Source organism: Littorina saxatilis, linkage group LG17, assembly GCF_037325665.1.
Source record: "Littorina saxatilis isolate snail1 linkage group LG17, US_GU_Lsax_2.0, whole genome shotgun sequence".
In the NCBI taxonomy this organism is placed as follows: Eukaryota; Metazoa; Mollusca; class Gastropoda; order Littorinimorpha; family Littorinidae; genus Littorina; species Littorina saxatilis.
In genome coordinates, this window is record NC_090261.1 from 34,450,128 (window position 1) to 34,509,497 (window position 59,370).

Consider the following 59,370-nt stretch of genomic DNA (forward strand, 5'->3'; position numbering starts at 1 on the left):
TTTACTCTTATCATAAAAAAATTACAAGTGATTATCATGCAATTTCCAATGAGATACAATAGAAATTGCTTCATAGAAGTACCAGAAGTTTCAAAATATACCATACACTTACATAATGGGGGGATTACTATGAGGACGCCAGATCAACAATTTCCTCATTCACAGAAAACCTTTCCAGCAAGTGATCAGAAATTGCTATCTGCAAAATTGTATGATTTAAAGAATCTCCATGAATACTTAAACAGGACTATGGACATACTTTGAAAAATCTTGGTAATACATGCAGATATTCATCAAATGACACAGAACGTCTCGCGTGTAACCATGGACACCGCAAACAAACACAGACACCAATATCAGTTAACCATGGGTTTATTTCAGTCAAAACGAAACAACTTTTTATTGAAATGTGTGTCTGCCATGTCTGTCAAGAGTTGGGACAGGCAGCCCCTCAACTACTGTACTTCCTCAAACTTCACAAAAAATATCTCCTCCACAGCAGGCCACACAAACGATGATCCTTGTTTCCTAAGTAAACGGACAGCCACCCCATTCCCATCCAGTGTGTCAATCTGTGGACAGACAAATGAACCTTTCTTAAAATAGAAAAATTAAAAATAGTAACTGAAAAGGTTTACATCATGAATTAAAAATAGTGACACCAATAAACTTGGAAATGTCTACCTCAGAAAAGCAGACAACTGAAGCTCTCCATTCATACCAACTAGGGGTAATTTGGTACTTGAAATACATGTATAAATGTAATTGATTCCATATGTAACCTGCACTTACCATGCCATGGAAAGACTTTGCTATGAATGTCTGCACAAATCAGTATGGATACAGAAAATTAAAAAAAATGACTGCATGCAAGCAAAGTCATTCCAGTATAATAAGATTAAGATTAATGAAAAACATGTTAAAACAATTATTTACAGTAGAAACGTACCGGTCTCTCTGATCTGCTCCTGGATCAGCATTGACTGGACTGGCAGAAAGGATAGGAGCATTAGCAGCATCCTGGCATCTGAAAAAAAAGTATGCAACAGTTGGAGTCAGATATTTTAATTGCTACCACAGCTTTACATCGCACATTGAGGTACATAACAGTGCATGTTACAACCGTCAAGATCCCAAGATACACACATTGGAAATCAGAGTGGTTCTGTCCTGAACACATCCTCGTAACACAAAGAAACAAGAAGTCGCGTAAGGCGAAATTACTACATTTAGTCAAGCTGGGGAACTCACAGAATGAAACTGAACGCACTGCATTTTTTAACAATGACCGCAGTGAAACTGACGAGCCTGTTTAGGGCGGTAGTGGTTTCGCTGTGCTGCATAGCACACTTTTCTGTGCCTCTCTTCGTTTGAACTTTCTGAGCGTGTTTTTAATCCAAACATATCATATCTATATGTTTTTGGAATCAGGAACCGACAAGGAATAAGATGGAATTGTTTTTAAATCGATTTCCGAAATTTAATTTTAATCATAATGTTTATATTTTTAATTTTCAGAGCTTGTTTTTAATCCGAATATAACATATTTATATGTTTTTGGATCAGAAAATGATCAAGAATAAAATGAACGTAGTTTTGGATCGTTTTATAAAAAATAAAATTTTAATTACAATTCAGATTTTTAATGACCAAAGTCATTAATCAATTTTTAAGCCTCCAAGCTGAAATGCAACACAAAGTCCGGCCTTCGTCGAAGATTGCTTTGCCAAAATTTCAATCAATTTGATTGAAAAATGAGGGTGTGACAGTGCCGCTTCAACTTTTACAAAAAGCCGGATATGACATCATCAAAGACATTTATCCAATAAAAGAAAAAAAAACATCAGGGGATATCATGCCCAGGAACTCTCATGTAAAATTTCATAAAGATCGGTCCAGTGGTTTACTCTGAATCGCTCTACACACACACACGCACAGACACACACACACATATACACCACGACCCTCGTCTCGATTCAACTCAACTCAACTCAACTCAACTCAAATTTTATTGGCTTCAATTTTCAAAGAAGAATTTGTCTTGCGCTTGGGAGAAAGTAAGAGTATAACATATAAAAACAGCATTCATATCACATTTCATGTATCACACACAGTAATCACTAGTATAAGCCTACAATTATCACATTTGTACCTGTATCATACATGCAAATAAATAGTATCACATTTCCACGTATCACACACAATATATACATTACATAACATACAGCAAGCTTCCATCTCCCGCGCCCCCCCCCCCCCCCCTCCCACACATACATATCCTCGCACGTGCGTCGACTCCATACAAATGACATCATCATTAAACTTCGATTCCCCCTCTATGTTAAAAAATTTAGTCAAAACTTGACTAAATGTAAAAATGACTACACGCTGTGTAAAATCTGCTCCAGTGCAAATGAAAATGCCAGTATCTGTCATAATTTCTGCCCCGCACGCATCGCTGACACCGCATGCGGAAAGCAGCAATGGCGTCTGCTATACGAACGAGACAGCTCTGGCTATGATGAGAGATTCAAACGTTATTTCTTGAGATTCTCAACAAAACAAATGAACCTGAACCACATGATCTAATCTTCATTAAAAAAAATAGAAAATAAACTAACAAGAGGCGCAAAACAATCATAAAAAACGAAAACTTCTTTTCACGTTGGACTGTACCTAGATCTACTCTACCCATGAATTTGCCACTTGGTTGCGTTTTTCTGACAGAAAGGCATTTTTTTTCGAATTCATGACAAAATCATATTACTGGTTTAAGTTCTACACGCAAAATAGTAAAAATAGAGCCGTCGTAAAGCTCAAACTTACCTCAAAGGTTGTGATCACATGTACCGTCTCGCACGTCTGTCGTCAACTTTGGCGCGGACACCGCAACAACAACGTTTTCCTGCGTCTAACCGCGTGCTCGATTGTACGAAAACACGTTTGCACCGTGTAACCCCCACAGGGACTCCCTTATATTCATGCGCGAATGGGTTGAAAGATCGCAAGTTTGCCAGAAAATAGTTCTGCAATGTGCTCACACGTATCGCAAATTTTCGGACACCACTTGCAGATCTATCAGAACATCTCATTAAACTTGCTTTACAGACTCAACTTGAATCTCATTCAATCGCGATTAACGACATCGAATATTTTACTATGTCAGAGTAGAATTATCCATCCCCTGAAACAGTATGCACAAGTTATGTTTGGGCATGGCGTTGAAGCTAAAAATAGGACACCAGGCGTGACGTGCGAGACGATTGTTTCTACATGGTCAAATGCAACCAAGTTATTATCAAAAGATCGTTTGGGCGCATCGGGCGGGTGAAATCAAATTCATACACAGGAATTTGCAACAATTGTAGAAAAATGTGTTATCAAATGGGTAAATTTGAGGCATGTGTATGTGCAGAGATAGCATGTCACACTTTCGAATGGAAAAAAGTGGCGATTTCAGAGCTTCTGCAGTGCAAAGCAAATCACAGAATTTACAAACGCTTTAGTTCTTGTTCACACTGTTGCTCCAAATAACACTGAAGACAACAAAACACATAAAAATAAAGGAAAGTAATTATGTTGTTGTTTATTTAAATGTTTTTGTACGCTGTCCCGACTGACCAGTTTCCAGGAGAGTGACCCAACTGCAGACGTTTGTTTTTCACACATGCACACACACAAAAGACATGTTATTACTCGTTTATTTTACAGCAATAGGTGTAGAACAAAACTGCAAGAAATATCAGGCAATTAATTATACCAATATCAAGGTAAAGTCACTGCTGTTTTAAGCACTTTTGCCTTTCACATGTTTCTCAACAGTTTACCTGCAAGTGAATATGAGTTTGGGAAGTAAATGTAATAACTATTCTCTCACATGTTCAACTCTTGACAAGCAAACCCACACTTTCTTTCTTTACTTTCTTTATTTGGTGTTTAACGTCGTTTTCAACCACGAAGGTTATATCGCGACGGGGAAAGGGGGGGAGATGGGATAGAGCCACTTATTAATTGTTTCTTGTTCACAAAAGCACTAATCAAAAAATTGCTCCAGGGGCTTGCAACATAGTACAATATATTACCTTACTGGGAGAATGCAAGTTTCCAGTACAAAGGACTTAACATTTCTTACATACTGCTTGACTAAAATCTTTACAAACATTGACTATATTCTATACAAGAAACACTTAAGGGTAAAAGGAGAAACTGAATCCGTTAGTCGCCTCTTACGACATGCTGGGGAGCATCGGGTAAATTCTTCCCCCTAACCCGCGGGGGGTAGCAAATCCACACGCAGCTGCACGGTTTTCCTTTGAGAAACATGGGTCCGCACGGCCCCACAATGTTTGTAGTCTAAATTTGACCTTTTTTAATTTCTTCTCGCTGAAATGTTAGGACATAAAGAGCTTTTTAGGTGCCTGAGGCATTCTTAAAAGCTCATTAAAAAATTCCAACTAGTTTCAGAGATATTTGCAATTAAACACCCTTCTGGGTCCAAACGGACCCACCACCGGCGAAGGTTAAATAACATTCAAAACGCTTGTTCATCATGAGTTCCATCTCACTGTAACAGTACCTTTACCTTGAGAACCTGAAAAAGCAACAACTTGATATTCCGTATAAGCCCCTCATCATATCACCACACACACAAACACACATTTCAAAAAAAGCATTTCATTCTAGGCTTGCTGATGCATTTATGAACTGTGCACACACAACAGAATAGGTCAGGTTCAAACACCTGGCAAGATCCAACAGAGACCCCCCCCTAAACAATTCTTTGAGCGCGCATGCCACATGCTTCATCTGAGAAAACTGCTACCGGAATAATTTACTGTCCCTTGCATTTCTCTATGGCACATGGTTTTTAACACCAGCAGCAAATTTGTTCAGTCTGCAACATTTCTCAAGAAAAGCATCAGGCTTTATTTTTGTTTTTCGACTCAAGTCGTTCACCCAACATCAACACACAGTCACCAGCAAATGTCAACTTGTCATCATAATCAAACAGATGGCTTCTGTCAGGATTGCGATTTGTGAAGATGAACAATTTCACACGGCGATTCACTAGAGCCTTCCGTCGGTAGGTTCTGACTTTCAATAATGGCATCCATCCTCTGTGACAAATGGCCGATCGAGTCCTCGCTGGGAGGCTTGAGCTGTTCCTCATTCACTCCGAAGATGGTGCACTCTGGGAGACCCTCTTCAAGAAGAAGAACCATCAGCCCCATGTTCTGCACTAATGACAGGCCACTCAAATTGAGGCCCGTGAGCTTCCTGCACAATTTAGTTGTGTGTAAGTCTTAACAATAAACAAAGAATTAACAACAACAAAAGAGGATAACAAATAAGAAGGGACTGAATGTGAAAAACTCAAGGAAGTGTGCTCATCTATATCTTTTCTGATTTTTACAAACATTTCTTTAAATTGGTGAACTTCTAAAGTTACAACCATTTCTCGCTTTGAAAAACACCCAACTGTTCCAGCTAGTTAGTCTAGTAACAAATAATTACAATGACTTATTTCTTCAGCACTGAACAACATGGCTTTGTTTACTCCATGTCACTATTTGGATGCAGCCTTGATATTTGCAATAACTTTATCTGCATGACATTCCTGTCTAGAAAAAAATTGCAATAGATCTACAACTTAGTGTGGCGCAGTAGAGCGGTCAGATGATTGAAGCCAGCACATCCGCAGAGCGTTACCTTCAACAGTTCTACATGTAGATGGAAACTGTACACTTACTTGAGGCCATACAGACAAGCCAGTCCATTTTCTGTCACTTCCCAGCAGTCACTTATGTCCAGAAACTCCAGGGTATCTTGAAACTGATACAGCCTTGCTAATGACCAGTTGTCAAAGTTCCGACACTTGCTGAACTTCAGGTAGCGCAGGTGTTCCAAATCAACTGCAAAATACAATGAAACCCTCCTTTTTAAGACCCACCCATTTTAAGACTTCTCCCTTTTTAAGACATTGAATTTTTTTAGATCTGTTCATAACGTCTGTAAATTTACCCCCATTTTAAGATTCCCTCATTTTTAAGACCCAATTTTCTCAGATTTGTGTACTTCCCAGCAGTCACTTATGTCCAGAAAAGGGAGGTTCTACTGTCCAATGTGGAACGACTACCTTTCTTCAATATTATCAGTGTGCAACAGCTTGGGGGGGAAAAAACTTGTCAAACACATGTTAACTTCTGGTTTTTCATTGATTAAAAATAAAATTGTTGCAACACCCATACTTCACAACAAAACCACCCAAATAAACAAAGCCTGAATAAACACTACAAAACGGCAAACAAATCTGCCCTTACAATTTGTTCCGGAAGCAGCAAATTACATGGCTCCAACATACCTAAATTCCAAAAAGTTGCTCTCTTATCGTCAAAGAGAACCTGGGATCCACACATTCTGGAAGCATGTTTAAGCACCTGAGTTACTCAGATTTAAAATCTAGACTTACTCATGTTTTCAAAGGCAACATAGGACCACTGCATTCCAGAAGCGTCGACGGCCTCAAGGTGCATGCCAGGTACGTACTGGCTGGGTAGGTACATGTTTCCCTCCTTGTCTTTCTTGAACCAGGTGTTGCGACCATGAAACTTCACCTTGGCGCCTCTTTTGACCAGAAAGTGGGCCGCTGCTAAATCAGGACCCAGAACTCTGTATCGTTCTGAGACAAACCTTAGGGAATGGAAAGTTGATGCAGACTTAAACACAGTGTAAAGAACAATCTGTTTTTAATTCTTAGTTATTAAATCATACCAAATTGTTATAGTTTTCTTAGATTTATTGAATTAAATAAAGGATTAGAAGAGGTGATGGAAAGTGGCAGTTGGGTTTGAGAAAAACGCAGTACCGTTGTTTTTTTTTAGTGTTACAAATATATATATCATATATATATGTTAATGTCCTTGTTTCATGTTTTTTCTTTTAGCGGCAAGCATTTCAATTTTCATTTATGTTCTGTACCTATATGAAGCTCTTTTTCTCCATGTGATCTGAGAACGTCTGAAGCTTAAATACTAGCTTATTCTGTGTTTTCAATAACACTTAACAGAAACCTGTTCCGCAATAAGTGTTTTTTCCCTCTTTTTACATTTAGTCAAGTTTTGACTAAATGTTTTAACATAGAGGGGGAATCGAGACGAGGGTCGTTGTGTATGTGCGTCTGTCTGTGTGTGTGTGTGTGTAGAGCGATTCAGACTAAACTACTGGACCGATCTTTATGAAATTTGACATGAGAGTTCCTGGGTATGAAATCCCCGAACGTTTTTTTCATTTTTTTGATAAATGTCTTTGATGACGTCATATCCGGCTTTTCGTGAAAGTTGAGGCGGCACTGTCACGCCCTCATTTTTCAACCAAATTGGTTGAAATTTTGGTCAAGTAATCTTCGACGAAGCCCGGGGTTCGGTATTGCATTTCAGCTTGGTGGCTTAAAAATTAATTAATGACTTTGGTCATTAAAAATCTGAAAATTGTAAAAAAAATAAAAATTTTCAAAACGATCCAAATTTACGTTTATCTTATTCTCCATCATTTGCTGATTCCAAAAACATATAAATATGTTATATTCGGATTAAAAACAAGCTCTGAAAATTAAATATATAAAAATTATTATCAAAATTAAATTGTCCAAATCAATTTAAAAACACTTTCATCTTATTCCTTGTCGGTTCCTGATTCCAAAAACATATAGATATGATATGTTTGGATTAAAAACACGCTCAGAAAGTTAAAACAAAGAGAGGTACAGAAAAGCGTGCTATCCTTCTTAGCGCAACTGCTACCCCGCTCTTCTTGTCAATTTCACTGCCTTTGCCATGAGCGGTGGACTGACGATGCTACGAGTCTACGGTCTTGCTGAAAAATGGCATTGCGTTCAGTTTCATTCTGTGAGTTCGACAGCTACTTGACTAAATATTGTATTTTCGCCTTACGCGACTTGTTACATTTAGTCAAGTTTTGACTAAATGTTTTAACATAGAGGGGGAATCGAGACGAGGGTCGTTGTGTGTGTGTGTGTCTGTGTGTGTGTGTAGAGGGATTCAGAGTAAACTACTGGACCAATCTTTATGAAATTTGACATGAGAGTTCCTGGGTATGATATCCCCAGACGTATTTTTCATTTTTTGGATAAATGTCTTTGATGACGTCATATCCGGCTTTTTGTAAAAGTTGAGGCGGCACTGTCACACCCTCATTTTTCAATCAAATTGATTGAAATTTTGGCCAAGCAATCTTCGACGAAGGCCGGACTTTGGTATTGCATTTCAGCTTGGAGGCTTAAAAATTAATTAATGACTTTGGCAATTAAAAATCTGAAAAAACTAATTAAAATTATTTTTGTACAAAACGATCCAAAATAGTTTCATCTTATTCTTCATCATTTTCTGATTCCAAAAAACATAAAAATATGTTATTATATTTGGATTAAAGACAAGCTCTGAAAAAAAAAAAAAATTATGATTAAAATAAAATGTCCGAAATGGATTTAAAAACAATTTAAACTTATTCCTTGTCGGTTCCTGATTCCAAAAACATATAGATATATATGTTTGGATTAAAAACACGCTCAGAAAGTTAAAACGAAGAGAGGTACAGAAAAGCGTGCTATTCCGCTCAGCGCGACCATTACCGCACTATTCTGGCTTGTCGATTTCACTGCCTTTGCCACGAAACTACGAGTATGCGGTCTTGGTGAAAAAATGCAGTGCGTTCAGTTTTATTCTGTGAGTTCGACAGCTTGACTAAATGTAGTAATTTCGCTTTACGCGACTTGTTTTCTTTTGTCATCCTCACCATCCAGTGATATTATGAAATATTTTAGTCTCTTAGTAAACGGATTCGTACAATCATGCATCTATTTCATTAACTTCTACTTCATCTTTTTGGTTGCCTTACTTGTGATCTTCTTTCACAGCCCTCCATCTTGATTTGTCCATGTACTCCATGATGCCCCGCTTACTGAGATCATAGTTTTGCGTCAGCATGGTGATTATTTCCCTTGGAATTCCTTCTCTTGATGAATATTGCCATTCTGTCCGTCTCTGCATAACCATGGGTATGAAGTTTGTATGACGCTGAAAAAAATTGAAAGTTGATACATGTACATGTATTATAATTTATATATACGGTTTGTAAGGATTGTATTGTAAGGCCAAAAAGAAAAATATGTCTGTTTCCGGTAACATCGCCGAAAAAAAATAGGGTCGGTCGGTCGTTTTTTATTTTAATTTTTTTTTTAAAACTTTTTTCTTACGTTTTGTTAACGTCTTTTTACGTTTTTATTTTTATTTTTTTTAAACGCTTCCTTAGTTTACGTACAATTATTTAGCACATGTTTTTGACCTAGATATATTGAAACTAAATAAAGTATACTTGACTTCATATTTTTTGGTTTTTTGTTTTTGTGTGTGCGAAAAGCGAAAAAACCTTTAAGGTCGGCGCTTAAAAATAGGGTCGGTCGGGTTACCGGAAACAGACATATTTTTCTTTTTGGCCTAATAAGTGTTGGTCCTACTCTAAGTAATTGATTATTTGTCTCTGGCTTCTCTTGCAGTAAAATGAATAAGTTCACAAATGCAGATTTCCTGAAAATGCTTATGATGAACAGATTTGCAGTTCACAAGCATAAATCATAAATTCTCATTCCCTAACAGTGACACTGACAAACAAAACATGAAACAAAACAAAAAAAACATCAAGTGAATTATACAGTTTAGCAAGATCTTTTCTTTGCACAATAGCAAGTTCATCCTAATGATAACCCTGAAAAGGTGTCTGCACTTGCCAGGCAACACTTCGGTTTTGCATACCTTAAAAATGAATAATACATGGTATTAAAAATATGTTTAGACAAGAGCATATCAGTAACTGAGTAAGCTCTAGGCAGGGCTGGACCTAGTGTATGACAGGGAGGGGCTTCTGAATAAGGCAGCGGTACAGTTGCTGTACTGTAGTATTTGATTTTGAAAGGGGTATTTTGGGTCTCTCCTTGAGAAAAAAAGGTACATTTGCCAGGTAAAGGGGCGGGGCTCCCGGAATCCAGGACCCCCTCCCTCCCCTCCCTCCCCCCCCCTTAGTTCCAGTCCTGCGTGTAGCACTTGTTAGCACACGACATTTGCTTTGAGGATAGATGATACTGCCTTGCAAAGTTTCTCACTGCCACTGGGCCGGGTGTCCGGTCACAGGCAGAAGGTATCGTCCACTGGACTACTACTATCACAGAAATAGTTTCTGTGATAGTAGTCCAGTGGACGATACCTTCCGCCTGTGGTCCGGTTCAGAGTTCTTTACGTACTACACCGGGACTGGAATAACATTTACCTGCATCGACTGCATAATGCAGCCTCCCAGTCTGGCGCACCTGATCCCATTCATCGTGCAACTAATTTTGTCGCGGCACACGACAATACAACAGTGGGATCTTTAAGCAAACACTGTGCCCTCCAAGTGTTTCACATGTGGAACTCTTCAGCTTGGAGTCGAGGAATGTGCACTATTATATCTTTGTCTCTTCTAACTCAGAAGAGCTCTCCAAGGAATGATGGCGCTGTCTGCATTTTCGGTATGAGATTGATGGGTTGTGCGTGAAATAGTATCCAAGTACAGTATCAGTTGTGTGCAGAACAAGGATCAACAGTGTTCGTGTGTTTGCTTTGTTTTATGAGAGCTATTGAAGAAGGCACGGGCACTAAGAATTTCAATGCGCAATTAAATACAAGGTCAGGGAATGCGTAAACAAGATGGAAAGTAGACGCACAGACAGCTGAGCTTGGTACGCACGTTACTACTATGACCAGGAGTGTTTTGCTTTTTCCTTGCTTTTTCTACACACACACACAGTGTCACACATGCCCACACACACACATAAACAAATGTGCACGCTCTTACTCACTTAGTCTTAGAGGGCCCCAAAGGGTTTAAAATCGTGATCGTGATTGGCGGCGTTTTTGGCTCACGTAAGTGTAGCCTATGCGATCGTAACTTTGTCTGTCTGTGCGTTTGTGCGTGTGTGTGTGCGTGTGTGTGTGTGTTTGTGCGTGTGTATGTCTGTGGTAGAAACTTTAACATTTCCGAGTCTATGTGTGAGTGGTTATCCAAGACTATGGATAAAGCTCGCATAAGATTACGTCACGGTCAAAAGTGTTTGACGTCAATTAATGCATCATGACGGCATGCCTCCCTGTAGTCTTTCTCTCTCGCGTGGTGTGTGTGGTCTCGGTCATTGTTATTTTGAGCGGGCCGAGACTATTTGGCAGTCGTGTCCCTGTAAGTAGGCTACATGCAGACAGACAGATCTAGATCTAGTGTCTCTCTTTCTTGCACAGTGTCACCTAAGCTTACTGTGTGTGTGGGTGTGTATGTGTGACGGAGTGATTGAGTTTGTGTTACTGTTTGTCGATTTCTTACGTGAGCCTTGAAGGCTTCGCCTCTTGTTTGACCTTTCTGTGACCGTGATTGCCGAAATTTCCATTTCTGTGATCGTGATGGGACTTTGCCCGTGATCCGTGATGACAAAAAAATCAAGTCTCGTGATCGTGATCGTCATTTGTTTTCGTGATCGTGATGGGCATTATTGCAAAGCATTTTATTTTCAACGTACATTTTTCACAGCTGTATCACTCAATGATCCTCTATTCGTCAAGGAGCCAATCCCGATTGAAGGGAAGCAACAACACATTCAGAAATAAGATTTTGACAGCGATTGCTTCCCTTTAAGAGAACCAATCACACAAAAAAGAGATCGAATCAGAAGGCGAATTACAAAAGTCTGCCAAACTTCATCCAATGGAAGGGCTTCGTGCTAAAGTTTTGAGTGCATTCAGTCAAATTCGAATTCGAAGATCAAAAATGGCGTGCAGCGGTACTGTCATCGAACTTCTGTTATATTTTGTGGATTCAAGCTAGACCAAAGCAGGCCGCGAGAATGCCTTCCTTGGTGGAAAGGTCAGGCTACGGGTCCGTCTTTCCGAAGACAAAATGTCAAGGTATGTTGATCTATCAGGGCGGACTAGGTAAGTACTAGGGGGAGGGGTTACAGATGCGGGTCCAGGGGGCTAAGCCCCTTGGTGGGGGTTGCCCCCTTGAAGCTGAACGGTTTTTGATGTTTCTGGAGGGAAAGGAAGCCTCTCCTTGAACGAAAAAGGTAAATTCGACAGCAAGCTGTATAGGCAATGAAGAAGAATTGAGATTGTGAGGACTCATACTTTTCATCACAAAAATCGTTGAAGAAAAATGTCTTTCAAAAGGGGGTGAGAGGTGCGATTTCTCCTCGGATTTCATGATGATCCAGATGCAACCCCCCACACGTGACACGTGCTTTCTGTACCTGCAACTTTTACCGTGACCGTGATTTGCCACTGGTGTTCGTGATCGTGAAAACAAAAATCAAGGTAACTGTGATCGTGAAAGCTAAAATTTCCCTTCCCGTGATCGTGATGATACCCCCCCTTTGGGGCCCTCCACTAACACACTCACTCACAGATACTCACTTTATTGTGTTTTCTACTTATCTTTCATTTCACTTTCAGCGCCATGCCTCCATCTTCAGAGCCCACAGCTGTAGTTTTGTCAAAAATGTCAATGTCTGCTCAAGACAGCCACCAGTCAGACATTTCTGGGCCTGGCTGAATTCTGTTTTTAACCAGTAAGTAAAGTTCTTTACGGTTAGGCCAAAAAAAAAAGTTGTATGTTTCTGGTCACCCGACCCTACCTAGTTTTTTCCCGCCGACCCTAGACTTTTTTTAATTGCATTTAAAACAAAAAAAACAAAAAAAAAGCAAAAAACGAAAGTAACAGACGGCAGACAACACAAGGGGGATAACCCCGCATCCCTTTTGTCTCATTTGTTGAGTCACTTGAGAAAAAGTGACTCTATGTAATCGGTCAGTGTTAGTCTGTCCGTCCGGCCGGCCGTCCGTAGACACCACCTTAACGTTGGACTTTTCTCGGAAACTATCAAAGCGATCGGGCTCATATTTTGTTTAGTCGTGACCTCCAATGACCTCTACACTTTAACGATGGTTTCGTTGACCTTTGACCTTTTTCAAGGTCACAGGTCAGCGTCAAAGGAAAAATTAGACATTTTATATCTTTGACAAAGTTCATCGGATGTGATTGAAACTTTGTAGGATTATTCTTTACATCAAAGTATTTACATCTGTAGCCTTTTACGAACGTTATCAGAAAAACAAGGGAGATAACTAGCCTTTTCTGTTCGGCAACACACAACTTAACGTTGGGCTTTTCTCGGAAACTATAAAAGTGACCGGGCTCAAATTTTATGTGAACGTAACTCATTGTGTTGTGAATAGCAATTTCTTCCTGTCCATCTGATGCCTCATATAATATTCAGAACTGCGAAAGTGACTCGATCGAGCGTTTGCTCTTCTTGTTTTGTAATGTGTTGTCTTTCTCTTTGTATAGTAAGTCCAGTCTCTTTGCGTCACTGTATAGTTATTTTCTAGTTCTACCCTGACCAACAACAAAAAACCCAAAAAAAACAAAAACCCTACCTACCTACCCTATTTTGTGTAGCCATGTTACCAGAAACATACAACTTTTTTTTTTTTTGCCTTAGAAGAAAAATATCCTTGTAGGATAATATGTCCGCATTTATTGTTGAATCCTTATGCACAATCTAAAATGAACATTTGTCATTAATTTAGTGGGGAGGGGGGGGGTCACACAAATTTGCTTAGACAGTGTATAGTACTTTCTGAATGCACTATTGTACTTATGTGGGTTTTTTTATCTTTACTCATGTGCTTGTGGATTTTTGTTGGCCTGAACTCAAGCGAGTTGTGTTCCCTAGATTTCGGAGAAAAGTAGCTTTTCTTGTCAAGCCTGCAGAATTGAGTTTTGTTATTTTTAATCTTTTTGAACATTCTTTCCATATTTTTTTTTGTTTTGAAGGGTCAAACAAAGTTCTAGGGTCTGGAGGAAAAAAATGGGGTCTGTCCGCGAACTGGAATTTTTTTTTTTCCCTGTCTTATCTCAAGCTAGAAAATACATGCACATGTATTCCTGGTGTTTTACACATGGATGTAATACTGTCTGCAGAGGAGTCGGATGTGATAGAGCTGGGAAAAAAATAGTCCTGGACGTTGCGTCTGTAATGTCAGTTAACAAAGTGCCAAATTACTGCACTTTCTTGCGCCACAAAACAAATGCCTGAATTAAGTTAAGTTTGAACAATATATGAGGTCATGAGGCACAGCCATAACATAGACCTGTTTTGGCTTCTTATCTTCCAGTGAGAAAATGTACCTGCTAATTCGTACACTTTGGTTGCAGAGTTGATCCAGACCGAATCAAACAATGTGGTCTTCCAGTGAGAAAATGTACCTGCTAATCAGGGATGCAAACAAAAAAAACAAAAAAAGAGGAAAAGTGGCGGGAGTCTGGGGGCCGCGGAAGGCCCCCATTGGGGTCCAGGGGCAACGCCCTGGCGACGGTTCAGGGGGCGCTGCCCCCTGAAGCTGAAGCATTATGAACAAATTAATGACTAAAAACATGCATAAACGGCAATATTACCCTAAAAAAAACCACTTATATTCACAGTGTCTAAAATAATGTACAATACTTACTGTTTTACTAAATTTACTTTAGAAAAATTACTGCTTTTAGACTATAGAGTTTAGTATCACTAATATTTTTACCAAATGAACAGTCATTAGACTAGAGTGTTCTGTCTTCTGATCATTGAAAATATGGACAATCATATACTTGTATAAAGCAGCCACATGACATTACTTGGAGAGAGAGGGACAGGGAGACAGAGATATGTTGACTCACTCTGTCTGCAAGCTGTATCAATCCATGGCACTGACAAGATGCCATTGGCAAGTCACAAAGTCTGTAATGGCAACTGTAAAAATCCCTTTGCTTTGGATGTATTTGAAACTTTAAAACTTTGTCTCTGACAGACAATTAAAAAAATGGTTGTGTCTTAGCAGTCATAGTCTCAAATCCCTGACACACAATGCAGATCTTATATCCTTACTGTCACTGAAGCCACTAAACACCTTCTCTAAACTCTTGGCACAAATGAGCTTGAAGGCATCTGGACTTATTGTCTGTGAAAAATCTAAACATTGTCACTCAACACCTTGCACATAAAGAAGGCTTGTCACTCAACACCTGGCACAAAATGAAGACAAGATCCTTAATGATCTTATTGTCTTTGAAGAAGCCAAAAATTCTCACTCAATCTCTGGCATAAAATAAAAACATCTGGATTGTGTCATAGAAAAACTTTAAAAATAGTCTCTTAACCTTGTCACACAATGAAAACATTCTTACTGTCTATGCTGTGAGTATTGATTAAGCATTGCAAGTGATAATGTGTGTGTCCACAATTAGTTATTAGTCGAATGTGTTCTTCAATGGCCACAAAGCCGCGGCTGCCATACACCACTGGTTTCGAACACGCCACACAAAATGCGTTTCCGGCTTTTTCAATTTTGCGGATGACATCGCCTACTCTTTGCTCGTTGACGTTTCTGTCCAACCACTCCTATTTCCACTCGTTCTTTGCGTTTTCCTTGATTTTCTTTTCAAACCCGCGTTCAACGAACTTCATGCACGAAGCCATTTTTCGGGAAGGCACAAGTTAACGCGCCCGCGCTCACGTGTTTGGAAATGACAAACGGTTTACAGCTTCGCCCGTTTAAGAATACGGCTTTCGGATTCGCCCGCTTGAGAATAAACACCGAGAGGCATGCTCGGTTTACATTTTTCCTCTTCTTTTTTTTCGGCGATTGTGCATGAAAAACGGCGATTTCAAAAAGTAAAAACGGCGATTTTTTCGCCGTTTGGCGGCTATTTTGCATCCCTGCTAATTCGTACACTTTGGTTGCAGAGTTGATCAAGACCATATCAAACAATGTGGTCTTCCAGTGAGAAAATGTACCTGCTAATTCGTACACTTTGGTTGCAGAGTTGATCCAGATCGAATCAAACAATGTGGTCCTGACCGTGCGTGCGCCGAATGGTTGCTGCGCTGTGGGGCTTCCGTCAAGTGGAAGGATAAAGACTTTTGGGAAAAGGATTACAACCTCCTTCCTGGCTCCAACTACGAGCGCTACAAGATCGAGGGGATTGACGCTACCAGCTCTGCCGTAATGGCTGTTGGATTTCCTCATTTACGTAAGATATTTACTTTTTGTCAACTGCTGCTAGGGGTTGTGACCTAATTTGGTTGCAGTATGCTCTGTTGAGAGACTGTTAATTGTCCTTTCTTTAATAGCTGCTCTATATATTAAAGTAGAACAGTCTGTTGTAAACTTTGATCCACTGATTTCAGGTTCACTTTGTTCAAGTCAAATTTAAATAGTGCACTCTCTCATAAGCTTATATATACCCAGCTATGCCTGGGACAAAGTTGTTTACAAATCCGTACTTTGCCCCTTCTGTTTCAGAAGACATTTTTCTGGAGCACTGTCAAATAAAAATAATGTTGTAATGCCCTAAGAAGCTGGCTATGCCACCTATGGATGTCCCTAGCCCCTGCTATAGGGAACTTTCAAAATGTCTAAGGAATAAAACATGAATCTGAAAATTGAAGTAAAACACACTTATTTTTGTTTTTGTTTTTTCTCTATTCAAACAGGTGGCCTGAAGCATGTGAGACGTATAATCCTCCACGACTGCCGTTATCTTTACGATGATGCAATAGGCTATCTGAGTCTTGTGAAGAACACGCTGGAGTTTCTGCAGCTGAGCAACTGTGGAGATATCACTGATGCTGGTCTCGTTCCTTTGACAGAGCTCACGTGAGTGTGGTGTGTGTGTGTGTGTGTGTGTGTGTGTGTACAACGGTTACCAGAAAACTACTGGACATATGGTTATGAAACGTTGCATATGTGTGTGTATGTGTGTTTACAATTTGACATTTTCTGGATAAGCTTAGATTGCTTTTTACTGGTAATAACTTAAGAACACCTTCTAAATATTTTGCTGGTCATGGCGATGGAGATGGAGCACAAAAATGAGCGCTTCAACATTCTTGTAAAGGCTGTTTCTTACTGGTAAAAAGTAAACCTTGCTTCTGAATAATACTGCTTGTCATGGGGGCTGAATAAAGTTGGATAACAAAAATATTCACACGTGTTCAACATCCTTTTTTTCTATCTCGGCAGCCTGCCTCTCCCTCCTTGTATAACTTTCAAAGCAACAGGTGTTATGGATCATACAAAAGAAAACAAAATCCAACAAATCTTAATCTTTTTTTTCCAGGAACCTGAAGAAACTGATCTTGTTCAGCCTACCAGAAGTCAGGGATCAACAAAAGGCTGAGGCCATGCTGAAATCTGCTCTACCAAAGTGTGATGTCCAGTTCACTGAATCCAGACCCGTGGAGGAAGGGGAGAAAATCGAGTCAAAAGATTCCAAACATTAATTTTTGGTTGACCAGACTGTTGCACTATTTCACCTGAAAAACAAGCATTTTTTAAACATAAAAAAAAGAAGAAGAAAGTAAACAGAAGGAAATGGTAGACAGATATTGGTCATTTTGGTTTGGAAAGTGAAAATAAAATGATAGTGGTGTCTGCAGTCTTTTTTCTGGTGCGAGGCATGCAATTGTGTGAGGCATGCACACAATTGCCTTGAGTTTTTCTTCTTCTTCTTCTGCGTTCGTGGGCTGAAACTCCCACGTACACTCGTGTTTTTTGCACGAGTGGAATTTTACGTGTATGACCGTTTTTTACCCCGCCATTTAGGCAGCCATACGCCGATTTCGGAGGAAGCATGCTGGGTATTTTTGTGTTTCTATAACCCACCGAACTCTGACATGGATTACAGGATCTTTTTCGTGCGCACTTGGTCTTGTGCTTGCGTGTACACACGGGGGTGTTCGGACACCGAGGAGAGTCTGCACACAAAGTTGACTCTGAGAAATAAATCTCTCGCCGAACATGGGTACGAACTCACGCTGACAGCGGCCAACTGGATACAAATCCAGCGCGCTACCGACTGAGCTACATCCCCGCCCGCCTTGAGTTTTGAAGTCATACCCTCTGTGATACTTGACAGGTAGACACCTGCATGTCGAATTCTACGAGAGATGAAAGAAGTTGTGCCAAGAAGACCTAAAGAAACCAATGAGGTTTTAAAAGTGAGGGTACGTGCGAGTGAAATTATAAGCATTGCTAATGCGTGCAAAATAATTATGATATCTGCCAAAAATTCACTCGCCAGATATGAAGTATACTTATAATATATTATGCCCATAGGATGATATAGCTCTCCTGTATTTTGTTACTGGTGCTTTTTATTGTCTTTATGTTGATGGGGAATGACAAGCTTTACAGAATTAGCATGTGATTGAATAGGGGTTGTAATAGGTTGTTTTTTTCCCTTATTTTCTGTTTGTTTCAAAGTGTACCAGAAGTGATTTTTCCATGCATAAGTCAAGTGCTGATATATCACGCATTGGGATTTTATTTTTGTGTAAATAAAGACTATGAACTAAGTGCTTTTATTAATGGTTTCAACGTTTTATGCTGCCTGTACGTGTGGGAAGAACATGCCATTCCAGGCATGTGATTTAAGAACTGCATGTGAACAATTTTCAGACTAAAGATTTTTTTTTTTGTCTGTTGATGTTACTGGTCTTTCAGTTTCCTCGCTTGTGCAATTATTCTCTTCTTCAATGTTGTGTTTTGTTTGTGTGCGTGTGTGTTTACATCTGTTGGTGTTCTTGGTCTGTGTTTCTTTGCTTTTTCAACTCTCTCTCTCTTTCTCTCTTTCTCTCTCTCTGTCTTTCTCTCATAAAGAATTGTCATAAAGAATTGTCATTGTCATTGTCATTGTCTCTCTCTCTCTCTCTCTCTCCTATACCTCGTAAAATTTGATTTGATTTGATTACATTCTCTCTCTCTCTCTCTCACACACACACACACACACACACATATATATACCAGCCTTCATTGTGTGGAGTGGTGCAGAGGAAAAAGAGTTGCTTGAATTCTGTATATATATATATTACTAGAATGAATACCCGCTTCGCCGGGTAGCCGGCTTCGCCGGGAAGAAGTACTTAGAGCAGTACGCCGGCTTTGCCGGGTCCGAACAATGGACCCGCCAAGCTTAGGTCCCTCCCAGATTCGTGGAATGGGAACAGCACGAAAATGATTCAGTGGCCATAATGCCATTCCTGACCATATCGAGTCCCATCCTTGTCGATGAATGTAACCGTGTTAATCACCTTTGGAGGCGAACTCCACTCAAACAGGATTGAGCAATTTAAAGCTTATCTGTAAGCCCTTTTGAACTGTTATGGCTTCTCAAAGGAAGGCCAGTACATACAAATTGTAAGGCTTCTTTTTAAGCCTACTGTCTATATGATACTTACCGAGACAGTACTATTCTTGCACATTATCTATTATAGGCCGAAAAAATTGGACAAAACGCTGAGTGGGTACAATTATCTCCCATAACCATGCGCCACCGTGGATCCCAAGCACTGTCCGAGTGCTTCCCCCTTACAGGATGTAGGTGGAGCGTCCTCTTTCTTTATGAGCTGCAGACCCTCAAAAAGCCCATAACATATCAAGAGGGGAGGCGGGAGGGAAACTCTAATAGTACTGTCTCGGTAAGTATCATATAGACAGTAGGCTTAAAAAGAAGCCTTACAGTCAATATAACACTTACCTCGACAGTACTATTCTTGCACAGAATACCAGAGTGGTGTGAGGGTGATATGTAGAGTATTAAACTCCTTAATCAAAATCACTTAAATCCAAGGATTAAGATACCCAGGCAATTTTCGAACAGTACTACCGTAAAAGAAAATATACCCAAGAAACATACCTTAGACTGACGTGACCATGCTGGCAACCACTGCTGTGTGGTGAACTCAATGTCAAAGTCCAGGCCACTCAAAGCTTGAATACCACTGAGTCTACGGCAAGTGGCTAAAGCGATGAGGAACAATTAGTCTTAAAAATCAGCAACTTGATACTGATGCCTGCCAGGGGTTCAAACTCATTGCTACGCAGGAGTTTGAGGACCAGAAAGACATCCCCCTTGGGAAATGAAACCCGAGGTTTAGACACCGCTGCATTGCTAATACCCGAAAGGACATTAGCGATGAGGGAGGACCTGATCAAGTGTTCAGATCTGCGACCAGTAGCGGCCGCAATCATGGAAGCGATGGCAGATCTGTATCCAAGAAGAGTCTTAGAAGAAAGACTCTTCTTTTGATACACTTCCACCAGGAAGTTGGCCAAGTCCTGTGTTGAGGGATAAAGCGGCTTTATCCCCTTGGACAAGGCGAAGGTGGCCCAAGCTCTCCAGCGTAAGTCGTAGAGCTGATTAGTTGATCGCCTCTTAGCGTTCAAGGAAAACTCTACTGAACTCTTGTGCAATCCTAGTGCAAGCAGTTTGGAGCGCACAAGAGCCATGCGGTCAAGCACAGACTCCCTGGACGTGGATGAGGGAGGCATGATCGAGGCTGGAGCAGACCTCCCCCGTCCAGATCCAGAGGTAGAGGGTCTACGTGGGTGAGACCGCGAAGATCTGGAAACCACGGAGCTGTTGGCCAGTAAGGCGCGACCAAAATCAGTCTTGGTCGTTCCTGCAGATATTTTGCCAGCACCCTCGGAATCAGAGATGTCGGGGGATAGGCGTAAGCATCGAGGAGCCTCCACAAGAGAGTGAATGCGTCCAAGTGGAACGCATTCATGTCTCGAAAGGGGCTGACGTACCTGGGAAGCCGAGCGCTGAATCGAGTTGCGAACCGATCGATCAGAGGACGGTCCCACCTTGCCCACAGACGCTGTAGAACGTTGTGAGCGATGGTCCATTCTGTGGAGAGAACCTGATCGCCCCGACTGAGAATGTCGGCCAGGGCGTTCATTTTCCCCGGAACGAACTGGACTGACATCCGGACCTGATTGGTCTGGCACCAGAGCAGAATCTCCTCCGCCAACAGGGAGAGGGACCGAGAATTGGTGCCCCCCTGGTGGCGAAGGTAAGCTAAGCATGTGGTGTTGTTGTCCCCGTTGAAAATCAGAGGGGCCAAGGACAGGCCGAATGGGAGGGCCCGAAACTCGAACACTGTGCCCTCCCAAACGAACCGGAGCAGATGTCGGTACCCCGGGGCCACCAGGATGTGGAAGTAAGCATCCTGGAGGTCCCAGACATGGCCCAAACGTTTGGCCGGATGACCAACCGGACCGACGAAGGGGTTTCCATCTTGAACTTGCACCTGTGAAGGTACAAGTTCAAGGTGGAGAGGTCCAACACCGGCCTGAACCGGCCGTCCTTTTTGGGGACGGTGAACAGGCGGGAGCAGAACCCCCGAGAAGGCTGAGAAAGGGGGTAGACCGCCTTCTTCTCGACCAACGAGTTCACCTCGTCCTGAAGAGCCTGCCATCTGGCAGGGTCTCGAGGAGGGGGGAACGTCCAGGGTAGAGCGGACAATGGAGGTTGTGACGACAGCGGTAGAGAAAACCCCGACCACACCACCCTCAAGAAAAACTGGTTGGAGACCAGTCTGCCCCACATGCCGCGGGCCCGAAAAAGGGAACCGACGGACGAAAGAGGGGCAACTTGAGGGGGCGTCAACGTAGGGCCGGGACTCACTGAAAATTCTGCTGGCGGGCAGGCGCAGGCTTGCGACCACCCCCCCTGGTGGTGGTGCTTCCCCTTACCTGTCTGAGCACCCTTCGTCTTGCTTGGGAACGCAACAGGCGCCTAAGAGGAGGAAGAAGGAGGCAGTGAAACTGGCTTCTTCTTCTTCTTCTGAGGCTGGGAGCTGGAGGTGACTGTAGCACTTCTCTTACTCCCCGCCGCCGTCGCCGAAGCAGCGAGGCCAACCATCAGAGAATCAGTGTTCCTCTGGCGTGTGGACTCCACCACAGAACGAACAGTGTCCGGATGAAAGAGGGAAGAAGGCTGAGGAAACGTGTTCCTCAGACTCTTCCTCATATCCGGAGGCACTATAGAAGTAGGCAGAAAATGATCACGGAACAGGGCCAATAAAGTGGACCCGTGTTCCAATGGCCAATTCTGCCGCAGACGTCACGCACGATCGCACGGCATGCAAAGCCCGATCCACTCGAACCGTGTCAAGGACCCGAGTGGAATCGGACTCTGCCCGATCGGGAGGGTTCAACAGTGTGGACAGCGTGCTCATCCATGTCAAGGCCTGTGATTGGGCCTCGACTGTGGAAGAAACGGTGGCCTCAAGATTGTGGAACGAAGCAGAGCTCAGTTCCACCTTCTTGACCGAAGGCACCTCCCCAACGAACACATCACCGTCAGCCCCACCCTAAACACTCGAAGTCTGGAAAGGGAGAGTTCGAGAGTCAAAGGGAAAAGGGAGGGACGAAACAGATTGGACACGAGGAAACAGTGGAGGTGCGCCTCCCAAAGGAAAGCATGGCACTGAACCCGCGTCCTCCCGAGGAACATAGGTCGCGTTTGCACGTGAATCTGTACTCCTCAGGCGATGTGCTGCCGCTTCCACCGTGGCACTAAGACTAGGGTGGAACGCGAATTGCCGGCGGACGGATCGTTCATAAAACGAGCCGCCGGCAGACGCGGCGTGAGCCTCCCACGCCCGGGCCGAAGCGGACTCAAAGGACGAGAGGGCGTCTCAGGGAAGGACGTCCTGAAACTGTTCAAACGTCCTTCTAGCTGTGCGAGGACGAGCCTCCTGCCTCTCGTCCTCAGACCCCGGGTCCAGGTCCTGTGTGTCAACACTAGACGACAGACGCTTAAGAGAGGCATCCGTGACGTCAAGACGCCGCGTGATGTCTGTCATGTACTGTTGGAAAGTACGAAGCATAGCTTCGGAAGTTCCATCAGAAACCGGCAAGGGTAGAGGATCAGTGTTAACCTCAGGGCGACCCTGATCCTCCTCCCTATCGTCCTCCGACTCACTCTCCTCTTCACTTCCCGACAACTCCTCAAAAGCAGGAGTGTAGGGAGCTTGAGGGGGAAGAGCCGAAAGCGATGAAGCAGGCTGTGAAGAAACGCCCACAGAAGCAAGAGGCCGCGAAGACCCCTGCCCCAAAGACGAAACGTCTCCAGCAGCCGAAGGGGGAGAAAAACAACAACCCTGCGACTGTTGGGTCAGCCCAGCCAACGAACCCCCGCCATTTATAGACTGAACAGGAACCCATCGGGTCTGATCAGAAAAGAAATGGTCCGGTCCGGTCGGGGGTGCCGATCCGGTCCGGTAGGGTGGTCCGGTGTTCCGGTCCGGTGCCGGACCATCCGGAGGTCCCGTTCGGCACCGAACCATCGTACCCACAGAAGTGTTCGGGTGGTTAGGTCCGGACGTGGACATACCGTACCATACGGACCCGTGGTCCGGTATGGTCCGGTTCGGTGCCAGACCATCCAGACCAACAGAGGTGGTCGGGTGGTCCGGCACCGGGTAGGTCCGGTACCATCCGGAGGTCCTGTTCGACATCGAACCATCCGTACGCACAGAAGTGTTCGGGTGGCTCGGTCCGGGCGTGGACGTACCGTACCATCCGGACCCGTAGGTCCGGTTCGGTGCCAGACCATCCGGACCAACAGAGGTGGTCGGGTGGTCCGGACCGGTCCGGTAGGGTGGGCCGGTGTTCCGGTCCGGTGTTCCGGTCCGGTCCCGTACCATCCGGAGGTCCCGTTCGGCACCGAACCATCCGTACCCACAGAAGTGTTCGGGTGGTTCGGTCCGGACGTGGACACACCGCACCATCCGGACCCGTAAGTCCGGTGGTCCGGTGCCAGACCATCCGGACCAACAGAGGTGGTCGGGTGGTCCGGTCCGGACCGGACCACCGGTCCAGTACCGGACCATCCGGACCCGTAGGTCCGGTCCGGTCCCGTACCATCCGGAGGTCCCGTTCGGCACCGAACCACCCGTACCCACAGAAATGTTCGGGTGGCTCGGTCCGGACGTGGACATACCGTACCATCCGGACCCGTAGGTCCGGTTCGGTGCCAGACCATCCGGACCAACAGAGGTGGTCGGGTGGTCCGGACCGATCCGATAGGGTGGTCCGGTGTTCCGGTCCTGTGGTCCGGTCCCGTACCATCCGGAGGTCCCGTACGGCACCGAACCACCCGTACCCACAGAAGTGTTCGGGTGGTTCGGTCCGGACGTGGACCTACCGTACCATCCGGACCCGTAGGTCCGGTGGTCCGGTATGGTCCGGTTCGGTGACAGACCATCCGGACCAACAGAGGTGGTCGGGTGGTCCGGTTCGGACCGGACCACTGGTCCGGTACCGGACCATCCGAACCCGTAGGTTCGGTCCGGTCCCGTAGCATCCGGAGGTCCCGTTCGGTACCGAACCATCCGTACCCACAGAAGTGTTCGGGTGGCTCGGTCGGACGTGGACATACCGTACCATCCGGACCCGTAGGTCCGGCATGGTCCGGTTCGGTGCCAGACCACCCGGACCAACAGAGGTGGTCGAGTGGTCCGGCCCCGACCGGACCACTGGTCCGGTACCGTACCATCCGGACCCGTAGGTCCGGTGGTCCGGTGTGTTCCGGTTCGGTGCCAGACCACCCAGACCAACAGAGGTGGTCGGGTGGTCCGGTCCCGACCGAACCACTGGTCCCGTACCGTACCATCCGGACCCGTAGGTCCGGGGGTCCGGCAAGGGCCAGAGGTACTGTCCCGCACCGGACCCTAAGGTCCGGTACGGTCCCGTACCATGGGTCCCGTCCGGACCAAACCCGGAGGTCAAGTCCAGTCGGGACCCGTGGGTCCGGTTCGATCCCGACCCGTAAGCCTGGAACGTTCCGGACCCTTGGTCCGGACCATCCGTCACCCGAACACCAGACGCTAAGGAATGGCGTGGGGTCAAGACGGTCCGGTCGGAGGTGTCGGTCTGAGCAACAGAAACAATGTTCCCGTCGCCCTGACCATTCGACAGAAGTACCACGTTCTGTCGAACACCTCCACGTCCAGTAACTAGTCGGCCGGAGCGTCTTAACAAGAGGGACAGCCACCAGTCACACGGACGTCAGAGGGAACCGTAGTAGCAGTGGTCGTAGGCACGAAGCCTGAAACCCCTGCCCCCACAGGACCGCCCTGAACGGGGTCAATTCGCATCCCAACCCCAGCGGGGAGGGAATTCAGAGACCCCGTCATCTCCTCCGATCTCCCCCCCCAGGAGGCCGAAACTACTGTCGAAACAGCAGCAGACGACCCAGCGAGGGAGTTCAGAGGAGGACCCGTGTCCCTCCTGGCTTCCACAGCGGTGGAAACCGAGGAGGGCACAGGAGAGGCACCGGAAAAAGGAAGATTTTAATGCCAACTGCACCCGGTGTTCCCAGGCGGTCACCCATCCAAGTACTAACCGGGCCCGACGTTGCTTAACTTCGGTGGTCGGACGAGAACCGGTGTTTACAACGTGGTATGGCCGTTGGCTGTCAAAACCTGAGTCTCTCCAGTAGCCCCTAGATCGGATTCACCAACCCCCAAAGAGGGTTGGGAATCGACCTGCCCCCGGATTCGAGCCAGGGAGGAGAAGGAAACCTTCCCCCCAGGCTTGAAACCGGGAGGAGCTGAAGCCTGAGACTGAGGGCCGGACAACGGCGTCGAAGGGGGGGAAGCCTGTTCCACTGAAGGAGAAGGAGAAAGAAGCTTTTTCTTTCTCCTCGACCTTCCCCGAACCTTCGACTGCGCAGCCCCGCCCGAAGTCCCAGGCTCAAGCCCAGCCTGTTTGAGCAAGCTCGCATTGAGCTTGCTCAAACAGGCTTTCTCCGCCCTCCCTCGCCGCAAACGCAAAGCGTTTGGGGAGGGAGAGTCGGAGCGCCGAAAGATCCCCTTCTCCGTGCGTAAAACATGACGCTGGGCGCCCGGAGAAGGGTTGCCCCCGGCAGACTCTGGTTCCGTAGAACCAGAGCCCAAAACAGGACGAGACATCCTACCTCGCCCTGTACGTACCCTTAAAGACCGAGAATTAACAAAATTCAAAGAAAATGTAGGTGAATACTCAAGTGAATGCGGCGAAACGAGAAGCAGACGACCGGTCACCACGAAGTAGGACGGGAGGCACGCCGAGTCCGCCACACAAAAACGGAGGCACAAGTTGAAGGAAACACAACGTAGCCTCAAGCCAGAAGTGGAATAACACACAATAATCCAACAGGTGATAGTCCACACAGAAAAGAAGCCTCTTAGTCCAAAATAATCCGGGAGCGTAGCAGAAACACAGCCGGTCTGACACGCGCGAAAAAAGAAAGAGGACGCTCCACCTACATCCTGTAAGGGGGAAGCACTCGGACAGTGCTTGGGATCCACGGTGGCGCATGGTTATGGGAGATAATTGTACCCACTCAGCGTTTTGTCCAATTTTTTCGGCCTATAATAGATAATGTGCAAGAATAGTACTGTCGAGGTAAGTGTTATATTGACACACGAAAGCCGCCAGACCACATCACAAACAGAACTGAACAATCCCCAGGTGTTGCTCACATAGAGAGACACACACACACACACACACACACAAACACAGAGATGCCGTATCTATAGAGAGATAGATGACGGTGTATTTTTCGCGTGGCTATAAATTGATTCGACCTTTGCACTTTTACAGTGAGGATAATTTACGGGTCCAATTTACGTTCTGGACACTGTGGTGACCTTCTAAAAATAGTAACAACGCCGGGAATATCCGAAGACGCCATACTATAGTGCACCATACGAAGGAAGGGAGGTAAACGCTGAAAACCTGGAGAAGATGAGAAGATAAGGAAGAGTTACTTATAATGGTGAAATGAACACAAAAACCAAAATCGGTTCAGCGCTGCGCGCTGAGAGCACGTGTTGAAATATCTCATCGATGATATTGTGTCCAGGGTGTAGCTGAATACGGTGTCCAAATTTGAAAAAGATCCACCGAGAACTTTGGCTTTGGTGTGTCGGTATGGGGGCCCGGGTAGCTGAGGTGGAACCAAAATAGCTGAGGTGGAACCAAAATCGGTTCAGCGCTGCGCGCTGAGAGCACGTGTTGAAATATCTCATCGATGAGGTTGTGTCCGGGGTCTCTCTGAATAAGCCCACCAAATTTGAAGCAGATCCATCGAGAACTTTGGCCGTGCATCGCGAAGACACAGATACACACACAGACACACAGACAGACACAAGTCATATATATATAGATACTAGAGGAATACCCGGCTTCGCCGGGGTGAATCGCGAGACAGAGACAGACAGCGTGGCGGTTCACCACAATCACCTTTGAAGGCGAAGTCCTGTCAAACGGGATTTAGAACTTTAGAGCTTATTTCTTAGCCCTATATTATCTGCTGTGGCTTCTCAAATGCCAGAACATACAGACAGGTTAAAATTAATATTAAAAGTCCTACGGTTTTGAGCCATTAAGGACTTGAGTGTTTGTCCGCTTTCAAAAAGAGGAAAGAAAGAAACAAAAAATAAGGAGAGGAGGGCAGGGGGTGGGGTTGAGTTGATAATGCTCTGTGGAATTTGTTAAAATGAAAAGTAGTTAAGATGTTTCTTGGTAAGAATTATAAGTCTGTATTCTATATCTTGAATAACGGGCTTGTAATATTATTTTTTTTTATTTCAAATCGAGTTAAAAAGTGGAACCTTTCAGGATCACCAATAAAACCAAATAGATGAGCAAGTAAGAGGAACACGAACAATAAATCTCAAAACTTTTTACAAATAAAAGGATTAAGATGTAAGCCACGAAGGCCGTGGTAATAAAAACAATATGTACAGTTTGGCGACTAGTGGGCCTTGGGTGAGGATATGTTGTCTAGAAGGTAGTCGCTGGAATCAGGAGGGATGGCGGGAGCCACTCGACCTCAAACTGAAACACGCTGATGTGATAATCTGGGCTTAGTTATACCCACAGCCCCATGTCCGAGTCCCTGACCAGTCGGCACAGCAGCAAGCTGTGTGACCAGCCTAGAGAACTGCTACTGCGCAGATAATCCTGGGGACTCAGACCATGGAGCTGCATATGGTCATATAAGGTTTTAAAGGTAATTCTATTTGTAGCGCATGGAGCGAAAATGTGTTGAAATGAATAGGGTTCTCCACAATGGCAGGACTTGTTAAAGATATGGAAGCGGCAGCCGCCGGCACGGAGGCGTCTGAAGATAGTGAGGAGGTTTGTTGGGAGATCGGGGTGTAGATCGTTCATATCAATGGGTTGATAGGACAAAGATGTTACGTACTGACTTCGAATGAGTTTACGGATTTTACTGTAGAACTCGGTTACTGAGTAGCCGATGTTAGTGTTAGCTGGGCTAGATTCTGCCGCTTCTTTGGCAGCGACATCCGCCAGTTCATTTCCCCGGACCCCTACGTGAGAGGGGACCCAGAGAAATGATACGGATGTGCCGGATGAGATTAACTGGTGACATATAAAGAGGATTTCTCTTTGTAGCTCTGCCCGATTTGATTTGACATACATACAGACAAAAGCCGCTAGACCCCATCACAAACAGAACTCTATAATACATAGGTTTTTGCCTACACACACACACAAACACACACACACACAGAGAAGCCGTATATATATATATGCATATCTATATCTATAAATATATAGAGATAGGTGAGAGTGTATTTTTCGCGTGGCTATAAATTGATTCGACCTTTTCACTTTGACAGTAAGAACAACTTACGGGTGCAAGGGAAGCGTTGTGGACAGCGCAGTGGACAGCGCAGTGACATTCTAAAAATAGTAACTTACAAACGGGAAAGCCACACGAAGGAAGGGAGATAACCGCTAAACACTGGAGAAGATAAGGAAGAGTTACTTATAATGGTGAAATGAACACAAAAACTAAAATCCGTTCAGCGCTGCGCGCTGAGAGCACGTGTTGAAATATCTCATCGATGATATTGTGTCCGGGGTGTAGCTGAATACGGTGTCCAAATTTGAAAAAGATCCACCGAGAACTTTGGCGTTGTGATGTGGTGTAGCGGCTTTGGTGTGTCGGTATGGGGGCCCGGGTAGCTGAGGTGGAACCAAAATCGGTTCTGCGCTGCGCGCTGAGAGCACGTGTTGAAATATCGACCAGGTTGTGTCCTGTCCCGGGTCTACCTGAATATGCCCACCAAATTTGAAGCAGATCCATCGAGAACTTTGGCCGTGCATCGCGAACTCACACACAGACACACACACAGACACAAGTCGTATATATATATAGATATATATATTTATAAAACATCAGAAGTATATATATATATATTAGTCTTTTCTTACCTCAAAACTTTGTTTATAATCAAACACGTGTTATTTGTGAGATGGAGAGTCAGCTTCATGGGAATCGATTTTTGACTTTTTTGGTGTATATATATCTATCTATATCTATATACAGCTCGTGTGTGTGTGTCTGTCTGTCTGTTCGCGATGCACGGCCAAAGTTCTCGATGGATCTGCTTCAAATTTGGTGGGCATATTCAGGTAGACCCCGGACACAATCTGGTCGATGAAAATTTTGAACACGTGCTCTAAGCGCGGCGCGGTGAACCGATTTTGGTTTTTCTGTTCATTCATTCAGATCCATTCCCAGTAACTCTTCCTTATCTTCTCCAGTGTTTTGCGCGTTTATCTCCCTTCCTTTGTGTGGCGTCAATCACGTACGGTATTTGCAAGAATACTGAATGAGAAAGTTTGATCTTCCGATCACAGCTACGGTATTATCGCGGCGAAGCCGGGTATTCCTCTAGTATATATATATATGCGTTTAGTAAGAAACTTGTAAATCATTTTGTTTGATCAGAACGGTTGTTCAGTACCATTAGTAACCATATTCACAGAACCATTACTGAATTCCGCCTTACGTTCTTTTTCAGCTTCATCATTCTATCACCCTGAAGAAGCTCCCCGTGGGGGCGAAAATTTGGATCATCATCAATAAACATATTCCATATTCATCACAAAAACTTTTGAGGAGATTGTTTTTAAATATTTGCCTATATTTATAGAACTTTAGCGTGTTAAATTCATAGCTCAGAATCCAGTGACATTCTTTACTTATTTTTGATACAAGTCCATGTAAAGCAAGCCAAAGAACATTTGTCGTGAAATTAATTGACGGATTGAGCTCTAAGCATAATTAATTAATTTGGTTGTTCAATCGACGAAAATGCACCGAAAATGACGTACGTTGTCAACCATGGGACATCATTTACACGAAAGAGTTGTCTCCCTTGTTCGCTCATACGGATAATTCCTTCTTTGACCCATGTAAACGAAATGCATTCGTACAGTTCATCGGAGTTCATTCTGTAACGTCAAAGGGATCTAAAATGACTTGTTATGATTTAATACAAGTGCAGGTTCCACAAATTTGGAGACTTAAATGCCTCTGAATTATGAGCTATGAATTTAACACGCTAAAGTTCAAGATTACCATATATATTCCTATAGTGTCGATAACATGTAGGTACGTAGCCTAGGTCAAAAGTTCCCGTACAGGAGTTTATCAGGCAGTGAGTCAGTTCCCCCTTTTATCGTCTGCTACCGGATGTTCTACCATATTTATCTACCTTGTGGGCATGCGCACTTGGGTTGTTCCTGTCGAATGGCCTGTCAACTTCTAGAAATATCGCGTGCCTGGCTGAGTTGAAACTGTTTGTTGTCACAGTCTATCTGCTAATTGCAAACCAATATATTGCCAGAAATGGCGAAATGGGGAGAAGGAGACCCACGATGGATCGTGGAAGAGCGGCCAGACGCCACAAATGTTAACAATTGGCATTGGTAAGCTGTGAATTTCCAACCGGCATACTTGTTGATGTTGTGTTTGTGTAGAAACAGAGTTCCAGCGCTTAAGCTTAGTTAATATTCTGTTTTGGAACATTGAATGAGGATTTCAAGTGGAAGTAATTTAGCAAGTTCATCAGCTTGGCCGATGTTAAGCAATATCTATCTATCCATCTATAGTAGTTAGCGGTACCCGTAGTTCCCAATACTACAGTAGAGTTACGACTACTACGAGTAGTACTAGTACTAGTACTAGTCTTCCAAAGAAGAGTTAGTCAGTAAGTCACTGACTTTGTAGTCCCACAGGTGAAAATTGATCAACTGTTCATGCGTAGTGGCAATGAAGACAACAAGCAGTAGGAAAAATCACATAAGGGGAATAGTGTGCTTCATAGAGATTACACAAACGTCATCTTGTGAGGGACCAAAAAATATTGAAACTCGAGGATGATTTTTTTGTGGTATCAACCGAGACCGTAGGTCGAGGTTGATACCACACAAAAAAATCATCCGAGAGTTTCAATATTTTTTGGTCCCTCACAAGATGACGTTTGTGTAATTTGTGTATACAATGATAAATTGATTGTATACAATGATCAATCTCTATACCTTCCTGTCACTGGAAGCAGCAACACTTGAAAGCATAAGTTCCCTTGACAAACGTCATTTATGATTGGCGTCATCTATGAATGACGTCACTGTCTAGACAAGACAAGTGCCGGTATCGGCAAACCTTGTCGCGGCAAAGACGTGCCTTGATACCATTGAGACCATAGGAGATGCACAGCAGTGCCGATACCAGGTTTCTTTAGCTTCACTTTAAAATGATATCAGAACGATAGTTATTCACTTGAAAGTGAACACAGGAGAGTTGTATACTGCTAAATACTAAATGACCGATATCAGTTATCATGCATGATGATGATCACAGGCGGAAGGTATCGTTCACTGGACCAACACTATCATAACAAAACTACAAGGTATGTCACTCAGCTTCGAGTCTTGCTCCACTTACTTCAGAAAAAATGATGCAAAAAATAATTGCCAATGTTGATGACCTTTGTAACTTTACAAATACCAGGATAAATGAATGTTCGAGCTGTCTGTACCTTTAATGTTTAGCTGCCTGTCCGCCGCATGTTTTTAAATCGTATTCTGTGCGACCAAACGTGTCTGTCGCCGGAAAATCAGTTTGATGGTTAGCAGCTGAAGTCCGAGGAGATTGTAGTCAGATGTGCTCATTGGTTAATAACCGGATATTCGATGATTATTTCTATAAATAAAAAAAGTGAAAGTCCTGTGGGTAGCTTCCCTTTGCTGCGCAATATTTACATATTTTTTTTAGACCAACGAGCGCTAGTATGCATATTCGATGCGGCAAGCATGTCTTTCAACACTCGATAAACGGTTCGCAAACGAAGATTCGTCCAAATGATGGTTAAAAACAACCTGCGGCGGACGGCAGCAGAAAATGAAAGGTACATGTAGTTAAAACAATCATTCAACTGTATTTATTTGACCTTAAACAGACTGTAGGATTAAAACAATCATTCAACTGTATTTATTTGACCTTAAACAGACTGTAGGATGAGAAAAACCATCTTGAACAATATTTTTTTCTCGGGAAGTGACTCCAAGAACACAGAAGACTCAAAGCTGAGTAACATACCTTGTATTCTTATTATGATAGTGTTGGTCCAGTGAACGATACCTTCCGCCTGTGGCATGATCTGCTGAGCTTTTATTTGAAACACTTGTGATGGTTGCTGGCTAGGAGTAGGAGGAGAAAAGAAGATGAATGACAGAATATGATGTCAGGGGTGGGACTTTTCCGCGGACACAACTTACGAATTCCATAACTCATAACTCATAACTCATAACATTTTATTGATCCAACAAAGGAAATTAAATTGGTCATCAGCACATATAGGTCATTAATTAATAATTATAAAAGAAGAAGAGAAGAAAATTTATAAAACCCATGATAACAAAAAAATATCTAAAGTAATATATGTACAACTACAATACCCTTTTTACTTGCACACTTGACACACCGACACACCAACACACATGCATACATACCTACATACATACCTACGTACATACATACATACATACATACATACATACATACATACATACATACGTTCCATGTTAAAGTGTAGTTAAGAACATCACAGTAATTATATCATTGTTTGGATTAACAGATAAGTTTTTATGTAAATGATGATAACAACAATCCATAATTAACGCTATTGCACTACCAAAAGAAGAGACCAACCAAACACATAAAACCAATCACAGTAATCATCATCAGTTATCACAGGTATCACAGTAGATTAGCCATCAGGTAGTTAGACTCAATTGGGCAAGTATAGTGTCAACACCATCACAACAGTGCTAAAGCTCATTATCACAGCACTAGTTATGATCAAAGGTCAAACAGTCATCAAATCATATTAAATCTATCACTAAGAGGTACATTTAAAAGGCATCACCGCTGGAGTTATCTATTTTTCCGTGTCCCATTTCATCACAGTATCTATAACTTGTTGACTGAATGATATGGAGAGAAGTGAAGATGGAACAGAACACTGGAGGCTTGAGAGTTAAATTGTGCTGACTTACAGGGGTGTTGCTAGACATTTTCATGTTGGGACATTTGGCCAAAACTGTCAGAAAGCTTTAGGACATCTTGGACAATTTTCGGCTACTATTTTGCCTCATACAAAGTCACCGCAACATTGAAGCACAAGACTCAAGAGGGGAACACAGTGATGGCGCTAATATTTTTTCAAACTGGTACACACATTTTTATGATGAAAACTATTCAGAAAAAAAGGTGGGCTGGTCGTTGGAACCAGTAAGAGTCCAACTCAGAGGACTGGTTTTGTTGTTTTACCAGCAAAAAACCCCGGTAGTTCTAAAAATCAACCGGTAGGTTATACCGGCAGCCAATTATTTTCCGGTATTTTTTCATTTCAACCGGTAAAATACCGGTAATTACCGGTTAATGCCAATACTGGGAACACCAATACATGTATACAATCATTGTCATAGGAACACAGATTACAGGGGCGGAGCAGTTAAGCCAGAAGGGGGGGGGGGGGGGGTATAACCTGGGGTTCAGGTTCCCGTTGGGGGATCTGGGGGGCAAAGCCCCCCTGAAACTGAAGAATTTTAGCTATTTTACAAACAATTTGTGGCTTATCCTTGATTTTAAGCATGATCAACTGGTGTCAGCAACCCCTCATTATTTCTTTTAACGTTAGTATTAAATAATGGCAATTTATCTTCACTGATATCTGCTCCTGACATCATATAGTATGGTTAGAAGGAAGACATGTCCTAACTGTGACAATTAAACAATTAACTCTTCCACTGGCTTTACAGACAGAAAAAAAAAATCACAGACAGAATTTTTTTTTTTTTGTTGGGGGGGGGGGGGGACAGCCGGGGGGGGGGGGGACAGCCGGGGGGGGGGGGGGGCGGGGGTCCGGAACCCCTGTAACACCCCCCCTAATCCGCCCCTGGATTATATGTTGCTTACTGCAACTGAAACAATCAGCTTTGCTGATTTAACTACATCAGACACCAGTTCTCTGAAACTTTTTCAAACCTTTAACTTTGATTTCTTGAAAGTAAAACTCTTCCAATCTTGTGCTAATCTTGACAAGCCTTGGGAAACATGACTGGTAAAACACCAATTAAAAAAAAACGTGTAGGGTGAGCCATTTTGCTTGGAAACCACGATTTGGAGGACGCTTTTCATTCTCTGGCTCAGCAGATTTTGATTCGCGGTGACTATCGTCTGCTATGTCGTCTGCTTCGATCGACTCGACAACACTACTACCACTCACGCTGACACTGTCCACATTCGTGGTGTTCCTGTCATTTTGTCCGGAATCACTTACCTTGGCGAAGGGTAGCAAACCTTGGCCAATTTAGGTTTTTTTTTTCTTTTTTGGTTGCGACATGCTGTTCAAATCCAAATCGAAAGCACTGACTGACTGTCAGACTGATAAACTATCGCGAACCGGCGAACGCAAACGCTGAGAGTGTGGTTTCCCTTGTTCAAGGGAACCAACTCTGGCATCTATATTTTTTGGCAATGGTTTCCGTTCAAAACATTGATGTTTCGTTTTTGGTATTCGCGAAGGGAATAAACGTCAGTCAGTTGACTAAGTACATCGGCAGCAGTTTTAGCAATCAAAGCCTGACCAATACAAAAAAACTGGACAAACTTTGGCCGATTTAGGCGAATACTCTTCGGACATTTGGCGGATAGGGACATGAAAGTTTCGGCCAAAGTACAAAAAAATCGGCGAAGGGCCGACCCAAACGACACCCCTGACTTAAAACTGCTGATAACTAATAGTAATTTTGAGCTTCAATGCATTGAATCATACTATTGCCAGTATTGGATTATGGATACATTGTTCATTACGTAAGTATGCACCATTACAATGTTACCATTGGTGTGTGAAAGTGGTTTTTTTTGGTTTGGTTGATGGGGTAGGTTTTTTTTGGTTTTTTTTTTCGGGGGGGGGGGGGGGGGGGGAGTGAGATGAATGTCTTTTTTACCTGATCCAAACGAGTTGAATTTTAGTCTCAGATTGCACCAGATTGCACAGATTTTAATGTACCATTTAAAAAAAATTCGGGGGAGCATCACAAGAGTCCCCCACCCCTGGATGTTCCGAGGTATCAACCTAGAGGCCCTTTTCATTAAGGCAAGAATTGCTTGCGGCTAGCCTCTCACTATGCAAGACAACGATTTCTGGGCTAGCTAGGCAAGACTTAATCGCGATTCAGATTGATTGATGCTGAAAACTTTGTCTACATTCGTTGGTAAACAGCCATAAACAGCCAATCAGGTTGGCAACTGTGTAAAGTAGATGAAATTGAAATGTCCACACAATCCTATCCAGGGTTTCATTTACTAGTGCGCCATTGGCGCATAACATCTCAAAATGTCCCATTGGAATTGCCTTCAGTGCGTCAAAAGGCGCACTGAGATTACGTACCACGGCGCCACCCATTGCACACTTTTCACGGGAGTACAATGTTCGGAATGAGCTTGACAAAAACGCGCGCCAAGACGAGCAACTTGCGAGTTTGTAAAATGCAATGTGATTTGATTTTAAAATGTAATTCATTAGTATTCAACCAATTCTGCGAACTATCTGTGCTTACGCGATTACCTCTGTGGAAACTGTCAACAGAAGCAATATCGATCGAAACACAGACAAACACACACACACATACATACACTAACCGGATACACTGGCATATTCTCATAATAATTATGGCACTAAATAGGGGTCCTACTAAAATGCGAAAAGACGCGTCTTTTCGTGTCTTTTCGCGAAAAGACATGAAAAGACAGCAAATAGATACGAAAAGACAACAACTAGATACGAAAAGACGCACACAGATCAAGGGCAGACACCGGGGACGTAACAAGTCGTGTTTGACGTCGCTTTTGATGTCACCCGGATGTCCACAACCAGAGTTGTGTCCCTTGATCTGCTGGCTATTACAGTACAGTCCATTTTTAGCTGAGCTGGATCACGATTTTTGGGGTTTATTGGCAAAGTAAAGGACTTTTTGTAATACATCAACTGATCAAGAGAAAAAGTTGAGAGAGAATAAGCAAGAGAAAGAGAGAGAGGGAGACGCTGGTAGTAAGAACAAACTACTAGAATAAGATCAATCAACATAAATGTAACTGTTTCTAGTCGAGACTGGTGAATATGTGAAAAGACATAAAAAGACGACTGAAACCATTTTAAAAAAAGTTTTTTTCTCCTTCAAATAAAAGCAATATCACAAATAATGAAGAATAAATAAATGGCAAAATACGAGCTATTATTGGCGGTCAAATAACCCAAACACTTTTGTCAAAAGTTATTGCATCAAAAGTCTTATCAACTTTTTCTCTTGATGTATTACAAAAAGTCCTTTACTTTGCCAATAAACCCCAAAAATCGTGATCCAGCTCAGCTAAAATGGACTCAAGGGACACAACTCTGGTTGTGGACATCCGGGTGACATCAAAAGCAACGTCAAACACGACTTGTTACGTCCCTGGTGTCTGCCCTTTGATCTATGTGCGTCTTTTCGTATCTATTTGTTGTCTTTTCGCGTCTTTTTGTGTCTTTTCGAGTTTTAGTGACACCGCTAAATAGCACTATTTTGCATCTTCCGACAAAAGCATTTTCGGACCGCCTGCTAGTGCGTTTTGCCTTCGACTATGTAATGTCCCATCCGAATTTGGTTGAGGGGGACAAATGTCCCATTGTCTTTTTCTTCCAGGCTAAACCCTGCCTATCTATCTGTCTCAGTCTCACTCTCAGATGAGACAATACCAGTCATTCCTGGAGGGCGTGTCAAAATAATGGAGTTTAACTTGTATGTCCTTTTTTTTTGTAGCAGCTAATGAACAAAATCATCTTTCTTTTCAGGGTAGAAAAAGATGCTACAAATTGGTCAAAGAACAAATTCAATGAGTTGTTTCTGGGACTGAAAGTGGAAGAGGAAGAAGGTAAGCTGTTTGGTATTGGCTGTAAAAAAATCCAACTTAAACACTCTGTTTGATGTCATGAAAATGACATCTGCGATGTTTTGAACATAATTAAATTACATATTATTACCCAACTCACATATAGCAATTAACTCTAGTTCAGTGCTGGTAACGCTGTACGCGTTCCCCTTGGTAACAAGGGAGACCACCCTAAAAAAGAGTGATCCATCCCATAATATCAGACCGATGTCCGGTCCAACATCCGTATGCGTGCGCATACGCCGCCATTTGTATCATTCTCTCTCAGCGGTTCAACTGGGAAGGACGCTCCTGATGTACGCTCCTGCTGTCTTCAGCATTTTGTCATAGTCTTTGGCTTTGGCATCTCCCCTTGGTCGTCGCCTAGCTGTTCACCTTTACCTACTTGTGTGGTGAGATCTTTCCGTTTTGTTATAACTTTAGCGACGTTTTCGTCGCTCGTTTTGTACTTGTGAAATTTTTCTGAAATTGTTTTTCTTTGAAATTTTTCGTGAGTTCTTTCGCTATGGCGGAGGCTGCGCTTGTTGATAGCGTGAATAGGAAGCCGAGTTCGAGGCAGGTGCCTGACGATTCGCCTCCTAAACGTAGCTCGAGGAGAGAGAAGGGCGCAGGAAAATCCGCGTCTGTTTCTTCTGATTCAACTCCTGTTAAATCTCCCGTGTTAGCAGACGTCAGTTTAACTTCCGGTCAGGCTTGTTTACGTTCTGGCAAGAGTGGCGGTTCGCGCAAAAGAACTTCTTCTTCTGCTTCTGCTTCTGCTTCAACTTCAGATGGCTGCCCTGGGTTAGCGCCAGCTGAAGTTGCGTCTTTATTGTTGACTTTGAGCGCTCAAGTTTCGACACTTGCGTCGGAATTATCTTCCACTAGGGAGGAATTACGTGCGCTTCCGTCGGGTGTTTCTGATGTTCTCTCCTTAGCACAGGTACGGCAGTCTCCTGCAGTTCCGGCTTCGACTTCCGCTTTGCCTTCGGCGACTGTGACTCGGGCGGATGTCCATGCTTCGCAGGATGGGAGTACCAAGTTGGTGTCTCTCCTTTGTGGGACACCAGTTCAAGGTATGTCTACACCGCTTGCCGGTGTGCGAGCTCAGGGGGCTCTCTCTGGCGTTGGTAGTCGTGAGAGTTCCCACGAGCAGCGAAAGGACGAACGCCTCCGTACGTCTCTTTATGAGAATATCGGGGACCGTTTTAGTCCTCTTCCGCCCGGGGGGCAGGAAGTGGTCGGTTCTGCCGACGATAAACTGTCTGATGTTCTGCCTCCTGGCTCCGAGCTTGATCTCGAGTCGGAGTGTAGGGCGGAAGACGGGGATGCCTCAGTGGTAGAGGATTCCCAACTGAATTTGCCCGTGAAGCTGTCAGCCGCAGTGGCGCTGGCGGCGGAAACGGCGTTCAGATACTTTCCGGAAGGGGTGGTGAAGGACAAGGCTCAGCTTCACCCACCGCGTTCTGCTTTTGACGATTTCCGGAGTGCTCAGGAGCAACGGCCTCGCTACCGCTTCCGGGAATCGTCAACTATTGCCTATGAAATGGCTAACGTCTTGTGTGGTAAACGCAAACCGGCGGTGCCGTTGTTGGTTCAGCACGGCGAGGCCCCGGAAGACGTTGTCTCTTGGCTGGCTCAGCCTGGGGCTCGGGCTGCTTCCGGTGTTCCGAAGTTCAAGCTCACCCCTTATCCTGTGAATCTGATTGACTCTTTTGCTCTGCCGTCAGGGGCACTTCCGGTGACGCCGGAACTTGCTGCTTTGAGAGAGGACGGGTACAATAGGGATAGAGTTGTCCCATGTACTGACGGTTCTCTCACAGCTGTGGAGGAAGTTGGAAGGTCTTTGCTGGAGCTCACGTCCGTGTCGGAGTCTCTGCAAAGGTCTTTATCCAGATCGATTGCCACATCTCTTGATCCTTTTGAATTTCGGTTTGATGCGTCGCCGACAGATGTTTCAACACTGCTGGCTACTCTGGGCAAGGTGACTAGAGAACAGGTTACTTTGTCTGCCCGGCTGTATACTCACGCGGTGCTTTCAAGGAGATCAGCCTTCTTGACGGGGTCCAGATTTCGGGACACCGCGACTGTGGAGAGGCTGAAGGTCTCCCCTTTTGCTGAGGGGTCTCTCTTAGGGCAGGCGTCTTTCGATGCACTCCAGAAAGAGACGCAGGACGCGCGGGATGTAGCGATCGCGCGTTTGGCTTCACAGGGCTTCCAGAAGCCTCAGGGCAAGTCTCAGACTCAGGCGTTTTCTTCTGCTAAGCCTCAGACGTCTTCGTCAGGTGGTGGGAAGGCCCAGAAGCAGTCATTCTCCTCCAGGGGTAGGGGGCGTGGAGCTCCTTACCCTAAGAGGGGTCAGTCTTTCGGGGGTTCCAGGGGGTCGGGGCGTAAGCCTCACCCCCAATGAAACTTCCCCGAACAACACATCCCGGTGGCCCCCGCACTAGTTGTAGCGGGCGGCCCGTCCAGGGCCCTTTCTTCCTGGCTGCAACTGGTGGCCAGCAAGTGGGTCACGGGGATAGTGTGTTCGGGGTTCCGGCTTCTCTGGTCAGGGCAGAAGGCTCCCCTGGTCAGGATAATCCCGCCCTGCAGGGCGCCAAAGGATTTGGTGGCACGGAACGCGGTCCAGGAGGAGGTCTCGGCTCTGCTGCTCAAGGGAGCTATAGAGGAGGTCTTGGACGCGCGGTCCCCGGGGTTTTACGGCAGACTTTTTGTAGTGCCGAAAGCCTCGGGGGCGTGGAGGCCGGTGTTAGATCTTTCTCCTTTGAACAAGTTTCTGAGAGTAATCAAGTTTACCATGGAAACTCCAACTTCGGTTCGGGAGGCCTTACGGCCGGGAGATTGGGCAACGTCGATCGATCTTACAGACGCTTACTTTCACGTCCTCATACATGTCGCGGACAGGAAGTGGCTTCGCTTCCCTTGGGGCGGCAAAGCTTACCAGTTCAGGGCTCTGCCGTTCGGCCTGTCTTTAGCTCCGTGGATTTTCACGATTGTGGTCAGGCAGCTTTGCGCTCTTGTGAGACAGGAAGGCATCCGTCTCAGAGCATACCTGGACGATTGGTTAATCCTTCACCAGAACAGGGGGCTTTGCGAGGCTCATACGCACAGGGTGCTGAGCCGGGCGGCACAGCTGGGTTTCTCTGTCAACCTGACAAAATCCGAGTTGGAACCATCCCAGACGTTTACTTACCTGGGCATGGAATTCGACACGCTTCGGTGGTCTGTCCGTCCGTCTCAAAGGCGGATCGACAAGCTTCAGGGTCTGATTCGGTCTCTCTACGGAGAGAATCACGCCAGTGCAAGGGTTCTGACTTCGGTTCTGGGTCAGATGGAATCCATGGCTTCCCTCATTCCGTTGGGCAGGGTTCACAAGAGGCCTTTTCAGGCCTCCCTGCAGTCAAGGTGGGATCAGACATCCCAGGACTGGAGTGCTCCGATCGCACTGGGAACTTGGTTTCAGCAGACCACAGGTGTTTGGCTTCTTCCGGATTTGTTCCGGGGTGTTCCCATTGTTCGTCCACCGCCGGAGAGAGAGTTGTTTACGGACGCATCTCTGACGGGGTGGGGTGCTCATCTGGACGAGCACATGGTTTCGGGAGTTTGGGATTGCTCTCAGGCCTCCCTACATATCAATGTACTGGAGTTGGAGGCCGTTTCCCTGGCGCTTCTAGCGTTCAAGCCTTTCCTGGAGGGCAGTCATGTACGTCTTCACACCGACAACATGTCTGTGGCGTCGTATGTGAACAAGCAAGGGGGGACTCGGTCTCACAGTCTTTCCGACATTGCATGTCGCATTCTCAAGTGGTGTCACGCCCAGCACATTCTGTTGTCAGCAGTGTACTTGAAGGGCAGTCTGAACGTCCTTGCAGACACTTTGAGCAGAGGGGACAGGATTGTTCATTCAGAGTGGACTCTCACACACCAGTCTTTGCAGCGGCTTTGGTCGCAGATCGACAAGCCCAAGATAGATCTCTTTGCGACGAGGTTTTCGGCGAGACTGCCTCTCTTTGTGTCCCCCTTCCCGGATCCTCTGGCCTGGAAGGTGAATGCTCTGGAAGTGGATTGGTCAGATCTTCCGGCGTATGCCTTCCCTCCGTTCTGCCTCTTAGGCAAAGTCCTCAGGAAAGTGGACTTGGAGAAACCAGCGCTGGTTCTGGTCGCTCCTCTGTGGCCAAGCCAGCACTGGTTTCCCGACCTACTGCGTCTAGCAGTTCGGCCCCCAATCCCTCTCGCCCTGAAAAGAGGAGATCTCGTGCAGCCTCGGTCAGGCGTTCAGCACGAGAACCCACAGATCCTGGCCCTTCACGCGTGGATTCTGTCCGAAGCGCTTTGCGTAGGGCAGGGGCCTCTTCCCCTACTCTGAGATTCGTTGGACATGCGCATAGAAAATCGACTTCTTCGGTTTACTCATCGCACTGGGCCTCTTGGTCTAGGTGGTGCGCGCTTAACGGGGTTAAACCTCTTTCTCCTAGGTCTATTCATGTAGCCAACCATCTGTCTTGGTTGGCTGATCAGGGGGCTTCTCCCTCTTCTATTAGGGTCCGGAGGTCGGCGATCTCTTCGACCCTCGCGCAATTAGGCCACAAAATTTCGCTCGGAGGGGTTATCGCTAGTGTTATTAAGGGGGCTGCCCTTTTAGCAGCTCGTTCAAAATCGCTTCTCCCTGCATGGGATTTGTTCCTGGTCTTACGTTTCTTAGCCTCGGATGAGTTCGAGCCTCTTTTGTCAGCCACTTTGGCCGATTTGACGCGTAAGACTGTGTTTTTAACGCTTCTCTCTACTTCTAGGAGAGGTAGTGAGGTGCATTCTTTGTCGGGTTTAGACAAGGACATTGCGTTCGAGAAGGATGGTTCCATTTCTCTCAAATTTGTTCCCGGCTTTCTCGCGAAAACCAGAAACCTGGCCAGCTTTCTCCAATCTTGCGCATTCCACCCTTGAGCAAGATTTTGGCTCCTGGAGATCCCGATATTGCAAATTGTCCTGTGAGAGCTCTCCGATGTTACCTGTCTCGAACTCGGCCTGTTAGGTCAGAAAGTCAAAAGCTTCTTTTCATATCTTTAAACACGGCTAGGTGTAAGGATATAGCGAAGGTGACTCTGGCCAAATGGATCTCCACTCTGATCAAACGAGCATATGCCTGGTGGCTAGTGCAGTCGGGTGATGCTAGGGCAGTGTTGCCTCTCACCGCGGCTAGAACCCATGAGGCGAGAGCCTGGGCATCCTCATTGGCAGTTCTTCGGTCCGGCAAGCTAGCCGAGGTACTGGAAGCTGCGTATTGGCGCTCTGAGGACGTTTTCGTCAACTTTTACCTCAGAGACGTCGCTTCTGTCAGACAGGATGGAAGCTCCGCGCTGCCTGCCATGGTAGCGGCGGGACAGGTCCTGCGTGCCTAGTTTTGGTAAGTACCCACCACCTATAGTAGCAATCTGCTATATGTGAGTTGGGTAATAATATGTAATTTAATCCAAAATTTTAATAATAAATTTTCATTTAATTAATATACTTACCCAACTCACATCGTTTAAACCCTCCCGCCTCCCCGCTGTGGTGGTATTGGGTTCTAAAAAAGTAGTGAGTTGGGCTTCGTTCGAATGATACAAATGGCGGCGTATGCGCACGCATACGGATGTTGGACCGGACATCGGTCTGATATTATGGGATGGATCACTCTTTTTTAGGGTGGTCTCCCTTGTTACCAAGGGGAACGCGTACAGCGTTACCAGCACTGAACTAGAGTTAATTGCTATATGTGAGTTGGGTAAGTATATTAATTAAATGAAAATTTATTATTAAAATTTTGGATTTTGCACAGGTATGCCCTCAGCCATTCTTTAGGTAATTCACTAATTGCATTATGACAAGAATGAAAGAAGCCTAGCTATCTCATCTGATTAATTTGTCTTCGTAAGATTTATATGCCGTTGATTTGTAGTGATTTTGCGTTCAAGTCACATGTGATTATTGTGCTTTGCTGAGGAAAACATGCTAAGCAATTCCCTGAAGTAGTGTAGGTTACAGACCTGTATCTATCCTGTGGTAATCGTTCAACAATGTTTGTTTCACTGAATAGCATTAGCAGAGAGTTAAGGGAAATTGGGAAAGGAAACAAAGGCTGATACTGTGGTTTTAATACATTTCAGGATGGTGTGAAATCACTGAGCTGTCTAAGACAGAAGGGGAGGCAACTGCAAACAATAGAAAAGGAAAACTTATTTTCTTTTACGAGTGGTTGTTAGCTGGAAATTGGCAAGGTACAGTATCACTCATGTCATTGTCACTATTTTAACATCTCAGAAGCCGAAAATTTTAATGGGGTCAGATTGTATCTGTCAAGCTTTCCTTTCATTTTTTCACACTTTTTTTATGTTTTAGTATTGACATCAATTGCAATTGACTTGTGTGTTGATGCGTCTAACGAAGGGTTAGATTGTAAGTGAAGTGTACCTAGAGCTTAAAAGTGTGGTTTTAAAGAGTTAATTCTGTGATGGCTTAAATGTATTCCTGTTGACTATAAAAGTTCAAGATGTGGGGTTTTTTAAAAAAAATTTAGCTCAACACAGCACATTATTTCTCAGGTTTTGATCAGTAAAGCTTAGAATCATGCTTAATCATGAATAAATGATCTGTTCATAGAAATGGTTGACAAATTTCAGGTCAGCTGGCGGATGGGCAGAAAAAGTTCAAGGGCAAGTTTGAGATCCCAAACTTGAGTGAAGAAAATGATGCCAGTGACATTGTGGTGAGTTTTATTTTATATTTTAGTTATCTTTCATTGCTAGCTTCAGTACAATGGTGTGGACCCCCTTTTGAGACCACCAAACATCTGAGAAAATGTAGCCTTGGAGGGGAGAGAGTCTTAAAATGGGGTTAAATCATTAAATGTAAAGCACATGGAATGTTAGAAAGCAGGGTCTTAAAAAACACGGGGATTGTTACACTGTATAAGGTACATAAACTTGTGGTGCGTTGTTCAGTGAAAACGGATGCGACTTCTTCACTCTAGAACAAGCCTAGTACCCTTACATCTTGCTGAATAGCTGGAGCGTGCAGTGGGTTCTTGGTGTGTGTGATACATGTATAACAAATTTGCAATACATGAATATCACAAGCATTTCCTGCCTCCAATGCTGAGCGTTTTGCAGTGTTGCCTACTGAACGTTCAATATTTTTGCAGATGGATGTATCAGCAGAGAAGAACACAGATGAAGCGTGGGCAGTGAAGGAAATCATGAGAAAAAAGGGACTCAAGGCTGTCCAGGCAAAGGTGGCCAAATACATTGCTGATCTCAAAGAAGGTATATCTCACGCTTTCCTTTAGCCCACTGAAAATGTCATTCTGTAATATGACTTGGATGACGTCATAAATCGAACGTTTCCAAAGCCTTGTTCTTCTAGATGAGACGGCGGTGTCCAAAATGTATGTAAAAGTTGCTGTGATTTTTTTAAATAATTAAAAACGTCCTCCGCTAGCCCCTCAAACAGACTTATACCTAGGAATTTTTGTTTTTTATCCCAGGCAGGACATGAATTTGAAAGAATTCAACCTTTGAAAACTGTCTTTTGAAATCAAATTCCACTTTTTCTTATTTAAGATCTGTATTATTTCCTTGCAGAATATGGTCAAGGTATTATCCTCCCTTCAAAAGACTCCAAAACTTCTGCTGCGGCGAAAAGTTCAGCACCAAAAGTAAGTTTCTTTCTGTCTTTTTTTTTCTCTCCCAGAAACAACTTTGCACCAACAGAGTTCAAATGCAATACATGTACTTTTTATTTAGCTGGGAATGCATTTGAAATTTGACACAACAGTTAGTTTACAGTTATGTTGTTTCTATGCATTCTGTGCATAGCTCTGTCTGATGTGTACATCCTGTTTTTTCTGACAGAACAAATACTTTGGTATTAATCAATCAATATGAGGCTTATATCGCGCGTATTCCGTGGGTACAGTTCTAAGCGCAGGGATTTTAAAAAAAAAAATAAAAAATTTTAATGCAATTTATATCGCGCACATATTCAAGGCGCAGGGATTTATTTATGCCGTGTGAGATGGAATTGTTTTACACAATACATCACGCATTCACATCGGCCAGCAGATCGCAGCCATTTCGGCGCATATCCTACTTTTCACGGCCTATTATTCCAAGTCACACGGGTATTTTGGTGGACATTTTTATCTATGCCTATACAATTTTGCCAGGAAAGACCCTTTTGTCAATCGTGGGATCTTTAACGTGCACACCCCAATGTAGTGTACACGAAGGGACCTCGGTTTTTTGTCTCATCCGAAAGACTAGCACTTGAACCCACCACCTAGGTTAGGAAAGGGGGGAGAGAATTGCTAACGCCCTGACCCAGGGTCGAACTCGCAACCTCTCGCTTCCAAGCGCAAGTGCGTTACCACTCGGCCACCCAGTCACTCAGAATTGTAGTAACAGTGTATCAACACGCTGGAATTCAGACGTTAGATGGACGTTACAGGAAGCGACTGAAGCTAACAGTCTGAGCGGATATATCCGCACCTGGTCAGATAGAGCCACATGAGTGGGTACGGATATATCCATACCTGGGAGACAATGAGTCGAGTGAAAAAGGACATTTTGTAAAGCTGGCAGTTAGCTACTTTGACCATGCCACCGGGCTTTTCCAGAAAGAAAGAATATATTTTTTCTTTTTCAGAATGTTGCCAAACAGGAGATGAACAAAGTTGTCCAGAGCGCATCATCAAAGTCTAATAACATTGGGGTTCGAATCCCCACCAACACCGTCACCCTGAAGGAAAATTTTAAGTGCAGAGCTTCTGACCTCTACCGGGCTCTGACAGTCAAAGAGGTGAGTTCACAAGGAAAGATAAAGACCTGTAGCACCCACCGATTTTTGCATCTATTTTCAGATTTGACCAATTATAAACATTGGATATTATTAGTCAAGTTAATACCGTCACTTGGCTACATTATTTGTCACAACAGTACTGTCACTGGGACCGTGTAAATAAACATAGGTTTGCAAAAGCAAGTGAACAAGTTACAGACCTGGGAACCCATACGATTTCGCCGTATTTTGTACGCATGATTGTCGAGAATACGGTCAGTGGGAAAAAAATACGACGAGAAAAATTCCTAGACTACTTTTCTTCTCAAGCCCATCCTGAAGCCGATCCAGTATTTTGGCACATGATTACGTCACTATATTAGCCGCCGTCGAAAAAAATATAATCAGATCGTGTCAATCAATCAAAACAACCAGGCAAACGGAAGTAAGGTATTTGGCGAAATGGGCTCCGAGAATAAACAAGTGAAACAAAGAAGAAAAGTGAAAAAGTTTGAAGAAAAATATCACACACACAATTTGTAACCAACACACACATGTAGTCCCGCCCGGAATAAGCTATTTTGGGATGATTTACGACTTTTGCGCACATTTCGAGCAGACGAAAACACAACATGGCGGCTCTCGCTCCTCCAACTATTGCGAGATCCTGATACATCCGGTGTTTCTTTGTACGCTTGTCACAACGACTTGTTGACAAACGAAGATTCGCGAAAGAAAGAGAAAAGCGCTGAGTCTTGAGTAGAGAGCTAATAAAGTACCGGTAATCGCTAATCGAGCGAAATGAAAATCCGCGGCGACTTCCATTAGGTGAATGCTATTCAAGTTTAGGTAACGTTTTAGCCGCATCTTTTTATAAGCCGCAATGCGATTTTTTTTTTTAAAAGTCGCGGCTTGTAGTCCGTCAAATACGGTACAGTTTTTGTCAGTAAAAATTGATAAAAGCATTTGTTTTAAATGTATAGGTAAACTTAATTAACGGTGTGATGGACGCGCATGAGGCATGTTTTAATCATGGATGTGCAAACGCTGTGTGGAGTACGCTCATTTTTTTGAAAATACACCAAGTTTGTTTGAGAATACTCAAAGTGCAAAACAGGGGTTCCCAGGTCTGAAGTTAAACAAACACAAACACACGCTCACACACACATGCGCGCGTACAAATACACTGAAAAATGAATAGGCTCTGCAGGGAAAACACATAGTGGTTATCTACATCGTTGCATATACTCTGTTATGTGTCAGACGTTTGATTGTGCAATACCGTATACGGTTGTACTTACCAAGATCCACTTCATGATAGCCCTTGTTCCTGTGTGCAGATGGTGCAGGCCTACACAGGTAGTGACAGTGTGATAGAAGCGGTGCCAGGAGAGCGCTTTAGCCTCATGGGCGGAAACGTTCTAGGGGAGTTCACTGAACTGGTACGTATCCGCTGTGTGCTAAGGTGAATTAAATTACATATTCTTACGCAACTCACATAGAAAGCATTAACTTCAGTTAAAGTGCTAGGACACTGAACTACGCTTCACCCCAAAGGGGAAGCAACCCCCTAAAAAAGAACGGCCTTGACCTCTAACCCAAGCTATACAAGAGTCGAGGTCATACCGTCACGTGACCTATCACGCGTGACTCAACCGCCGCCATGTTGAAACCTCTCTCCCACTTCAGTCTCCAAGTAGTTCGGACGCTTTTTACACTACGCTGCAGGCTTTTAGCCTACTGTCTTCTGGACAGTGTTTCACCCCGTCTACAGGTCCCTGCTTCTCATGCACAAGTTTGGGTGAGCTCGTTCTAATTGTTTGCTTTTGCTTGCGTTTGTTTCTTTCTCCGTTGTTCGGTCTGGTTGTTGTTTATCAATATCATAACTCAGACTGGTTTTTTGTCAGCAATGGCTGACAAGGAGAAATAGAAACCACAGACTAGTCAGTAGCTGCTGAGGTTTCTCCTATTAAGTTCGCATAAAGAGAAAGGCAAAGGCACTACCATTTCTGTTCTTGACCCAGCTTCTCTTACTACTACGTCTGTTAAATAGCCTTGAATGGTTGAAAACGACGTTAAAGGCATATGTACGCGCTCCCGTGTTTACAAGGTGTAGTTTGTCTATAATCGATGTCAAACGCACCATAAGACCATGTAATGACGATATGTCGCCATGCGCCGACCATATACTTGTTTTACAGCTTGTTCTAGCCTCTGAAAAAGTGAGGATGTCAACAAAGACGCGGAGGTTTTTCCCTTGCGTCAACGCTACCTCTGTGGCAAATCTAGATAAATAGGACGATCTAGATCAAAATAAAATTGCAATATCTTGCAGGGAACTTAATTTAGCATGTCTCCAGCTGTGGGTAAAGCAATTAGTGTGTATAGTCATCGAGTACATATGGCTTTAAACACTATATAAAGAAGAAAGAAAGAATGTCTGTTAAATTTCGGACCCTATGAGTCCAATCATGCCGGTGCTGAAGCAGGTTAAATTTAGGTTACTTCAGCCAAGGCAAACACAGTGGGAAAGAATACTTGTGTTAAAGATGGTTTTTCTTCCCTTTTTTGAGATGTTTTCGACCCAAATGTATAACATGTTGCCATTCGTCGATTTTGTGCTCGCTCCCGGCGGGAGTGGGCGACGCGGCTTGTTGTCACGCATCGAGGTTCCGCCTTCATGCACAGTCACTTCGGCTGACGTGCACGCAGAGGAGTGTGTTTACTTCATACGAGGAGCTTTCACGCTCTACAGGTTAGTCATGTTCACCGGTAGCCAGGTTCTCTGGTGAAAGTGTTCAAGTTGGGCCGGAACTAGTAGCCCCCCCGCCACGGCCGGGGGGTGAAAGTACGACTCCCCGGAGGCTATCGCTCTTAGCAAGCGGAACTCGGGGGGTCGACACCGGACAACAAGTTGGGCCGGAACTAGTAGCCCCCCCGCCACGGCCGGGGGGTGAAAGTTCGACTTTCCCAGAGGCTATCGCTCTTAGCAAGCGGAACTCACGGGGGGTCGACACCGGACAACGAGACAGTTGTACTCACAGGCAGACTGGTATGTCTCCGGTGAATGTAAACAAGTCTCAACTTCCTCCCTCTGGGCAGGAAGCTGCTTTCGGGCAGGCTTTGCACGGTTCTTCCGTTTTGCAATCAGCCTCGCCTGTGGTGGATCGTTTTAGTGACGCAGCTAGTCACAGTGACTTTCACGGTCCGGCCACAGCAGATTCGGAGTTCGACGATTCTCACTCAGTTTCTGAGGAGGAAGTTGATGTCAAGTTGTCACTCAGACTTAAACCAGCTATGGTTACTGCAGCTCAGGTGTCTGCCAAGTACTTCGCTGAAGGGGTGACAGCTATGACAAGCTCTGCGGCACCACCACCCTCAGTGGTGGGTGATTTCCGCCCTGCTTTAATGGAAGTTCAGGGATATCGTTTTAGCGAGTCTCCTTCTGTTGCTTACGAACTTTCCAGGGTGCTGGCTAGAACTTCGGGTTCTGAGAATAGCTTGCCTGTGGATACTGTGCCTTTACTGGCTGCACACGGTCAGGCTCCTGATGCTGCTCAGCCATGGCTTGCCTCAGACCAGTTACGGAAGTCGAGCACTTCGTTTCATTCACGCAAGTTTGCTCTCTCCCGTCGTCATCACAGTCTTATTGAGACTTACGCTTTGCCGAGTGCACCGCTTCCGGTCACTCCGGAGTCGGCTAATCTCAGAGAGGATGTCTATCGTTTGGACAAACATTGTGCTTACTCTGAAGGCGCATTACTTGGTTTGGATGAAACGGGAAGATACTCGTTGGAACTTGCGTCTCTTTCAGAGACACTTCTTCGATCTCTTTCGCGGTCGATCGCGGTGTCGTCGGATCCTTTCGTATTTCGAAACGACTCTAGCGTGAAAGACGTCCCCATACTCCTGGCCTCTTTGGCTAAGGTTTCAGCCGAACAAATGTCAGTCGTGGCACGGTTGTACGCACTTGCGGTTTACACACGCAGGGACGCTTTCTTGTCTGGCTCTAGAATTTTAACTTGGGGAAGTTTTCTCATATGATTCTCCTTTTCCGCCACTTCCTTTGTGGGCAGCGATGCGGCGTTGCTTTCGCTTGCGTCACCCGCGCAAGTAACGCTTCACTCGCTGAGCGATATCCGTAGTCCTAGGTTACACCAAGCCTAAGAACTTAGTTTATTCTTTTCTTCGTACTACGGAACCGCTTCCGGTTGCACCGGACTTGTCGATCATACATCTTAACGTTCATAGCAAGGAGAAACTGTCTGTTTTCAAGAACAATGATCTCCTGGCTGTGGAAGATTGTGGCCGCTCTTCTTTCTATTATCCGCGTCTTGGTACAAGACTTTGATTCGTTCTTTCCCTTGTGCGGTTTCGTACTCACGGGATGCCTTTGTGTTCTGTCGGGACACATATACAAAGGGTTTAGCTTTGCTGTTCGTCTGGGAAAAGGCCTCGGCCGACAGTATTGTTCTGTCGGTGAGACTTAAATCTCTTCCTTGCTCGAGGGTCTTCTTTGCGAATCCTCTTATTTGCACACGGACTCTTCTCTAACAGAGAGAATCTCACAGCAAAAGGAAAAGCCCACGGCAGGCCTCGGCTTCTCTTATCAGAGAAAAGCGCTAAGCTGGCCGTTCTCAGCTTTGGTTTTTTATCTTCTTCTCGGCATGGCACGTTGCCAAATACCCGCCAACCACTTTATCTCCTCGAGGCGATTTAGCGGTAGGGTTCAGTGGGCAAACAATAGCATGCTTTCATGCATACTCTTGGCACTTGTCAACTGGAGTCTTAGCGTTCGGCTCCACTCTTCTCTCTGCCTCTGTGTTTTCCCACAGCGGCTGGAGGGGCGATTAGAACTTCCACTTTATTGAGGGAGGCACTGGGGCCCTTCCTGTTGGGTCACTTATATAGATCGTGCATATATTTAATTCAGATCTTCAGGGCTCTGGTTTCGTTTTCTAAGCAATCAAATGAAGAGCTGGAACATGTTAGTGTCTTTTCTTGACTGGTTCACAGACACAACCAATCTTTGGATTCTCACACCACTGCTCATGCAGGGCGTTCCCGTTGGTTCTCTCTCCACCAGCGAAGCAGTTCTGTCTCTTGCGGATTTCTTTCCTCTTGTCAGGGGAGAACTTGTGTTGATTCAATCAGACAACACCACAGTGGTCTTTTATCTCAATAAGCAGGGGGTGGCATCTCGCCCCTTATTACTGCCACAGCGAGCATGCGAGGTTTTGATGTGGTTTTTACCACCACGAGATCTTTTTAGCGGTGAAGTACCTTTCTTAGAGGCTCTATGTATTTATTGGCAGACTCTAGTCAGTCGGCCAAGAATGTCCACTCGGATTGGACCCTATCTCACTACGCGCTTCTACTCCTTCTGGTGAATTTGGAGAAGCCGCTGATAGAAGTTTTGCCTCTCGGTACTATCACCTTCTGCTAAATGTTCGTCTCCCTGTTCCCGGATAATACTCTCGATTTTACTTTGAGCGGCCTGTTGGTCGCACATTATGGGCCCATTCAATCTTGGTTGCCAGTCCTTTGGGCTGGCAAGAGGGCGCCGTTTTTACACTCGAGCCACACGGGTGTCTACTGTAAGGGAATCATTGAGACGCTCAGGGTCTTCTGCCCCAACTCTGGATTTGGTCTAGAGATTCCATAGGGGTTCAGCGTCTTCGTTTTGTGTCACTTTGACTGGCTTGGAACTATGGCGTATATTAACGGAAAGAACTCCACTTCTCTCCGTTCAATGCGGGTGGCGAACCACCTATCCTGGCTTTCCGATTTTTCTCCCACGTCTCTGAATTAAGACTTTATGTGATTTCAGTTGCACTGACACAGCTAGGTCGCAAAATATTTTCACTTGGGTTCTTTGTAGCCAGCGTGATTAAAGGGAACCTCCCTTTGGTTGGCTGAAAGCAAATCTCCAGTCCCGACTTGGGACTTGCTCCTAGTTTTGGAGTTTTTGAGTTCGGATTGTTTAATCCTTGACAAAATTAGCCTCTTCTAGAGGCAATGATTTAGTGAAGTCAACCTTAGCTAAATGGACTGCCACATTGATTAGGCATGCCTACAGTGGTGGCAAGGAAAAGGGGGGGGGGGGCAGTCAGTCCTCCCTTTTCAGGCAGCACGGGCTCAAGAGGTCAGAGTGTAGGCCTCTTCTTTACCTGTTCTCAAGTCTGAGAGACTTACATAAGTCATGAATGCAGCTCATTGAACGTTCAGGGACGTAGTCATGAGTTTCTATCGGCGGGGTATTTTAAGTACCCGCTATTTTAGCACACATCTACTAGACATCTTCTGCAGAAGATGTCTTTTTATGTTTTTCCTGGGGACGTATCTGGTGCTCGGCAGAACAGAAATTTCTGTTTGCCAGCTATTGTAGCTACAGGCCAGATACTTGCAAGATGTTAACTGTGAGTTCATTTGCCCACCACCTAAATTAGCAATCTGCTTTCTATGTGAGTTGCGTAAGAATATGTAATTTAATATAAAATTTCAAAAATAAATTTTGATTTAATTAATATACTTACCAACTCACATATTGAATTCCCGCCCAGCCTGCCCCGCAAATTTTTTAAAGGGGGTATATGTTTTAATACGGGATGAGTTTCACCGGTATACATCCTGCGCAGGCGCAGTACACCGGTAGTGGAAATAACCGCTAAGGACCATGCCTTATATGGCATACGGTTTTTGTTTCAGAGTTATTTCCCCATGTTGCCATGCAAGAGTGCTTCAATGTCTTATCACAAAACGAAGTTATTGCTTAGGGTTTCCCTAAAAATGAACAGATCACTTCAGTGGGAGTGAGGTTTCAACATGGCGGCGGTTGAGTCACGCGTGATAGGTCACGTGACGGTATGACCTCGACTCTTGTATAGCTTGGGTTAGAGGTCAAGGCCGTTCTTTTTTAGGGGGTTGCTTCCCCTTTGGGGTGAAGCGTAGTTCAGTGTCCTAGCACTTTAACTGAAGTTAATGCTTTCTATGTGAGTTGGTAAGTATATTAATTAAATCAAAATTTATTTTTGAAATTTTATATTACGAACGATGAAAAGAACATTGTGGTGGCAAGGAGGAGGTTGATATCCTGGGATCAACAGGGTATGGTTACTCCACTAATTAGTGTTGGAAAGATAAAATGACTTTGCCAAGGTGATCAGGCAGCTTTTAAACTGATGTGGGTTAGCCCGGACTCACCAAATGCAACAAAATACAGTATTGTTAACGTGTTCTCCTGAAGTCTTGTAACGAAAAAAGACAATCACACTGTGCGTGATCACTATGTATTATCAGTTCACAAGTGCTTTGGGGCCCCTGGATTCTGGGGACCCTCTAAAACTCGGCTGAGAGGATCCATGGACCCTCTAAAAATTGAAAGTGGGGGTCCCGGGACCCTCTAAGTGGGGCATCCGTGGGGAGCCCTGGGTTAGCCCATTTACATTTTGGATTAAATTACATATCTTATCCCAACTCACATATAGCAATTAACCCTAGTTCAGTGCTGGTAACGCTGTAAGCGTCCCCTTGGTAACAAGGAAGACGCCTCTAAAAAAGAGTGACCCTGACCCATAACAGGGACAAGGCCAGACCGAGATCGAGGCTGCCTTCCGTATGCGCGCGCATACGCCGCTATTTACAAATCATTCCAACCTCAGCGTTCACACGCGGTGGTCGCATTATATCTACGCTCCGGCTGTTGCAGCCTTTGTGACTTTGTCTCTGACTTTGTCATTTTCCCCTTGGTCTGTTCTTCATGTTTTTCTACTCTACAGCCTGTTGTGGGCAAGATCTTTCCTACATTTATCTCGTTTTGGCTCCATTGTTGCCGCAGGACGGCAGTTCCGCTCTACCAGCTATGGTAGTGGCAGGACAAGTTCTCCGTTCTTGATATTGTGAGTATCCCTCCTCCTACAGTAGCTATCTGCTATATATGTGAGTTGGGATAAGATATGTAATTTAATCAAAAATTTTAATAATTAAGTAGATGTGCATTGCCAAGGCACTGCATACCCCCAGCGAAAGACCAATCGTCCGTCTCTCTCTCTCTCTCTCAAACACACACACACACACACACACCCCAAGTCACACACGCACACACACACACTCACTCACACGCACTCACTCACTATCTCACAAAAACTTCATACACACAAAACACACACCTATACGTTACGCACATCTGGACAGCCGGACATACACACCTTTACAAACAAACACACATACACTTATGCACACACACCACACACACACACACGAGTACAGACTCATGCACGCGTGCACGCACACACACACACACAAATACACACACACACACACACACACCACACACACTCACACACACACGTGAGTACAGACTCATGCACGCGTGCACACACACACACACACACACAAATACACACAGACTCATGCATGCGTGCGCACACACACACACACACACACAAATACACACACACCACACACACACGAGTACACACACGAGTACAGACTCATGCACGCGTGCGCACACACACACACAAAAATGCACACACACACACACACACACACACACACACACACACACACACACACACAAACAGTAACACTAACACATGTGCACAATATGAACACAAACACACACACCGCGCGAGAGAGAAAGTCTACAGGGAGGCATGACGTCATGATGCATTAATTGACGTCAAAGACTTTCGACCGTGACGTATTCTTCTTACGCGAGCTTTAACCATAGACTTGGAAACTACGGAATTTCTACCCGTCCAAAGCGGCCTTGGGTGGCGTTCGCTCAAAAAATGGGGGTGCCAATTTTACCCACCGTATTTTTGTTAGTATGGTCCCAATTTTTGGTGAACTTCCATCTCCAACTGTAGCCCATAATCGGGCACAACGAATCCTTCTTTATCATGTATTATCGGTGTGAACATTTCTCAAGTCGATTACAGTATAGCGTTCGTGGGATACCTCCAGCTTCGCTGGGATAAATTTTCATTTGATTAATATACTTACCCAACTCACATCGTTTATTCCCTCCTGCCTCCCCGCTTTTGGGGGTTCTATCGATCTAAAAAAGAAGTGAGTTGGGCTTCGGTTACCATGATTTGTAAACGGCGGCGTATGCACGCGCATACGGAAGGCAGCCTCGATCTCGGTCTGGCCTTGTCCCAGTTATGGGTCAGGGTCACTCTTTTTTAGAGGCGTCTTCCTTGTTACCAAGGGGACGCGTACAGTGTTACCAGCACTGAACTAGGGTTAATTGCTATATGTGAGTTGGGTAAGTATATTAATCAAATGAAAATTTATTTAGTTAGGTGTTTTTAATGTGCTCTTCGGCAGCATGATTTTGTGTGCACAATTCTGTTACTTTCCTCAGGGTAAGTTTCACTTGCTGCAGGTGATGTTCACTGATTTATTGGGATTTCAAGCGTCCTTTTGTAAAAGAGGTATATGAACATAATTTAAGGATAGTGCTAAACTCTCTAAATGTCCCACCCCAGGTTCCGGACAAGAAGATCTGCATGCGGTGGCGGATGAAGTCATGGCCGGACGAACACTACTCCAACGTTACCATCGAACTGGAGGAGAAAGAAGAGGAGACTGTGCTCTCTCTCAAACAGACTGGTGTCCCCGACATCGAGGTGGAAAGAACGCGAGAGGGCTGGAAAGTGAACTATTGTGAACGAATCAGACAGGTGTTTGGATTCGGAGCCAGGCTTTTCTGATGACTGCTGATGTTAGGGATGAGTTGAGAGAACTTGCAGAGGCATTTTAAGGGATCAAGTTGGAAAGAGGAAGAGGCTGTGTGGTACTGGACTTCAGATCAATTGTAGCAATACATATTTTCAGGATTTGCATCTGAAGTGAATCGAGACTTCGTTTAGTGGATGGACTTTGGTGACAGACTTCAGAAAGCTTGAGAAAATCACTGATTGTTGAAGAGGAGAGACAATTTTAGAGGTAAACTCCTGTGAACTTGCCAAGACATTACTAGGTTTGTGTTTGAAATAAAAGGGGGTGATGTGTGTGTGTGTAAGTCAAAGTTTGTGTTTGGAGGTCTTTTTCATGGAATCTGGTAATGTTGATAGAGGTGGATGAAGGGCAGAGGAATGACATTTGAAATTAGTGTATATATATGCTTCAAGAGCATGGAGAACCCACGAGGAAAGGGGGGGGGGGGGGGGGTATGCTCATGGAAACAAGCAAACCACTTTGTTTTCAATCTACTTTGTGTGTGCTGTTCCCCGTTTCGTGTCTTTTTATGCTATATCGGGCGTCATCAGAAAATTCTGAAAACATGGTTGTATTTCTTTGTTTGCTAATGTAAAGCAGGCGTTTGCATTAAAAGAACTTGCTTTCATCGGCCCAGACATTGTACTTGTAGAGTAATTTATAGTGTGTTCCGACTCCAGCTAAAAACCTCTTGTTGCAGTGATCAAAAGTTAGCCGTTTAGTGCTTGATTCATTGTTAAGTTGAATCTCAGTATAGTCATCCAAGCTTCTTCAGTGTGCAGTACATTTAGGTTCTATGGCAATATGTTCATCACGATTCTTTACAGAAGCTGTGATTTATTTTGAAACCACCTTTCAGCTTATGTTGCTTAGTGTCAGCTTTGTCACTTGTCAGCTTGCCTTGTACTTGATTGTTCTTCATTGCGTTTTCTGGTACATGTACAGGTGCTTTGGGAAAACCTACAATTCTTTTTCTATTAATGTTACATTTTGTGTTTTTCCTTGGTGTAGAACTAGAAGTCACTTCACCTTTATGGTGAAAGCGTTTCTCTGTCATCATTGAACTTGAAGCTATGTATTTGGGTAGCAAACTCTGTTGGCAAAAAAACTCATTGACATGTCATGTGTTTGTCACATCTGGCAAAAATATATGTGTGGAGTCAAGATTTCATTCACATTTTTACTGTCTGCTCTTCCCTTTCCCATCCACCTGCATTCCCAAACACTTGTAGTCTTTGCTGACAAAAAGAAAACCGAACGAGAAGAGCGTTATCTATGATTTGTGTTTACATTGTTTCTCTACTTTGCCTGTGATAAGACAGGAACTTTTTCAAGTCTGAGTAGTTATTTGCAGTGGGAAAGAAAACCCATGTGGAAAAAAAGGGGGGAGGACCCAATTAAAAAAAAACTTCGCTTGCATTGCAATGTCACAAAGGGACACCTAGTTTGATGAAATAATACAAGAATAATACTTTGTTGATGATTTTGTTATTGGTCAGTTGGTTGTTGTTGCCTACCAGCCACTGCTTTTTTGTGAGAGAAAGTGAATGTTATGAAATAAAGTTTGACTGTCTGAATCTTAATTGAATTGTGTTTGATTGTCGACCGTGCAGTGGGTGTCCGTGTAGTTGTCAGACTAGTGTGTACCTGTGCTTCAATGAGTGTGTGTCTGCGAAAGAGAGAGAAAGACTTAAGAGCTGCAGCAGTAAACCATACACCACTGTCTGTAATCAAGCAATTATTATTTCTTTTCATCACAATCATAGATCCATCACAAAACTTTCACATTCACATTCAACAGTATTTCGTATGCACACAGTCGGTTTGTGCGTGTACACACCTGTTCACAAGGAAAATCATTTGGTCTTGAAAAGTGAATAACATCTCACATAGAATGAGACCAACAACAAAAATCACATAAAAACCAATGAGAAATACAAAGCAATACAGTTGGTTACATTTTATAAACTTGTACGTACTACAATCATACTTACTGCAAGCACAGCAGTGGACTTTATCATCCATCCCACTTTGAAGTAAATGAAAACAACAAAAACAGACATGTAAAAAACAAAAATGTTCTTGAAGAACTAAAATCATCACTTACAGAATGCAGCCATAAATATGTACCGACTTCTTTCTCTCACTAAAACCAGTCTGTAACACTACAGTAATATGCTTGGATATGACAAAGGAAAACGAGACAGCAGAAAATGAATCGGGCATACAATAAAAATTACCCAAACGGAAAAATGGAAAATTTCCTAAATAAATTATCATTTAATTAATATACTTACCCGAATCACATTAGCATTGAGTCACCTGAGATGCTTCACTGAAAAACGCTTACCCGGCTAAAGAATTTAAAGGGAAGCAACCCCATCACCAAAACGAAAGTGAAAGTAGCTTTGGTAATGGGCCAGTACACCGGGAGTTACCTCCCATACGGGTGTATGCCACGTCACTTCCTCTAGGAACACGTGCCTATTATCATACGGCTTTAAAAAATCTTAAAACCATAAGCGGGGCAGGTGGGAGGGAATACAGTATGTGATTCGGGTAAGTATATTAATTAAATGATAATTTATTTAGGAAATTTTCCATTTAATATCATATTCTTACTCCGAATCACATTAGCAGATAACATCAACAAGGCGGTGGGCTAGAAATGAATCAAAACTCACCATCAAGTTCTGGACAGGAACTGGCCTGCTGCTATGAGCGCTGGAAGGCCTCTGGAGCCATCCTGTCGAAGAGCTGTGACGTCCCGAAGATAAAAGTTTATGAAAACATCTTCGGAACGCCAATACGCAGTTGTCAGCACCTCCTCTAGACGTCTGGAGCGCAGAACTGCCAGAGAGGATGCCCACGCCCTCGTCTCATGGGCTCGGGCCGAGTCAAGTGGCAAGGAGGGCATAACCCCCCCCCTCTTTGTGCGCCTCCACTCATAAGCCTGCTTGATGAGCGAGGACACCCACCGGGCCAACGTTACCTTCGACAAATCTTTCTCGCGCCTAGTAAGGAGAGAGATAAACAACAACTTCTGAGAACTAGACCGAATCGGCTGAGTCCGGGCTAAGTACAGACGAAGTGCCCTCACAGGGCAATTGACCGAATCGGGGTCACCCGGGGCCAACGCGCTGGTCAGAGCCTTAACTCTAACCAGCGGAGAGGCCTGCCCCGGAGACTGATTCTTGGCCAGGAAATCAGGCCGGAAACGCAAAGATGCGGAACCGTCCGGCTCAAAGGAGATATCTCCAGGCTGACCCGACAGGGCGTGGACCTCGCTACCCCGTCGGGCCGTAGCCAACAAAAGGAGAAACAGCGCTTTGCGAGTGACATTGAACAGACTGGCCTCGCTTAAAGGCTCAAAATCCGCAGAACGAAGGAATTCCAGGATTAAAAACAAGTCCCACTTGGGAGCGGGCAAACGAGCTTTAGCTTCCTTAAGAGCAGCCCCTTTAATGACTGCAGCTATAACGCCCCCGACTCGAACAGAACGACCAATCTGCTGAAGAGTCGCCGAGATAGCGGAGCGCCGGACCCTCAACGAGGAGACTG

The 59,370-nt window shown here is 44.5% G+C and overlaps 3 protein-coding genes and 1 non-coding gene across 4 annotated transcripts; 2 read left to right on the forward strand and 2 right to left on the reverse strand.

Annotated features, from left to right (window-relative positions):
- Window positions 1-3,684: 3,684 nt before the first annotated feature.
- LOC138953626 (distal membrane-arm assembly complex protein 2-like) lies at window positions 3,685-10,504 on the reverse strand. The gene is made up of 5 exons (XM_070325504.1): window positions 10,339-10,504; window positions 8,914-9,092; window positions 6,470-6,690; window positions 5,750-5,912; window positions 3,685-5,277 (listed from the first exon to the last, which is right to left on the reverse strand). Exons 1-5 carry the CDS (start codon window positions 10,390-10,392, stop codon window positions 5,022-5,024), a joined length of 873 nt encoding a protein of 290 aa, XP_070181605.1. The 5' UTR covers window positions 10,393-10,504; the 3' UTR covers window positions 3,685-5,021.
- On the forward strand, window positions 10,439-18,491 carry LOC138953627 (ATP synthase subunit s, mitochondrial-like). Its single transcript, XM_070325505.1, has 5 exons — window positions 10,439-10,579; window positions 12,546-12,661; window positions 15,956-16,164; window positions 16,628-16,790; window positions 17,254-18,491. Exons 1-5 carry the CDS (start codon window positions 10,556-10,558, stop codon window positions 17,414-17,416), a joined length of 675 nt encoding a protein of 224 aa, XP_070181606.1. The 5' UTR covers window positions 10,439-10,555; the 3' UTR covers window positions 17,417-18,491.
- A 6,792-nt stretch (window positions 18,492-25,283) lies between these two features.
- LOC138954030 (5S ribosomal RNA) lies at window positions 25,284-25,402 on the reverse strand. Its single transcript, XR_011451697.1, has one exon. It is a non-coding gene; the product is annotated as a 5S ribosomal RNA (ribosomal RNA).
- A 5,118-nt stretch (window positions 25,403-30,520) lies between these two features.
- LOC138953624 (activator of 90 kDa heat shock protein ATPase homolog 1-like) lies at window positions 30,521-57,075 on the forward strand. The gene is made up of 9 exons (XM_070325503.1): window positions 30,521-30,722; window positions 37,193-37,272; window positions 43,416-43,526; window positions 43,929-44,014; window positions 44,450-44,570; window positions 44,889-44,962; window positions 45,952-46,104; window positions 47,424-47,525; window positions 55,578-57,075. The coding sequence occupies exons 1-9, from the start codon at window positions 30,643-30,645 to the stop codon at window positions 55,800-55,802; spliced, it is 1,032 nt and encodes a 343-aa protein (XP_070181604.1). The 5' UTR covers window positions 30,521-30,642; the 3' UTR covers window positions 55,803-57,075.
- The last annotated feature ends 2,295 nt before the right edge of the window (window positions 57,076-59,370 follow it).

Coding starts and splice junctions, on each gene's coding strand:
- LOC138953626 (XM_070325504.1), bottom strand. CDS start 10,392: ATGAATGGGATCAGGTGCGCCAGACTGGGAGGCTGCATTATGCAGTCG. Junction 6,691..8,913: donor GCTGTGAAAGAAGATCACAA/GTAAGGCAACCA, acceptor CCATTCCCTAAG/GTTTGTCTCAGAACGATACA. Junction 5,278..5,749: donor GCTTGTCTGTATGGCCTCAA/GTAAGTGTACAG, acceptor TAAATTGTGCAG/GAAGCTCACGGGCCTCAATT.
- LOC138953627 (XM_070325505.1), top strand. CDS start 10,556: ATGATGGCGCTGTCTGCATTTTCG. Junction 10,580..12,545: donor TGGCGCTGTCTGCATTTTCG/GTATGAGATTGA, acceptor TTTCACTTTCAG/CGCCATGCCTCCATCTTCAG. Junction 16,791..17,253: donor GTTCCTTTGACAGAGCTCAC/GTGAGTGTGGTG, acceptor TTTTTTTTCCAG/GAACCTGAAGAAACTGATCT.
- LOC138953624 (XM_070325503.1), top strand. CDS start 30,643: ATGGCGAAATGGGGAGAAGGAGACCCACGATGGATCGTGGAAGAGCGG. Junction 46,105..47,423: donor GGGCTCTGACAGTCAAAGAG/GTGAGTTCACAA, acceptor TCCTGTGTGCAG/ATGGTGCAGGCCTACACAGG. Junction 47,526..55,577: donor TAGGGGAGTTCACTGAACTG/GTACGTATCCGC, acceptor GTCCCACCCCAG/GTTCCGGACAAGAAGATCTG.